The sequence below is a fragment of the Aplidium turbinatum genome, chromosome 14 (genome assembly GCF_918807975.1).
Source record: "Aplidium turbinatum chromosome 14, kaAplTurb1.1, whole genome shotgun sequence".
In the NCBI taxonomy this organism is placed as follows: Eukaryota; Metazoa; Chordata; class Ascidiacea; order Aplousobranchia; family Polyclinidae; genus Aplidium; species Aplidium turbinatum.
In genome coordinates this window covers 17,332,889-17,404,977 of record NC_137485.1, presented here as the reverse complement: position 1 = coordinate 17,404,977, position 72,089 = coordinate 17,332,889, and the positions used below count along the sequence as shown (strand labels likewise).

General features: G+C 36.9%; 2 protein-coding genes across 2 annotated transcripts; both read left to right on the top strand.

The window, feature by feature from the left end:
- Positions 1 to 3,375: 3,375 nt before the first annotated feature.
- LOC145783526 (uncharacterized) lies at positions 3,376 to 8,445 on the top strand. The gene has a single exon (XM_082595415.1). It carries the CDS (start codon positions 3,464 to 3,466, stop codon positions 4,943 to 4,945), a length of 1,482 nt encoding a protein of 493 aa, XP_082451541.1. The 5' UTR covers positions 3,376 to 3,463; the 3' UTR covers positions 4,946 to 8,445.
- A 4,853-nt stretch (positions 8,446 to 13,298) lies between these two features.
- On the top strand, positions 13,299 to 65,306 carry LOC145783046 (uncharacterized). Its single transcript, XM_082594813.1, has 25 exons — positions 13,299 to 13,422; positions 16,181 to 16,249; positions 16,721 to 16,845; positions 17,006 to 17,135; positions 39,215 to 39,386; positions 42,343 to 42,502; positions 44,964 to 45,091; positions 45,433 to 45,494; positions 46,649 to 46,702; positions 48,826 to 48,915; positions 49,762 to 49,801; positions 50,317 to 50,347; positions 51,700 to 51,936; positions 52,613 to 52,716; positions 52,944 to 54,268; positions 55,138 to 55,311; positions 55,854 to 55,930; positions 56,252 to 56,381; positions 57,113 to 57,189; positions 57,792 to 57,979; positions 58,101 to 58,233; positions 58,913 to 59,006; positions 59,769 to 59,936; positions 60,972 to 61,125; positions 61,221 to 65,306. Exons 3-25 carry the CDS (start codon positions 16,832 to 16,834, stop codon positions 61,349 to 61,351), a joined length of 3,873 nt encoding a protein of 1,290 aa, XP_082450939.1. The 5' UTR covers positions 13,299 to 13,422; positions 16,181 to 16,249; positions 16,721 to 16,831; the 3' UTR covers positions 61,352 to 65,306.
- Positions 65,307 to 72,089: the final 6,783 nt, after the last annotated feature.

Below are 72,089 nucleotides of genomic sequence, written 5' to 3'. Positions count from 1 at the left end.
AGACTCCAAAAATCCGGATCCTGAAGTCCTGAACAACACTGCTCCTATGGAATCCGCCTCCCTGGTCAATATGATGTCATCCAAACGGACGCAACTATTATTGGGAGGTGAAAAAAAAGGAACGTGAAAATGGGCTTCGCTGGGCGATTTAGTTTGAACGACGATTGCTCGTTCAGTAGATGAGATATAAACCTGAAACTTTTCAGGTGCATAAAGCAAGAAATACTCTTTCAATTTGCAAAGGATTAATGATTTTATTGTAAAAATTAAGTTGCTGAGAATCGGTACAGGTTGGTGAAGTTTAACTTATTATAAGATAAAGATAGTACATGTTTTGGATTTGTATCCAATCGTGCTTCCAAACGATGGAAAAATGGATTTGTATCCAATCGGGCTTCCAAACGATGGAAAAATTGTTGAAATCCGAGCAGTATGAGAAAACTACAGCACATAGTGGCAAAGGTTTCATATTTTTAATGTTAAATTTTAATTTGATAATTTTTTAGTTGAATTCATGCAAATTGAAGAGTTTTAAGTCATCCTAGGGCCTTATATCGAACACTCGACGTTGGTGTGATGTTTTTATTGTAAAAACATAGTAAAATTGTCAAAAAATCCATATCCATTCCGCCTTATCACTTCCATTCCGGCGCTTTTCACGTTCCCTTTTTCACCCTTCCAATAATAGTTGCGTCCATTTGAATGACGTCATATTGACCAAAAAGGCGAATTCTATAGGAGCACCAAATGTTTTACTCTCCTACGGTTATGACTTCAGGGCTCTCACTTTCAAGAACCAGAACCCAGCTTGCTCCTGTAGAAGGAGTGGGTCAATGATTGGATTGATGCAGGTGTGGATCAGGCTTTCAAGGATTTTGAAAAGAACACAGAGGAGAGATGTTGGACGATAGCTTCGTGAGTCTTTTGGTGGCTTGTGAGGTTTAGGTACCTCATTCTCAACTACTAAAACTCTTCTCCAGGTTTTTGGGGATTGTGAAGTGGTGCAAGCAGGAATAAAGGAATCACCTAGCCAGGACTTGAGGGCAGGGCCAGTTGGAGCACAAGCTCAGAGCAGATCGTATCGGCCCAGGAGTCTTGTGTGGTTTCACTAGGCGGAGAGCAGTGTTGAACTCCTCTGGGGTGAAATCTTTGAATATTGTTTCATCTGGTGGTGTTTCCACAAATTAAAGGAGCAAGTTTTTTAGGCGCAGACAGTTAGGCGCCAGTCAAATAGGCGCGCACACTGTGGCATCAGGATATTTAGGTGTGGAGCACTGTGGCGCCCGTTCATTTAGGTGCTATTCCTAGTAAAGTACAGTACCGTATGCAGATTGTACATATCAGCTTGGCAGGTAGGGCAATTCTTGCGAGTACGTGTGAGACAACACTCTACAAGATGAATACATTTCTATAGGGCATATGAACCCTGGCTACAAGTTGCAAGCATAATGGTGCGACTTTGCTCGTTATTAAACCTAGCCGGGGTTTTGACGAAAAACCAAGTTAATCTTCACTCAAGCCTACCAGTACCACCCGCTTCAATATAGGCTACTGTATATTTTTTACTGATATTTAGTGTAGTAACTGTAGTTATTATTCGACTCGACTAAAAGTGAACTCAGTTATGTTCGGAAACTTGAATAATTTATTGATAAGGCTTTTGCCGACGCAAACCTGGACTAACAACAAATAAATGCCAAACAAGCACATTAAAAAAACAATATATGTTTCTGTTCAATGTAACATTTTGTGTGAAAAGCATTGCCGGATGAAGCAGCTTCACTCACTGAAGCCATGACTAACAACAAATAAATGCGCGGCTTACACGCGCATTAACAAAACAACATATTTTTCTGTTCAGTGTAACTTTTTGTGTGAAAAGCATTGCCTTACCTGCCAAGCTAATACAATCTGCAGACTTTACTAGGAATAGCACCTAAATGACCGGGCGCCACAGTGCTCCGCACCTAAATATCCTGACGCCACAGTGTGCGCGCCTAACTGTCTACGGCCTACGCCTAAAAGACGTGGACCCCAAATAAATAGTGGTGTAAACACAAATAGTATTTCTGCATCAGCGTGATAAACAGAGCTAAAAATTAGTAATTTTACTAATGGAAAAGCTTTTAAGAGCTTTATGCAGGGTTCGACCTTAACTTTTTTTCGCACTGGCCAACCAGACCAGTGGCTCACCATTTGCACTGGTCCGCACGAGATCGCACTGGTTTGTCCCGTTTATTGATAAAAACAAGATTGTCGTGGAAAGCACGAGCCAACCCAGGGAAAACCATCTTAAAACGACAATAATGAATGGTGGCAACAACATGGAAATATATAATACAATGGCAATAACAGTAACAACAGTTTGTCTAGGCAAGACATTCAATCTACGTTGAGTCTTCAATCTACTTGGGGCTCTTCTTCAATTTCTGAATCCGATGATGGGTCATTATCGGAATCCGATGAACGGAAAATTACCCAGAGAAATTCTCTAATTCCAACAAATTAAAAAAACTATAACTTTATTACTCATATTTGAAAAAACATAAAAAATTGAGCTGTACTGAAATTATCGTACCGAAATTAAAAATTGACCACAAAAATGCAACAGCCTAACGATTGAGTCACTTCGAGTCAAAATTTAGTTTAAAAAAAAGAACGCTTCCAGGTAGTATCGAACTCATTCCCTCGGGAACAACAGCCCGAGGACTATTGTACACGCCACTGACCGAGTTGAATATGGTTGCCAAATTTAGAACTTATCATAATATAAGGACTTTTTTCTTCTCTTCTTTTGCTTTGAAAGAGAAAAAGAAAAAAGTGCATGTATAGTATAGTGACGTCATGACCGGTCAAATAGCCACTGCCTTTTTTTAACATAAACTTTAAATTTACGAAGAACAAGAGACAATAAATCGTATGACGTATATAGCCTAGATAGATATAGACCTAAGGATTATTCCAGTGAGAGTATGTTTCTATATTTGTGTACTGTGTGGCTGAGTGGTGAGAACTGAGAACGTCTGCACAATTTTCGAGAGGACATCAGTTTGACTCCTCTCTAGAGCACATGGCTGTGCTGACTTGGAGATTAATATGTCCCTTTGCTGCTTCCTGTTGTCTGTTGTATTGCATCTATGATTGCAGTGTACTTCCTGTTGTCGCAATGGATGCAAGATAAAATGTCAGAAAAAGTACAGGTACTACTTAGTTAGCTGGGTTACCTGCAGTTGGCGGTGCGGTACTTCCTACTATTTTATTAACAATAATATATGTTTAAGTTAAAAATTTTTGTTAAAGATTCTAATTACTGAACAAAAAAGCTTTTTATTACCTCAATTCATGATTTTTTGTTTGCAGTAAGGAAATGCTATTTTTGTTTCAATAGTGACAAGAAACTTCATTTTAAATATATATGTATATATACTTATAAAATTGCTTTACGGTATCTAGTATCATTTTCATGATGTCATCTAGAAGAAAACAAGAAGAAAAACACCTGCAAATTCTGAAAAAAAATTTACAAATAGAATGCAATAAGAGATGTGCTGAATGTGACCAGCGAGGGCCAACATATGTGGATGTTACTATTGGATCATTTGTTTGCACTTCGTGTGGTGGTGTTTTGAGAGGCTTAAATCCTGCACACCGAGTTAAATCAGTATCAATGGCCACATTTACTCCGAGTGAAATTGCTCTTGTAGAGACCAGAGGTAATGATTATTGTAAAAAGGTGTATCTTGGTAAATATGATCCTAGGTCGAAAGCAAAGCCAGAAGCAAAGCATCCAGCCAAACTAAAGTACTTTTTGGAGCTGAAGTATGAACAAAAGCGATGGTATGTTTCCCCAGAACAAATAAACAAGCCTTTGGATAGCTTTATGAAATCTGCAACAAGTGGTGCCAAGCAGAATAGAAATATGTTGGAAAGCAGTAAAAAGGTGGTACCAATCACCAGGCCTTCAAAACCATCAGTGAAAGATGATGGTTTTGCATCAGGCGCCAACACCTTTGCACCTGCAAATATGTCAAATAACAACACGTCATGTGGAGAAGGATTTGCTGATTTTAGCAGTGCTTTTGCTACGCAAAGTTCTGATGCTTTTGGGGATTTTACTCAGACTAAAAGGCAAAACAATGACCCATCTGTTTCTCATGCTGCTAAAACTCCAGATTTTTCAAGTATTCTGGCACCAATGTCAACAATCAATATAAAGCAACCACCTTCCTCTACCGCAAGCAAACCAGTTGACAAATATGCTGATCTTGGTGACTTATTTACTGTAGAAAATACAACCTCACCAACAGTGTGGTCTGGATTATCAGCAACCGGCAATAACTCTAGTATGATGAGCAATGCAACCAATGGAGTTTTGCAATTTGGAACAGCAAGCACTCAACATTCAGCCTCTTCGGCAGATTCTATAAATCGCCTTCAAGTTTCCACATTTGAAGTTACTCAACCATCCACAACAGGATTTTTCAATGTTCAGCAACAGCAGCCCAATATTTTTGGACAACCAGCAACTGCAACTTTTGCAGGCGTAACACAGTCAAACACGATGAACGTATCACAAGCTACTTTAGCGTTTGGAAATCCACAGCAGGCGTTTAGCAGCGGATCACAACCCATCTTAGTTTATGGGAACACTCAAGCAATGGCAGCAGTCACATCTCAGTTTAACTCTACTGCTGCATTTGGCACTACTTCACAAAACTCCAGTAACACAATGCAACCACGAACTTTCGGTGGTACCATATCGGCACCTGCCTCCAATCCTTTTGTGCAATCAACTCTTGCATCGTCTACTCAACCATTCAGTGGGACTAATCCGTTCATGGCATCTCAGCAAAACCCTTTTCCCACACAGTCTGCTGCTACCAACCCGTTCATGCAAAATCCTTTACCTTCACAAAATCAAATCTCAACCAACCCATTTTTTTGAATATATAGCTGCTTTTGCTTGTAAAATGAACATCTTTCAATGTGAACTTTAAATTTGTTATGTGCTAACACATAGAAAGATACGGTTAATGTACAGAGTACACTATCATATAGTACTTGAAGTCTTGTATTACACATTGATTATACACAACACTTGGTGGCTGGTGCTAGCCATGTCATACACATAGTTTTTTTATTAACACAATATTTTGCAAATCATAGTTAATCCCTTAATACTGTACTAAGTGTATATACTTACTGTGTCACAACTGCATGGGACTTTTGAAACAATTAACTTTCAAGGTGTGTGACTTGAAACTTTTGCTAATGATTCCAAAAAAAGAATTCATAAAGTTGTCTCGTAAATTTTCAAACACGTTTCAATGTGGACACGCTTGCTTGGCACACCAGAAATGTACAGTAAGATGTAATGGCTGCATTATTTATGTTGCAAGTGCTTGACAATCGTTTTTATTTTCATACGTTTAAGCTTCTACCTTTCATTGGCGTTTGACTTGTTTTGTTTTTGGCAAAGGGTGGCCATCTAAAACGAAGCCCTGTTGGTTCTCTGGAACTGCAATATGACAAAAATTATGACTGGCTATATTTTTTTAAGTTCTGAAACGCGTGGTAGCCTACTACAAGGTGAATACAGCTTAATCCCTTCAATACTTCATGCAATACAGAGGGCTTGCAACGAATTCAGAGAATTGCAAAATACGATAGTGGCATACTTCTAACGCAAGGGCAAGAAACTCATGCACTATGGGCATTGGGCAGGCCTTAAAAATTTCCATCATAAATGCCATCCAGCAAACATAATGAAAAGTTGCCTTCCCATATACAGTATTTGTTACTTGCTTGTACAGTCTTATAAAATACAGGTTCACCCTTCTGACATTGTACTTTCATCAACAATTAATCGTTTTTTTTTTCTAGATTGCATCAGTAATTTTACAACTATCTACTGTAGTAACTATACTTCAATCACAACATATTAAATGGCTTTTACTGTTAATACAGTTGCATGCCAGTAATTCTTGAACATTTAAACAATTTGAAAAGTTCATTCACCATACCGCTTAAAATTCAGTGAACAAGAAATCAATTTACCGTTTAACGGCTCCAGTTTAAACCTCTGTATCGTTTAGCTTCGTAGTTATGCAAAGTTTAATCTCAGCCTATATGAAGTGAACTCGCGGAAATGCATTATCATGGCCTTTATCGCAGAGCTACTCAACTGGCGGACCGCGGTCCGAATTCGGACCTTCTGGGTGTTGAAGGTGGACTTCGGGCTTCTGGAAGAATAACCTCATTGCCACATTTTAGGGCCTCCTTAAACAGATTTCCATTAGGAAAAAGCAATTTTTTGTGATTACTCAGGAGCTGGAGGCTTTGCCCCCAGACCCCCCAACGCTTTGTCGTCTTCTCTGATGTGCGATCCACACAGCTACACTACAAATAGACACAATACATTTTTTCCTTTTTTATTTCTTTGTTTGTGTCAGACAAAAATCCAAGTCGTGTTACATACTACCTGAAAAGTGTTTCGGTGCTCGTAGGCTACTGGTTGTTTAATTTTCATGGTTGCATATGAAATATTCACCGGTCCGCAAAAGTATTCAACTTGTCAAAATGGACCTTTGCTAACATTAGTTGAGTAGCCCTGGCCTATCGGGTGGTCTTTTGTTTGCATGATGCTTTTTTTGCACGTAAAGCTCATTATAACATTAACAACGTATCCAAGTTTATGACTTTGTGATTGATTAACCTTCATGCTGTCCTCTGCACCAGCATACTACTAAAACTTTCTAACGTTCAATGTGTACTCTAAATTAGTCACATTTGTCAAATAGTAGTGATTTAATTTCTTACTTTTTTTTGTACTATTATATTATAATGTTGTAATGTCTGTTGCATTCCCTAAGTTCTGAGTTGTTGTTTATAATAAAACAAATAGGTGCTGCTTTCAATGATACGACGCATATTGATCTTCTTGTTGTGAGGTAGTAATTCAGGCAACATCTCCCAATTGTTGCAACCAGAGCAATGTCTTCATAGTTCATACCATGGTCTATGAGATCCACATGTTCTGCAGGTCGAAACACGAGACAGTGATTTATGATGTGCTGTGCTGTTTGACGTTCACCACAAACACAGGCTGGTGAATCACACAATTGATATTAATAAAATCTGTTGGGCACAACAGTGTATGAAAATTAGGCAATCTTCACAAAGCGATCTGGTGGAATTAGAGGCTCTTAATATTGTTGTTCCACCCCTTGCCGGCTTGCAAAGAATGAATTTACCCCCACAGTTATTGTCAGATCAGAACATGGTAAATTTGTCATCTTTTTAAACTTTTTGGCATTTTAAGTTTACCATTTTAATAGATAAAATTGAATTCCGGTTAAGAGCCTCAGTGTTAAAGCGTCACGCATGAATATATATAGTCGTAATTATATCGTATTTCACTTCAGTACATTTTTCTAGTAAGTTGTGCTATTTTGTCAAATATTAGCGCATGCAAATAACGCAATATTAAATATTGTGAGCACACAGTGGAAGAAATTTACTGAGCAAAAGTGTAGGCCTGGAAGAGGTCTTCATGAATTGCCGAATGTTTCTGTGTTCCACTTTTTCAAATTGATAAATATGCTTTGAAAATTTTTGTGTAATTTATGTTTTCACGTTTAGGTAATTTCTTTTTCAAATTGACGCAAAATTGCTGGCTTGAAAAAAGCATTAATAAATATAAATCGGATGAACCTGTTTGCATGGGACACAACATGCAAGGACGTTATTGTACATAAACCTCAATATGCTTAGAAGAAAGAAATGTATTTTGAAAACATTAAACTTGTTGCTGAGATTTTTATGCCGGTTGTTGCTTTTTTATACCAGCGCTAATGGGATTTAGGCCTAATACTGCTTCTATTCACAGTCAGCAGTAGTTCAATCATAGGCTAACATAATTTTTCCGATTAGAGTTTTTGTACTTGTTCTCGTTATCCTTCAACGCTATTTTGGATGTTTGATTTCGAGGTCTGCTCAAACCGTTTTTGCAGTGTATGCGAACATCATGGTAGGCTACGTATAGTACGGCTTTGCTAAATACGTGAATGACTAGATTTTTAAACGATTGTAGTCTGTGGAACACGTAAAAAGTGATTGAAAAATATGCAAGATTACAGATTCTATTTCGTTTAAAATAGTCCATTGAACTTGGTGCAGATAAATTTGGATTATTGTTACTTCTGTGTTGACGTTAACTTAGGTCTTTGGAAAACGTTTTGTATGGGTGTCAAACGTGCTTAAATTTCTTTGTTGATACTGGAATATCCGTAATTTATTTAGTAAATATTTTGAACAAAAGTTTTCAGTGTTGTTGCAAGAAAAATTAACTATTTATCGTCCTGTTTTCCTTGTATTATTTCTTTTACTAGCACGATTTTCAATATGCTGGACGGTGCAGTGCTGTACGATGGTGAAATAAATCTAACCTGTGCTTTGGCAGAAAGTTGTCATTAGGGAATTTATAGTTAATGTTAGAAAATAGATTAAAAATAGGTTGAGTGATTTTTTTTTTGTTCAGTGCGGTAACTATTGATGTTTCCACCTTGTTCAATATAGTTGTCCACTTCGTGGCGACACAAGCCTACTGTGTCAGGTATTCACAACGTTGTGATGCGATTGTAGGCCCACTGATATTGCTACGCATATGCGTAGGCTACTGAAATGATAGTAGTGGTAAGGTAACCCCGGGAGGTAACCACTAGTGAAACAGGCATACTGTAACAGTGTAGCCTTCCGGGATACTTCAAATCAATATGACAGTAAGACAAACACTAGAACTGTTCGAAACTAACTTTTTTTGTTAAAACGAAAACTCTTATAATTAAAAAAATATACATATCATTTGAAGCCTAACCAAGACATGATTTGTCGTCGAAACGAAAGTTGTAATTATTTCAAATCCTCGTTGGCTTACAAAATAGAGAAGGACGACTTCCAAAGAAAGCTCAATCAGTTGACCTCACAAAGGGGCAGATGCACCCAATAGGCTTACCAAGTTACCATATCCTAATTCCAAATAATAGGCCACCTCATAACACTGCCAAATGTTATTTTAGGGAGATCGATCAACAAAAACGTTTCATTGTCAGATATTGTAGTTTGATGCTTTATTTGTAGTTTGATGCTTAAACTGTAGTACAGTAGGCTATGTGTAGAAGAAGCATCTACTTCCAGTTTATTTATATTTCTGAGCATCACAAAAAACAATCTGAGTATCGTAGAGAAGCCTACCCACTGCAAAACAACGAGCATTGTAGGCGACTGCCTCCATGGAGACTTTTACAATGAACAAATATTTCTCGGCCAGTCTAGTGTAGCAAAAATTGAGAGTGAGACACAAGTAGCATAATGACGCTACGCACAACTCTAGTCTATGACGCTGGGCAGGGGCGTGTTGCCGCCCTGGCCCTGCCTAGAGGGCATTGACATGTTTGTTGGCGGGCCTCCTCCATGTTGGGGCCCTCGCATCACTAGTTTGTGCCAGGGGCGGATCCAGAGGGGGGCGATCGCCCCCCCCTAAAACCCAAGAAAGTAGCTTTATTCTTCATTTATATGTATACGATTTGGAAAACAACATATCGAAAGCAATGCTGAATAAGTCTTTCGCCATGTTCAAAGATTAGGCTAGGCTATAATAATAACATAGTATAAGGCTATTATTTCGTCGCAGAGTCTAATTACCGAACGAAATTACTAAAATTTAAAAAGTTTCTAAATTTTTTGCCGGCACTGTAGAGCATAGCGATAAATCCCTTAGCCTAGATAAGTTGGTTGACAGAGCAGGTTATTGGCAACTTTGACGGTCAGACATGGAACTAAAACCATTGAAATTCTAACTTTAAATTGCATCTAGAAACAGCAAAGCTCAATTTTTTTCAATGAGACTTTAGCATCTTGACACCTAACATTATTGCTACCACGAAATTGCTCAAGTACCGACCCGATAGCATTGACAAAAGTCATTTGCAATGCCTACAACGGCTTGTTACGTCATATAGTGTGGAATCTGCTCTAGGTTCAGAGATCCAACTATGGAAGAAATGGGAAAATAAAACTGTTCCGGCGACTGCTGCAGTCTTACCGATGACTGCGGAAGAAGCTTTACAACCGTGTGATGAAAATGTGTACACAATCGTAGACTCTCTTCTAAAAATACTATTAACCTTGCCAGTCAGCGTAGCATCAGCCGAAAGAAGCTTTTCATCTCTTCGGTCGTTGAAAACCTGGCTGAGGAACAACATCGGCGAGGAAAGACTGAATGGATTGGCCTTACGATACCAGCATCGGGACATTTTAATTGACACAGACTCCGTAATAAATCGATTTGCCAACAGTAGAAACCGTAAACTTGACTTAGTGTTGTAGTCAAAGGTAGCCTACGACACCTGTTAGTATTACCCGTACCGGCAAAGTAGCTTTTTATTTTCGTTTTATTTGTGAAGTCCACAGAAATAGTTGTTTCTGTTATTGTTAGTTTCTTTTTCTGTCGGGTGCAGCAACCGTGCATGACACGTTTTAAGGAGGATTATATCTTTTGGTCGTCATTTAACTATGTTTAACTGCCATTCTATTGCACAAATTGTAGTGTTTCGCTGGTTCAAAATAAAAATTTACAATCCATACCTAGCCTATAGTGGCGATTCTACGGGGAGTGGAGCATAACCCAGTGTTTTGACCTTGCTCCCACTTTTGTTGCTCATTATGCTGAATGTATGCATAACCTTCCTTCATTGCTCTTTGTAACAATTCAAAACTTGTCAGAGGAATACAACCTCGAAGTTATACAGTAAGTCTATAACCTCAATGTTTGCATCAGTATTGGGAAGACAGAATTACCTGTTATTATCTTTCCGAGGTCAATTTTTAAATTGCCGTGAAACAATCAAGAGTGAAACCTTCAGTCTCAACTATAAATGCGGCTAGGTTGCTCAGGCTTCAACTTGACATGGCAAGGGCATATCAGCTCTTCATCTCTCCCTTTGTTAAACAAGAGCATTGTTGAAAGTTTTTTAAGTTGTAGAATTTCAATTTCTCATAATTTGTGTTCGAAATGCTCTCAACGCATCAAACTCGATCTAAATTTTCTAGGGGAGACCCCCGTCGTTATTTGTGCCTGGCTGATCACTTGCCTGAATGTCAATGACATCGCCCCCCCTAACGTGAATACCTGGATCCGCCCCTGGTTTGTGCAGCATTTTTGTCTGATAATTTTACATGCACTAATAATATTTAATACCTACAATTTTCTTTCTATTTTGCAAAAGTTTTTCACTTTACTGGCTCAACCACATATTATTCATTGAATCAGCAGCCTTAATTTGAAATGCATAGTTTTGGAAAGTAGAAGGGATTAAAAAGTTTTTATGTCCCACGAAAAAAAAAATAATGCAATATTCCGAAGTAGGCTAAACACTGCTCACTCAAATAGCCTCTTTTATTTATAATAAATACATCATTGAAATTCTTCTGTGGTCGTGGTTTTATTATATATTTTTTTGAAATGATAAAGTGACTTAAATTCAAACCGAACTGTTTTTCCTTCCTTCTTCTTTTTGTGTTAATTTGCTATTTAAAAACGCAATACTTGCTTTCGTAAATTGTTTGAATGAGAGAGTGCAGACTTGACGACTTCTTACGTCTTTTTAGGGCTAAAGTTTTTAGAGCTACGGCTTTCATGAAATTACCAAAAATGCCCCCCGCCTCTCTTGTCCGTGCGAACAACATTATCGGTATCTCCGAAGGCTATGGCCGTTCTATAAACTTGCATTGCTTGCGTGGGACTACAAATAGCCTACTACTTCTACTGTAGCGGCGGTTTAGAAACCCTCTCCAATTAACTATTTGCGATCCCCATAAAGTGCATTAAAGCTTAAAATGCTTTATACAAAATTGCGTTGTAATAGCAGAGCCGGCTCTGCTAATAGTTAAGATACCACAACACGGTCGAATATGTTGTTATTTAGGAAATTTTCTAAAAGTCTTAATTGTTACAATCTTATTCATGACAAACCTGTCATTTTCTTATTTCCAAAAGTAGCCTATGTAAAAAGTAGTAGGTATTTGCAATTGCATCTGGACATATTTTTGGCATGTTTAACGGGAGACTGGGTATGTAGGCTAGGTTGAGGACAATTTATGCAATAATAATGTAAGAGATTTTTAAGTTTTTTACTTTTGTTGGTTTTGTTCCCGTACACTATTTGTAACTTTCTCATTGCTGTTGTTTTTCAACAAAGAAAAAACAAATTGAATTGAATGCTTCCAATTGCGGCCTGGAGGTAGTCTCATCATTTGTTAGCCTATATCAACCAACTATTTTTAGTGCAATTACCCATTCAACATACAATATCAATGATTTTTTGTGGATTCAACGTTAGGCTTATAAGCTGTTCATCTGACTTGCAAATTTTTTTTTCGATAAATTGAAGTTTCAATTTTCTGGCAACTTTGGAAACTAATTCGACAACATGTATGTGGCAACACTGCTACTGGCCAGACGCAAAGTCTGCAAAAGTTTGCAAATGATGCTGTACCTACGTGCCAATTAATTAGTGACCATTGCAGTTGCATAAGGCTGGCTTAATCTAGTACAATATGAAGGGCTTCGTTGTGGTATTTTTTACAACATCAAACCATATACAGTGTATTGTTTGAAGCAAAAATGAATTCTGCTTTAGCACATGTCAGTAAGTAGCCTTGCAATTTTGCTTAGGTGGTATGGTAAATGCTACCATAAGGTAACAAAGGCTATGTTTGACTTTTGTTCATAAAGAGCTCAGCTTTAGTCAATTGCTAACTTTTGCGAGCTTAATGTACATCATTTCTATGACACCAGCTCAGTGGGCGAGTGGTTTCGCCTTCGGCTCTGGTGCTGGTAGATCTGAGATCGATTCCAGGTCGGGTCAAACCGAAGACTTTAAAAACCGTACCGATTGTGTTCTATCCTGCATAGCGCAGTGAGAATGAGTCGGGTGATAATGTGATAACATCGTAAACCTGATATAAGTTAAAAATGAGCCCTGTCGCTAAAAGACCTTAGCTGTTGTAGAGCGACAACAAATAAAACCATAACATTATTATTATTATTTCTATGTTTTCTGACATCAAACTATTGGTTCTGGAATCTGTATAACCCTGCAGGCTCTTCATAGTTCATTCATGCGTTGCTGATGGTGCCTTGCTTTTTCTCACAGCCCTTAGGATTAAAATTCAACAGAGTGCTTGCCAACATTCTTACAATTGCATTACACATACATATTCTGTGTTTGTTTATGTTAGTTTGTTAAGTGCCGCAGTGGCGGCTGGTGAGTTCTAGAAAGGGGAGTGCTGTGTGTTCGCCGAAGGCGAGTTAAACAGAGAGGAGCCTCCCCCAGAAAATTTTGAAAAATCACATTTGATTAGGTACGGTACATTCTAAGCGTATTTTCAGCTTTAAATTTTGATAAAAAGTTTAAGATAAAACTAGCTTATTTAAGAGTTTCGCAAATGTGTAATATTATGAAGGGGACGATCAACAAACAAATGTGAATAACACGTTTTAGCTATTGTGCTGTCATAGCTTCTGAGCACCACGGTAATGTAACTCACTTGGTAAAACAATGTTAGTAGTAGTAAAATATTAATATTCATTACAGTAGCCGAACAGGCGGCAGGCCTGAATGGTCAGTCATAAACAGCAGCTGCAAAGCTTATAACCAGACAAGTGATTAGTCATGTGAACAACGTTTAAAAGGCCAAATTAAAAAATGCCAAACAAAATTTTTTGGGCAAAAAAACAACAAAAAAGACCAAAAAATTGCCAAATTTTGAAAAAAAGCCAAACAGGATGTTTTCATGCCAAACAACATAAAAAATGTCAACCTGGCAACCCTGAATGTGCTGCTTGTAACACAGCACAAGCGTTTGCTATTCGTTTGTACAGGCAACTCAAGAAAACATGCGGCTCGTTGATGTCACGATCGAGTGTTTGTTTTATTGTAACTTTGCACAAAATATTTCACAGCACACAGAGTTGCCAAATATAATTTACACAGTCAGCAATTCTGTGAACAGAAAACATTAACTACATTTTGGGCAGAAGAAATGCTAAGATGTTTGAGAAACTTTTCATGAAAACCTTTGTGGGAGTGCTGCAGCATCGCAGCACACACCAGCGAGCCGCCCCTGACATGCCGCACTATTACTAATGTGTTGTGGCCACACTTCATTAATCAAGATGAGTTTCTTAATCTGGAGCTAACAGTGGTTAGTTTCCCAATAATTCAATTCACTATGTAACAATATGTGTCGATATATACCAGAGAGTATACCAACACTTTTCATTATACAATTTGGGTAGAGAGGTAACTCTTTTAAACCATAAACAGACATAACTCAGCAACAACACTACATTTAACATTATAAAAACAAAAAGCGAACGTTTTCAGCTAGTCATATAGCCCTTTTCAAGCCTATAAGAAAATACATTTTTAAAAGAAATGCTAAAGAATCATATAGTATCACAGCAAAAATATGGTCAAATCTAAACATTTGAGGAACTGCCTCGCTCACACAAAATGATAACTGAAAATTACACAGCACAACTTTTCATTAGGCTGTCATTTATTACTACATGTGTGCTTCTCTCTGTTTTTGTTTTATTTTTTGCTATTTGTTTTTTTTGGGTTTTGTGGCCGTGCTAACTACTGATATATAGCCTATTACATAATTTTTCATTCAGGCACGTTTTAAACCTTTCAAGGTTTTGCCATCTTTTCCTGTTCGTTAACGTGCTGGTAGGTCTATATCGATTTTTGTAGTTAGTATCTTTTTCGTCCCGGACGCATTAATGACGAAAAATAAAATGATTGATTGATTGAGTATAATATAGCCTACTTCACCTTATTTAAATGGCAGTATGATCGTAGAACAGTATATCAATAGGCTATATACATATATACTGGCATGCTTTGGTATGGATGTCAGTTTTTAAGTTTGATTTGTATCAGCGTTCTATGGTTCTGTTCTACCTTCTATTAATGCAGTGTTTCTTAACCTTTTTTGGATCATAAACCCCTAAAACATTCTTTGAAAAGCTATGGACCCCTTTGCGAGAAACACATTGCAAATGTCGACATTAGGTTTTAATTAACGTAGTGGTGGCAGACAAATGTGAGAATGACTTACAACAAAATGTGAACTCAGAACTCGAAAAGGTTCTCACTTGGATGAAACTTAACAGGTTATCAATAAATTTTACAAAAACAGAATACATGCTTATTACAAACAAAAAACAAATAAGAGATGTTAACATTAAGATTGGGAGTAAACCAATTCAGAAAAAAGATCAAATCAAGTACCTTGGTGTCTATATTGATAATAAGTTAACGTGGAAACACCACATAGAACAAGTCTGTGGGAAAGTTGCAAAGGGTTCTTGGGCACTATTAAAACTGAGAGATTATGTGAATTCAGACACATTGACAACCGTTTATTACATATACTTTAATTTACTCCCACCTTCAATATTGCATTACTAGCTGGGGTAAAGCTTGCAACAAAGTTCTAGACCCTCTCAAAAAAATGCAAAAAAGAATAATAAGAATAATCACAAAAAGCGATTATAGAGCCCATACCAGTCCATTATTTTTTAAAATGAATATCTTAAAGCTGGAAGACATATGTACACTAGAAGTAAAAAAACACATGTTCAGAGTCTGCATGAACTTGTACCCTTCTGCCTACTGTGCATTGTTCACAAGTTCTTCACTCATCCACAACCATAACACTAGATATCAAGCAAACAATAATTATTTTGTTAAACGCACTAATACAGAATTTGGCAAAAAATCCATACAAGTATTTGGACCAGTGGTGTGGTCAGAGGTTCCAAGTAATCTCAAAAAGTTATCTTTTTATGATTTCAAAAAACATAGCAAAGCATCAGCTTTGCAAAGTTATGATACTTGATAAGTGGGTCTTCATTTGGCCTAAGCTCTTACATTCAACAATGTCTATTGTCATGGTGTCCAGTGTCCACTGATTTTCATGATTACTATTTGTTGAAAAACATCGCATACAATTTTATGAAGCTGACAATTAATTGTAAGCTACTAGTTGAAGTATTAGTCTTGTTTGTGTTTTCTTTTTTGATTGTAACCAATTTAATTATTCTTTCCAGGGTGGCAACTGACTAGTTGACCGTATGGTCGTTTCGTTGTCTCCCCATCAATAACAAAACCTAAACATTGTATGTATTATTGTTTTATGTCACTTTTGTGTTTTGTTTTTTGATAAATAAACGATTGATTGATTGATTAGTGGTGGTTGAAACATTAGCACATATGTATTGGCAACACCTGACATGAAACAATGGTTTTTGATCACAGCAATGGCAACCAGAGTGGAAAAATAGCCACTTTGATTTAAAATATAGATTTTGAAACAAGCTATGCTTGATTTTGCACTAGTTTTGTTTTGTGTTTATGTGTACATACTGTAGCATAACTTATGATTTGTGTCAAATGTTAGTTATTGTCAGAGTTGCTAGTTCCAATCGGACTAGTATTGCGGCTGATGATGAGGCATGAGAGTTAATATTAAGTTTAGTTGGCTCTATGACTACTTGTCTCTTTTCAGTTGCCAGTTTCATGTGTGATTTACAGTAATGTACGTATGTTCTTGCAATGGTCCAAAACAAAACATTGTTATTATTATTCAGACATTTTACAAATTGGAAAATGTTGTACAATCCTAATGTCAGCTAGTTGATTTGTTGTATACAAGGTGGCTTGTTTTATAGCTTGCTCACCTTGAGCCAACTGTGGCAAGAATGGCGCAGAGCAGGTGAGTTTTGTATTTACTAGCATTTCTATTGGATTATTTCTAAAGTATATAATTTGCAAATACATCCTATGTTCTAAGACTCCAGTGCCTTCAATACTACATGATCATGTGATGTTTAAAAGTATTTTTATAGTTGTTTAATTTTTTGTATTACTTTCAGAGGATACGACAAGAGGAGCAGCGCATCTACTTCCCATCAAATTCGAAATCGGGAACGTGAAAGGCTTCGACGAAAAGCTGTTGAGGTTGGTAATCAAGTGCCATCATTTCAAGAACCTCGAAGAATTACTGTAAGTTGTTAAATTTAATCAATGTATTGAAATACCGAAAACTTATTCCAAAGTATTTAGTAGTAATAATGTTAATATTACTAAACATAACATGTTCACCAAAAATAACTTCTGTTGGTTTTTATGTAAGTTTCTTGATTGTTTAATGTGATAAGTTCATTTGGGGAAGCATTTGCTTTTTTAATAAATTAAGTTTAACCTAATACAGCAAAGAAGATTTATGATTTGCAATTTACATGACTGTAAGTCTTACAAGCAACATACAAAATGGACAAGCTCGGCCTGGAGCAGGGTTGACAAACTTTCCGATATCTCTTCTGCTTTATTCATATATTAATGCTTTATTAAGTTTGTAGATTTTTCCACATTGTGCTTGTCAATGTCTTGGTCTTCATGGCTCAGGCAAGCCAACAGTTCTCAAATAGAAAACTTATATCTTGGTGACTAGAAATTAGGTGACGCTGCGTGTTTTCAACAGTGGCATGCTCGATTTTATGTTGCTGATATACTGTATTGTAAAACAACATTAAGGAAAATTGTTTGGCATGTGTGAGACTGTACTTTATTTGGTAATCTGTTTCCAAATTTTTGTGTATTCCTTAAAGGTCTAATATGTATTCCTTAAAAGAACTGAACCTGTATGAATTGCTAGATGGATGTTGATCCAAGGCCAAAGTAACATTCCAATTAATGAATATCTCGTGTGTACATTTAGTTATGATCATATTTTTGATCTTGTCAAGTTTATTCTTCTTAAATTTTCAGTATTAGCATGAAATTCACTTTTCACAAGTAACACTTGAAAAAAAATTACGCTTGTTCTTATTATGAGTACGGATACCCAAAGATTTGAGGAATTTAAAGAAATTTCAATTTTTTTTTCATTAAGTGAACTACCGTGTCGTGTCATTTTAGAGAAAACATTTTGATTTTTGTGACAAACGATTTTGAGTTAATAAATCCAAGAAACGTTACAAAGTTCAATGGATATTTGTTTTGTTTAGTTTCTCGTAGTCGTTATTTGATTGCAGTCTTATTCTCACTCATTCTTGTAAGCACATTCCGTCGTCTGCGTGTTGAAGCTTTTAAACTTAGTGAATGGAAAGGGAATGCAACCAGTCTTCATTGCCATTTGTCTCGGCACTCATACCTTTGTAGTTTGTTTCCTGCCACGCCAGAGCTTTTCAAGACGCCATTTGCAAAACTGTAAAATTTGTTTGATAAAATTGATTTATCGTAGATTTTTTATGCTATATGTAACATATAAATTAATGGTAACTTAAAGAAACGTTGTACAATGTACATAACTCTTAAATGACAGATTGTGTAGTAAGGTTGTCACAAGATTACTAGTTCCATTTGTAAATTTTATATTTTGCACCGACATATTAATTTGGCTTTAATATGGATAAGCTGATTGCATTTCAAGTTACCTCCGGGCGATGGTCACATCTGTAGTTAGCGATTGTGCGTATGCACTGAGAAACGGTGTTCTTCGAAAATAAACGGCACTTGATAGTGGTGTTGTAACTCAGATAAGTTATGTAAAACAAACGAAGGTTTATTTTTTACTGTAAACTAGCTGTGTACCAAAATGAGCTTCAAAATGGCCTGACCAGATAAACTCACTTTGTCATTTAATCGTTTATTTGCTTTCAAATGATAAAATTTTCCAGTTTTATAGCAATTGAATATCAGCAAACACTAAACCAATGCGAACATTCCGCTAGCTTGAATAATTTAGATCTTGTTAAAAACCATTCCCTTGCCATCATACAGCCTCTTCAGACGTCACATAGATGTATATATTTTTTCAGTTGTTGTTTTTGTGGTGCTCTGCGCATCTACATCCTGTACGGATCGATTTTAATGTTTGCATTTCTGAGCACTTGTAATGGCTTCCAAAATAAACCTGTTAATGTTAACATTCAACTACGTGATTCAAGATTACGCTCATGATGATAATGTATCTGACCTGGTGCAGTCCATCGTCATCTTCCAATCCTCTCTGTCATTTCCATCCGTACACAATTACCACTTTTGGCAGTTATGCTTGAGCCTCATTCATTCAGATTGTTTAAGTAGGTAAATCTTTGTGGACATCGTTTTTTTACTTGAATCTTGCCTATGCCTAATGATGGTGCTTTCTTCGTTCAAATCGTAGGCTATTCCAAAGTTAGGATCACACCATGATCCAACAATGTTTGTGTCTTTTGAAAACACTGCGATATAATTTGCAGTAGCAAGTTTTTTCGTTTAGTTTCACGCAAATGCCTTCAACTTTCACCAAATTATCATCATGTGCCATCTCCAAGCCGAAGATTGGCTGCTGTCAACTATTTCCACAAGTCGCAATCTGCTTTTCTCTATTTTTATCCGATTCTATTATTTTACACTGCAATATTCTGTGGTAACAGCTAGTGAGGATTAGCGGGAAGAAGCGATTGCTTATTGTTAGGCTATCGATCGTCGAGTATAGTTAGACATGAAATATAGCATTAAACTGGGTATAAGCCTAGGGAAAAGTAATTCGACATTCCAATATATTTAGTGGGTCCATCGGCTCAGAATGTCTATCTATCTAACATACTAAACAAAATCCTTTTTTTGAGTATATTACAATCGTCTGAGATAACTCAAATATTATCTGGACATAAGTTTGTCCAAATTTCGAGCGTGGCTCATCGCCACTGTGAACCTACTGTATTTCTTTAAAGGGGCATGAGTCACTTATTTCATTTACTTGCGTCAGTTTTTCAGTTTATGTTATAAAAACGCTACCCTCAGTTATCTGTGTTATATCTTGTTTTACCACTGCTGTTTAGTTAGCCTTATTTTAGAAATATTAATAAAACCAATGGTACCATTTTAACATTGATTTCTAAACTACACAGTTGTCGAATACACGTCGTGGCTCTTGCTTGTTGCGTGTGAATGTTTTTGCATAATGAAACGGTTTTTAATTTTAAAGCGTAATTGGGTTTTCAAAGACGTTTACTTTTTTTGCGGTTTGTAAAGGCAAAGAACAGAAGAAGATTTCGCCAGCCAAGCATGGCATGCTATTTTCAAGAAATTGTTGCTTTGAAAAATGAGCAAATACGATGGAAATAGATATACGCTATATTATATACCGGTACATATTTTTTTAATTTTTCCTTTATTTTTTAGCTGAAACTACGCTAAAGCTAACAATGTAATTGATAAAATACGTGGATCATGCAATCCTCCTGATGCGAGCGAACCGTTGAGTATCATTCAACTACTTAACAGGAACGGTTGTGTTGGTGTGTACGACATAACCCGGGTCATTTTGCATTTCACTTAGAATAGCTTTACGATTTTATGGATAGGCCTAACGAATTTTTGTAAAAAACTTACAACTTTAACATGGTTAAAATAGAGGCTTCATCGAGTGAACGCTCATTATATGGCACCATAAATATTGTTTACTGCAAAGGTAAAAACACCAAATTACGCTTGTGCCTGTCTGTGTGAACGTAAGTGTCATTGTAAACCACATGAGATTGCATATGAAAAAACAAAAAAAAGCAAAAGCGTTGCCTAACAAACGAAGGTCTTATATTTTGTTTATTTTTGATGTTTTCCTTAATTATGGCCACCTGGAGATGCGGCCTGATTTGTCACATTTTGCAGATTTTGATTACAGCTACTGCTAGTGCTTGACTGACATTTTTTGAGATGTTTTTACTTTTTACGGTTTCCTAATGACATAAAACTTTTTTGTTGCCTTGAGGAAGCAGTAGCAAATGAGAAAAAGTAAGTTGAAAAACGCAAAATCAGACTGTTATTGAAAATTAACAGTCTGACTAAAATCTTCGAAATCAAATTTTCTTTGTTTTTCAACATGTGAGAATGTTAAAACTTATTGTCATCTGGGGAAAAGAATAAAGAAAGAGTAAAAATCTAATTTTTAGAAAATTTTATTTAAACGTTCGCCCAAAGTTAGAAAAACCTGGAAATTTCTGAAAATGTGACAAATCAGGCCGTATCTTTCGGTGGCCATGCCTTAACCTATAACAGAGGTATTGGGATTGTGCATTTTTCTTTGCACCGTTTTCCTTTTAATAACTGAATTTGAGCAGCTGATTTTGTTGCACCAACTCAATTGTAAAATCAAATTGCAGCACAGACGTCACAGGTGGTTATTATGTTATGTATATAATTGTTATTTCCCATCGCCCTGTGGATACTTAACAAAACCATAATCTATGTTTGTGCTGATAGAAGAGACAATGTGTTTTGATCGAACGCGATTTTACAGCCTTTCTAAACTAGATATATGCGTCCACGATGTGTGCAGCATAACGTCAGTAGTTTAAACAAATTTACGATTGTTGCTTTGAAGTAATCATCCAGCACATCTGCTTCTCACATCGTGAACCTAAAGGTTTACTATATTATACTGTATGTCTACTGTCCACGAGCTAGTCTACATGGCGAATTCAACGTGACATTCTTCATGTAGCATTTCAGGCAAAAAAGGTTACCTGCAATCCTGCATAGTGACCTACATAGTTCATCATGGTTTGATATTACGTATGTCAAAATGTTGTTGTGCATAGTTTCTCACTCTACCAAACCTGAAGCGAAATAAATCTTATGTATTTCAAGCAAGTAACCTACTTTTTACATGTATAGAAGTGTTCGTTTTTTTTTTGCATGCCGTATCTGAAATGCCCTAGCACAAGAAATGCGTTAACTGCGTCCGGTTGCGATTTATCGTTAAAAGTTCTTTATGACGATTTTAGTAATATTTTTTTGCTGTGTGCATTGACTGCACCTGGGGAGGGCCATTTACAGTACAACAGTTTAGAGTTCTGAAAGATCAATCTTGTGAATTACCGTGCAGTACCATTGCAATTACATTGTTACGAATCAAAAGTGTTAGCTTGGAAACTTGAAGGACATTTTGCATTTTTTTCCAGGAAATTTCAAAGCTATTTTGCTCAAAGAACCATGTGCAATCGCTTTTTTTTCAGGAGCATTTCTTCGTCCCAAGGGTGAGGTTGACTGTGACGCCATTACTCAAAAGAAGGCCAACTGCAAAACCAACGGTTTATCATTGAGATAGGTCTGGTTGTAAATGTCCAATATCTTTATCATTTCGTGTCTAGTAACACTCTAGCCAGAAAATCAATTGTTTTTTTACATTGACTCAACGTCTGTCAATGCAAAAAATGACTGGATGGGACATTGGGCAAGAGAAGTAGTGTCAGCCGGTTTCGATCACCCACCTTGCTTATGTAGACATGACCACTGGGTGCAATTTTCTTTCCGACGCAATATCCTGCGCAGATTTTGATTTGAATTATATGACCACACTGAATCATCTTGCTTACCAATTCTGTTTATTTTGTTTTGTTGAAATCGCCCCCCCCCCACCCTTTTAGGCTACTTGTTATATCCACCCCTGGATGAATTAACGTAAAGAAAGGCTGATTTGCTGGCTTGAAGTCGTTGTTCCTGGTTGGAACCAAACCAATCAATCACTATAAAAACTTGCTGAAACTTCCATGAGAATTGCTCAGCCGAAATTGCTTAGTTGAAAACGTTGTGATTTTGTATTTTCCTGACAAGGTTGTTGGCTGTGTCAAAACCAGAAAAAAGCACGAAAGCTTTTTTTCTTTTTAGTTGAACTGACAGATACAAGGTGGCTATTACCAAGGTATTTCTGCTCTCTACGAATTGTCTTTGCCTGAAGTTATGAAATGAAGATCTTGCTTTTCGGAAGGGCAGCAATATCTTCACATTCACGCAATCACGCTTTGCGCGTTCGCTATTGCAATATTCATTTCGTATTTCTCAAAGCAAATGCATGGACTTAAATTGTTTATTTTGCATTTGCTTGCAGTTCGCGTTGTTGTGTCTCATAGAAAATGAGAACTTCACTTCCGGAATTGCCACAATCGTGTTCCGGCTTTTGTGTTTTGGCTAAACACTAGTCGTTTCTTTCTCGTTCTCGGATCATATCTTTAAGACAGCTATTTTATTTGTCACTGTGGATGTGTTCTTTTATGGTAGATGTATGCTGTGTAGTAGCGTTCAATACTATAGAAATTTACACGCATGTTTCATTTTCTCATTATTAGAAAGTCGCTTGTTTTCACATCATAACACACACCTTTCCATGTTTGGGTAATTTTTTGTTAAAAGCCAAGTGTTGCTGTTGCATAGGTATGAACGACTGTTCAAAGTTTATTTTGATAATTTTAAGCGTCGACTAAACAGGAAAAAACCTGTCATCTTATGGTCGATGTTTACTGGGCAATTGCAGAGAGAATCTCCTTTCTCTTTACCTCAGTTCATTTCGAGCGCAAAAAATAAAACTAATTTTCAAATCAAAAATAATAGATGTTTCTTTTTTCTATTCTTGTCCTGAAAGGTTGATTTGTTTTCAAATTTGTCCAACATCATAAAACGTTGAAACGTCGAATAGCCTACTCATCCATGGATTACTGCTTGGCCAGTTGATTTGTTTCTGATGTGTCATTAAGTCGCCTCACCCGTGGATCGTATTACCAAATGGAAAATCGACTACTCGGTAATCCTGCCATCATGCATTCATTAAACATCTTCCGACGTTGCACAAACGTTGAATGAAGTCAATTTGGCAGCTTAGCATTCCGTTTCTATTTAAACGCACCATTGGCAGTAGGATTACGTTGAGCAAACAAGTTAGTGAAGCTTTCTTCAGTCTAGGACAGAAATTAAGAGTAATGGAGCTTAGATATGTTTTTCATTCGTTGGTAAAAAGTTGATGTTAAAATTAGTCTTTTACTTTGTCATTTGTGCAATCCGTCAGAAGATATATTTTATTGATCATTTGTGCAGTTTGCCAGCATTTGATGAATGCAAAATAGCAGTACCATTTGTGCAGTTTGTTAATAAATTTTCGTGTAACCCATCATGGCTTGTTTGATTTAGTTCTATGGATGTGTGAGTGTTTGCTTGGCCGCAAGATTGAATGGTCCTTCTTGTAGCGTTTTTCTTTCTTTCTGAAATTGGGTGACAAACAAAACCTGGAGATATAAAATCCAAACTCATGCATCCCATGACCTCCGTTGTTCTTCCATTATCAGTTTTATACTTTTTCAATGGGATCATTCATGCTTGCACACATTATTAGCTTGTTCAGTATGCACTTGGAAAAGAAATTTCGCTGCAAAGCTTTGTTTGAAGACTTTGTAGGTAGTGCAGAATATTTATCTTAATTTTGTGCGGTTGTTTTTTTTATTGCCTGATGGCAATGTGGAATTTCATATTGTTGTCCTTGTGCTTGAATGCCAGTTTTTATACTGTCTTACTTTCTTTTCGTTTCTTTCTGTGCAAACCTTCAGCTATATCAATCTACTAATGGTTTTGTTCAACTATAATTTAGAAGTACAGTATTATATTTTTAGTCCAGTTCTGCAAACTGCAAGGTTGGCATTTTGGTTTCCCGAAACCCAATTGCTTTGTCCTTGGCAGCCTGGCAAAAAACAAGTTATTTTGCGTTGAAAGGATGTAAAAATGAAAGGTTATTGTTTTCTGGGAAGCGGTTTTGCCTTCAGACTGTGCACATACTTCCTGAATTCGAACGTTAAAGCGATGTCGATGCTTCTTCCATTAGGATTAGACAGATGGTGGTGTGTTGTCAGCTGAAGTTATTTTTATTGCGCCATTTTGCTGCTCGAGGTTATTTGCTCTGAAACGCTTGCCTGCAAAAGTACCTCGTCAGCTAATTTGCCACTTCATTTGTTCAGTTTTTGACCTGTTTTGCGAAGTTTTTTAGATTTACTTTTGTAAAAATATTGAGATGTCATAACATGTTGACATTTATTATCTGATTCACCTTTCACTAACTTAACCACCGGTTGCTGTTTTGCATTTATTCAATTTAAGCTTTTGTATAAATCAGTTCTTGAAAAATTTATTTCATTGTTTTGTGCGTATTTCACTGAACCAGATAGGATATGCGTAATAAAAAGTGGCTTAATAGTAAATCACACGATAGAATACATGTTAATGACACCGATTTCTTAACTCTACCTGATCGAAAACCAGTTGTCACTGAAGTCATCTGGAGTTTGCATAGCGAAGAAGTGTCTTTCTTAGAAAAAGCTCCATCATTAGTTATCTTATGCTGATGTTGTCAACATAAGCAAGCTGGTGTATTCAAATCCACGCATCGGAAAACGTTTTTCTTTCATTCATTATTCAAACTGGTTGTTGAAATCAGGCTTTTATCTGTGATCGCTGTGAGATAGGCTTGGTTGAGTTATGTCTATGGCAAGCAGACAGGTGTGCAAATTCTATCTGTGCCAACGCACATAGGAAGGGTGCGTTTGAAAAACATGTTTTGTGTTGTGGAATTGTTACTTGTTTTGCTAATTACGTAACCAGCTACAGTAGGTAGTAGTGATGTACAAAGACTTCATAGCACTAGCACTAACATCATTTTCCTCTATAGTGCTTGACATGAGGCCGTGTTTGTCACTGTTGCTGCGATTTCACAGTTATCTTAAAATCTCACCTTGAGCCTAAGTTCACCTACTTCAGTGTATAAATTTGTGTTTATTTGAGAAAAGGAAAAGGGTTAGGAGTTCAACCCACAAAATTTGAATTTCACGTCGCTCGTGTGTGCTCTGAAAGGGTCTGCTACTATTCGGTGAGTCCGATTCGGTGAGTTCCTAACCTCTAACCCCTAACCCTAAAACGGCAATGATAATTAGGCTACGGTATCCAATAATTTAAAAAAAAAATTTGAAAAAATCCCCCGTTAAGGGATCGGACTCACCGAATCGGACTCACCGAAACGGGCCATTCCGGCTCTCAAAGGCATCGATGTTATCATGCACTGCACACTTTTGTTGGTAATTGGATTGCGCTATTTGATCATTGTCGCCTCACCTGGCGTTGCTTGTCTACAAATATATCAGCATTTTTTGGCAGTTGTCAGCGAAAGCTTAGTGTAGATGGATGGTTATTAATGTTTGTTTGGATGCGAAACGTGCATAAAACAAAAACGTACAGTGTGCATCCAATGAGAGAGTGCGAAAGACCGTAGCCCTAAGAAGGCGTAGCAGGTCGTCGAGTCTGCGCTCTCTCATGGAATATACTTCTAGAAGAATTTAGTCCGAATGCAAATGTTAATGTATTTATTTATATCGCATCGACTAACTCTTGTTGGAGCATTATTTGTAATACTCTGTGTCCGATCGTTGGAGTCTGCTCTTTGCCTTAGAACTGATAGTTGATCTCAGTGTACCGACAGTTGATTGGGGAGGCAGTTAAGTTTTTTTTTTCGTTTTCGTAAAGTTCAGCATTTTGATATGGATGTGAAAAAAGTTGCTAGATTGGATAAAAGCTATTTGCTGCTTGATATTGTGCCTGGGAACAGTAAAGACACTTAATGACAAGCCAAAATAAGGAGAGCAGCTGACTTGAAGACTAGTATGTCCCTTCGCTTCTTCCTGTTGTCTGTTGTATCGCAGCTGTGATCGTAGTGCACTGTAGCCTATGTCGTCGCAATGAGCGCAAAATAAAACATGAATATTATTACCTACGGCAGTGGTTTTTAACCAGGGTTTGATCGAACCCTTGGAGTTTAACGAAGCTGTTTCAGGGGTTCGGCGCGAACGTCCTCTAAAACATTAACACACGCCTACTGAATGGTATATCAGCGAATATTTTTGGAAAATATTGTCCAGCCGAAACTTGATTGCGGCTTACGTGATGGTAAATAAACATCTGTGTGTTTGACAATAAAAATGTGTTTGAATGGTAAAAATGTAATAACTTAGAAGCAGAAGAGCAAATGAGTGCTTTTCAGAGGAAATTGCAGTTGTGGTGGCAGCGATTGGCAATAACAACTTCGCTAACTTTCCACGTCTGGACGAGGACTATAACTATTATCTGGACTATTAAATAGTTCCGATACAATAATTAAGGGCGAAGTTGCAGTATTTACTGAGCATTTGCAAAAGTTGCAAAATTTATTTCAAAACTACTTTCTTGAACAAACGCAATACTCAGCATGGATATTAACCATTTGCTTATGATAGTAGGCTACAACGGCAGATATTAACAGTCCATACTTGGATGACATTATCGAGCTTCAAGAAAGCGAGATGTAAAAATGAAACTTCAACACAACAAATCTTCAAGCGTTTTGGTGCCAACAAATGGAAAATTATCCTGTTATTACAAAAGTTGCTCATTGAAGTTCTCATGCCACTCGTAACCACTTATTTATGCGAGCATGCGTTTTCTATTCTGGTGGATGTTAAAGCAAAAAAAAAAAACGAAACCGGCTTGCATGCGAAAATGACATGAGGATTGCTGTTTTCGAGATAAAGCCTCGAATCTCACTATTGGTCACAGAAAAACAACAAAATAAGACTCATTGATACATTAATGTATTACAATTAAATGTGGTAGATTTTTGTTTTTGTGACTCAGCGAAAATTTGGGGTTCAGCGAAAGCTGCAGATTAGCGTAAGGGTTCGGCAGGTTAGTAACGGTTAAGAACTACTAACCTACGGTATACCACATGTCGAATTGTGTGCAAAGATACATTAGGAAAATATCAGAAAACTTTTTATTTCAAGTTGAAACCGACCCATAGCATTTTTAAGAACATTTTTCAATAATTTCAGCTCAGTTCAGCTGGCCATAGCCCTATGAGGGGGCGTAGGCATTTTTCTTCAGAGCAATGCGCTGTTTACAATCATGATAGAAACCAAGGGCTATAGTCGAAGGGGCGCCACTACGTAATCGTTGACATGCCTTTAAGTGTCTTGCCAAATATACACAACACCCACATGCTCTTGAGCGGTGTCGAATCGGCGCCCTTATGAACGTCGAAGCAAGGCTCCCACAACTCGGCTATGCAGCCGACAGCAACAATTCAGCTCCTCACAACCAAAAAAAGTCGACAGTACTTTACTTTTTGTGTGCTGTGATGCAGTATACAAATAGAAAATACAAATCGGTCATCTCATGATAATCCTAGAAACATCAATCTGGACCGCACCAATGGAATCATGGTTGCATAAAATGTGCTTGACAAAATAATGTCGCAATGTTTGCAGTGATACAACATCAATAGCCGTTTGCCTATTCACCCTAAACTAGTCATGCTCTTTTGTCTGTGGTTTAATGGGCTGTTGTATTTAGTTTTATTATGCTTAAGTTTATCGCGCTGTAAACGATCTTTGTTGAACAGTGATTCACAGTAAGACGGACAAATTTGTTCATGTTACATTGCCTGAGGCAAGAAACTTGTTCAATGTGTTTAAAGTTTTGGAATTTCCCTGTAGTTTACATTTTTCAGGTGCTGTATTTGCTCAATGTCGTTTCCAAGAGATACAGTGTTTACTGTTTATGTCATCGTGATAAGGTGTCACATCAGTGCAGCATGTAAATTATTTGCCAACTATCAAATCAATTTTTGTTCTTTGTGTGTGTCGCTAATAATGAAATATTATACTATTTTAATTTTGTACTTAAACTTGTTTGGTACAAAATGTTAGTACCAGCTGCAATAAGCGATACAACAACGCGTTAGTGAACGGGAAAAGATAGAAAGTTTTGGAAGGGTTTCAAACGTACATGAGTAGTTTTTTAGTTGGTAAGGTACACATCTGTTGCTAACCTGACCGCAAGACGCGCAAATTGCCTATGTCTATTGAACGTTTGGCTCTATCGTTTTTGATCATTCATTACTCCAAAGAGGCCGCCTGTGATGCAACATTCATCAACTGGCGTAAGGTCATCAATTCAAACTATTTCTTCATCGCACGTCGTTTTGCGGTAAGCTGTTTACACTTGGTCAACACACGTTGTCAAACTCAATGGTTTTTTTTGTGGCTGTGTGGTAAAATACGTCAACACTGACATGAGGAGAAAAGTCATTTGCCTTTTTTTGTTTGACTTTCTGGGATCTTTTGGTTGCTGTGACTTATGAGTCGACTTCCAGCCGAGCTAGGAACCCGATTTGTTTTTGCCAGGACAGGCTTTTGCAGTTCTGCTTTTTGTACACTGTGAAAGTTAATGCGAAGTAGGTGTTTGGTGACCATTCACGAGTTATTTGAAAAAGGGACATGTCGCAGAGATACAGATTGTCATCACCAGCATAAGTTGTCGATTTTACATCGTTTCAATGTCTCAAGAATTGACAAGATAATTTAAAATTTGTAAAAATGCAACTTTTGTTGACAGGACCCTATGGAAACAGTAAATTTTGGAAGAGTTAGTGATATTGCGAAACTAGATCAGACTTGATGTAAACTGTTAGATCCGATTGTATGAAAGGCAAGGTTATTGATTTTCCACCAGCTTTAATTACGTTTCGTCTCATTAGAGTAAATTCATTTCGATTTTGTCAAGAATGACAGGCTTCTCACAAATGAGTATGAAATGTTAAATTGAGCGTCCTGCACAACCTTGCCTTGTCCTGTAGTTTACCGTTTATTCTATATTGATTTGATGAAAAGCCAACGTGAAACTGTACGGTGATGTGGATATTTATGTGTTGGTTTTCTAGCTAGCATGGGTATCCTTGTAATTCGTTTTTGCTATCGTACGACGATCAGTTATAAACTATAGCACGAATCCTGTTTGTTGAAGCCGAGGCGCCATATGATTATGGAGATCCTGGCTTCAGTCATGACAGGCTTGAAATTACTGTACAGTAGCATATTGTCAAACGTAAAGTGGTGCGAAGGTGGGAACTTGCGGAGTTTTGCAAATTGAATGTTCTAGCTCTAAAGGCAACGTCATAAAGACGAAAGCTCATTTTATGTCTTTTGGCGCTCTAGCTTTTGCATATTGGTCAGGTCATAGTTTGATCGTTTGGGAATCAAGACTCAGGGACAGATTATTAGCTTCGAAAAGCAAGCGCACGGCTTTGCTATGAATCAGTTTCGAAACATGTAGTCGCATAAGATTTATTTTTTCTTAAACTGTGGTTAAAGCTGAACTGACACGAACGTTATAACCATCATGGCGATGCCTCTGATCTACAGAGTGACTTGAATTGTCTGACATTCTGTTTCGTTTGCGTAGGATATGGCCGATAATTGTTCTCACTTAATGTCCTGAAAAGAATGTTGGCATATATTGATTTTATCGTCAGATTGTCACCGCAGGATCCTAAACTGTCTTCGTGATCTCATTGCTTTCTCAGCGTGTTAAACATGTTTTTGCACTAATTTGACGTGGATTTAACGTTACTATGCAGTCACAACAAAGAGTTGGTCATACATTTCATGCACTTTCCTTTTTTCAAGACTTCTTTTTTGTCTTGGACATTGGCACATGTCAAACGTAACCTAACCATACAACCATATACATTATACAACACATTTTTTGTTTGCACAACTTTACATATCCAGTTGCTTGTGCAGCACTTGGCTGTAAAATGTTTTTTGTTTTTTTGATGATCTCAATGTTTGTTTTGTTTTGGTTGCTTACACTCGGGTCGAAATGTTTATGTATTGGCCATCAATGTTTTAAATATTGATTAGATAGTGAATCGTTAAGTTGAAGGTCGTGTCTCTCAACCTTAGTTATGGTACAGTGTCTACTGTCTTAATTTTATGAATAAGTATGCATGGATTTATAAATGTAGAGAGCAACTGAAGTTGTAGTTTTTTTTTGTTTGTCGTATCCAGGCTTACACCTGGTGGTTGAAGATTTAGATTGAGTGGACGGGAAGGCAAGGAAGCCAATCTTCATATCCACCTTCAGGCATGCCTTTAAGTGTTCTGCCAAAGACACAGCCGCATGCTCTTGAGCGGTGTCGAACCGGCGCCCTTTTGATTGTCGCTCCAGGGCTCTCACCACTCCGAAATGGCCCGTTTCGGTGAGTCCGATCCTTTAACGGGGGATTTTTTCAAATTTTTTTTTTAAATTATTGGGTACCGTAGCTTAATTATCATTGCCGTTTTAGGGTTAGGGGTTAGAGGTTAGGAATTCACCGAATCGAACTTACCGAATCGGACTCACCGAATAGTAGCAGACCCCACCACTCGGCTATGCAGCCAACTTGTTGTAGTGTTGGATGCATTATTGATTGTTCACCGATTAAGCTAATCTGCTGATAAACCAGTTTATTTTGCGGATTAACTTGTTTCGGATGTTCTATTCCACCCCTAAATCTCTCGCAAACTAATTTTGGTTATCTGATCAGATGGTTTGTTGTATTGGTGAATGACCAATGTTGGTACATCCAAACCTAAAAGTTTAGTTGCTCTCAACATCCACAATTTAAACTATCGGTCACGACTCCATTTGGAATTGCATAAACGTTTCCTGCATTTTTCGGAGATTTAAAAAAATGTACTTTGTTATCCTGTTTACCATATTAAACCGATGTATCAATAATCGGAAAGTATTCGAAAATCTGTTGTTTTGTGAAGTTTTGTGTTTTGTCCATACTCAAAGAGAGCTTTATTTTCATCTGCGCTGTCACTTTGAAAATATCCATAATTTGTTGCTGCAAAGTTGCTGAACCGAATCCACTCCACTCCGAAACTTTCGTAAAAAATGAAATTCTGAACCATTTCATTTTTTTACAAATTGGGCGAATTCCGGCTCCACTCTACTGTCAAGTAGCCGGCATTGTTAGTAGATTATGGAATAGAAATGTTGTGCAACTTGTGTATCACAATGTATACTAGTGGCAGATTTTATTAAATGTAGCCATCAGCTTGAAATGAGACGCTGGGTCACTCACTTTTCAAACTTAATTGCGATTTTACACTGGTAACTGCGCAAAGTAGCCATGTTTCACTTTTTGAAAATCACTGATATAGAATGTTGCATTTCCATTACTGTTGTTCTTGTTAACTTACTTGTAATAGTTGATTTACATGATACTGACATGTTATCTCCGGCCATGGTATTAAAAGAATTTTTTCTTACTTTGGGTACTGTTATTAAGATGATTAGTCGATCATATTTAAAACTGTTACTTTGGTTTGCTGTGCAGTGAATACTACGATTGTAATCCATAGTCTTTAGTGGATCACTCTACCTTAATTGCTACAGATTCTGTTGAACATGCTTTATAAATAAAAATGGTTTAATAACAGAGTTTAGCCTTTGATTCTTCCAGTATTGTAATTTGTAACTTTCGTAAACTGTCATATACATACTCTTTGATCATTATTGAGAAATAGTTTCAAGGCACATCAGTGGTGCTGTACATTCCACAAGACGTTAGTCACCGTTTGAAGGAAGCAGAAACAAAAATCAAATGGCTATGTTTCAGCAAAGTTTAAGCTTACGCATGGATGGCTTACGCATACGACTGTCAAGACAATAAAGCGCTTTGTTTTGATGTACTGGCGTCATCAGCGCGGTGCACACTCGGCCTTGTGTTGAATGCCACAAAGCATACTACAAAAAAAATTCTCAGTCACTCAGAGCTATAGGTGTTCAAGATGCATTTGTAATTGTGGTTGCTTTCTGGTAGCTTACTTGGCGCTTGTATCTTCAAGTCTTAATGCATCCATCAATCTTGTTGTGTGTGACCTTAGAGTCTTTCGGTGAAGTATATTGGAGGCTGGTTACAAACAAGTCTTGTATTACCACAATATCAGATTATTACTGTATAGAGAGGCACGCGAGATGATTGCCATGTTAGAGAGAATTCGAAATTTTAAACAATATGATACACCCTTGTCGTTACGCTGTACTTGCAGATTCTTATAGGTTTTAAAAGTGGTCTTTAAAATTTAACGTCACATTAAAACTTGCAACACGAATTAAAACGAAGGCTGTGATTTCACAACTGCACTAAAGTGTTTGGCTTTGCCTGAAGCTTTGTTTAATTATGTTGCTGTGTTGACATGTGAAGAATGTTTTGCTTTCATCGTATCTACAGAAAGTTTTCAAACATTAAGGATTAATTCAGATGTTTTTCTCATTGTATATTTATATATAATATTTTGTCATAATCGCTTTTCAGTCAGATCGACTTAATTAAAATGTTAATGTGAACTTTTCCATAAATTGACAAAAAATCTTTTTAAACTTCCTATTTTTGCGGAATGGCCCGTTTCGGTGAGTCCGATCCCTTAACGGGGGATTTTTTCAATTTTTTTTTTAAATTATTGGGTACCGTAGCCTAATTATCATTGCCGTTTTAGGGTTAGGGGTTAGAGGTTAGGAACTCATTGAATCGGACTCACCGAATCGGACTCACCGAATAGTAGCAGACCCCTATTTTTGAGAGAAAAATTTCAAGAAAAAATTCTCATTGTGTAATTTTGCTGTTTTTTATTTTCAAGTTATGATGCCGCAAAAGTTTTGTCATCTGGCAATAGCTTCATCACTCTCTAACAAGAATGAAATGTATGACATTTTTGTAGCTTTTTTTCGTTTGAACATAAACATGAAAACTTTATAGAAATGTAGACGCTTTTATCGAAACTGTAGTGATATGCAAGTGCACTAGTGCAGTTTGTGTTACCAACATAGCTAGAGATTTAAATTAGTTTCATAGAAGACAAAAGCAATATTTTGCGTTGCGCTGTTAGTTGGTTTCGTTTCTGATAGATAGTCAGTCAACCGGTTTTCGTTCTGTTGTCTGAAGCTCACCCAGTCACCGTGTTGTTGTTTGCAGTTTTCTCCATTGAAGCTCTTTATATATACCATTCAAAGCGGTACAACAGCTGGTGTCTACCTGCTGAGCGGTGTGACAACTCGAAAAACCCATTCTTGTTGTTCAGATTTCTGACGTGAATTGGTTCATTGATTTAGCTTTAGCATGCGTTTATTGAAAAGTCGAAGACTTAAGCATATTTTCAACAGCTGTTTTTACTGCCAATGCATAGCGGCAATCCACCTGCATTCATAACGAAGCTACCACAGGTACGGTTTAGAGATTGAACCAGCGTATTTTTAAGCGTTTGGGTACATTGTGAAGTTTTCCAATGTACTTACAGATTAGAACGGCAATTTTCTTGTTTTTGCTTGTCATTTTTATGCACCCACTTCTTGCGGTTTGAAATTATAAATGTTCTGACAAATCGAGGTCAAAAGAAAGTTTAAGACTTTTATCAACAACTGATTAGTAAGATAAAGTGTAAAAATTGCACAGCTTATTGAGTGCATATTATATTATTTCATGCTAGTGTTTTTGTTGTGTTGTTTGACAGTTGCAGCTTTTCTAGGTTTCAATTTGATCTTTGTTACTTATTGATTGTTTTGTCATTGATTGTCAGGATCGGATGGCAAAACCAGTGTAGGAAGGTATTTTTTATAGTTTCGACAAATTCAAATAATAACCTAGCAAGACTGTTTGTGCAGTATAGTGCAGAGTTACGTTTATGCTGATAGAATATTTTACAAATTTGTGGAGTATGTTGATTTGTATTTTTTGTGGTGACCCATTATTTGCCAAAGTTCACCGACGCTGAAAGTTTGTTATTTTCTGACCGATAATAACCTGATTTGACTGGTTTTGATACGCTTGACCGAACTCCTTATTTGTTCTTACAAATAGGTCAGGCAGGTCATTCGCAGTTGGTGTGATTGCGACATTCTATTTGTTTTGTTGTGTTACCAAGTCATCACTCTTTCCAGACGTTGAATCAACGTAAAAAACGACTGATTTGTTGTCTGGGTTAGACAGTTTGTTAGTTTATTTGAAGCAAGAAGACAGTGTCAACATTATTGCAAGAAGCAGATCTTTTAATTATTTTTGTCCAAATTTGCTGGTGATTTCATTGCATTACGTCGAACGGTGAGCCAAAACAAGAATCCGTAAATTGCGTAATAGTGACTGGTCTGCTGTGGTAAAGCGGATAGTCCAAAACAAACTTGAATTAAACAACTATTATATTACCAAAAATGAGATCTTTGGATAAACTTTATGGCATGACTTTACCCATACTCCAAGGCGTCACAAAATAATCTTTCTACTGTTGTTTAATGGTAAGAATAAACATTTGCTCTTTTTATTGTTTGTAAACCAGTTAAGAAAAAAGTAGTTGAATTTTTAACCCTTTTCTGACCATTAAACTTTTGTTTTCAATATCTCTGTCTTCCTTGAGCTTTTTGCAAATGTTACATGCGATTCTCAGCAGTAAGCACGCTTCGTGTATCTCGATCGGTTGTTAGTCATGGTTGTGCCACACAATTAACCAGCCACAAAATTCACTTGAAGCACGACACCCGGGCGCCACATCCTGTCATTAGCTTTGCACATGCCATGATGATAGACTCGCGGATTTTAGCCTTACCTTGTGTTTATTCAATTTTCTAATCTTGAAAACAGAGGTGTGCTAAACACTTTAAATTTTTTTTTTCATTGTTTTGATACAGTCTGTTATTTTCTTATTAGACGCAATATGGTTATTTTTTTTTCTGTAATCATGTTAAGTCTATCCCCAAATTTAGATTCATGTTAGTTTCTCCAACGATAAAGAGTAAAAAAGAAAGAACTCTTTATGAGTGTTTTCACCTAATATTGTTGACACCCATATCACACTTTAAACCGATGATATTCTCAAGTTTTCATACCACATACGTTGAAACTGCGTAAAATGATTGTTCTCTTCATGGCGCAATTATAAATATCTTCTACAGAATCTGTTTTTATCCGAACGACCTTGCTTGAACGGTTGACGTCACCAACTACCTATCCAAGCGTGTCGATATTTCTTCGCCGTCATAACAATCATATTTGATACAGTTTTGTTAACACGAACCACTTTTGTTTGTTGTGGACCGTCACACAAGGTTAAACGGTCTCACAAGCTAATTGTTTAAATGGAAATTCGGTTTTGCTAAGGAGGTTAAATTATGTGAAGTAATTAAGTTTTTTTTTTCAGTTTGCGAATTAGTTCTTAATTTACGCATTGATTCAAGTCTGCATACATTGAATCAATGCTTAAAAGAACTACTTTACTGGTTGGAATAGCTAGTTTGCAGAAGATCACACCCTCCGCTCATGACGCATTGGCATATTTTCCTTTCACTGTTGCAATCACAACCGATCGTTTTCTTGTCACCTTTCAACCACGTTGTGAATGCGGTTAAACTTGATGTATTCCATTGAAACTAAAACCTATAAAAGCTATTCTGAAATCGACAACATATAATTGTAATCATGAAATGTAATTATGGCGAACAGTCTCATTCTAAGATGTGATGTGACGTTCTTCCAATACAAGCGTCAGTACAAAGCTGGTGTCCACTATGTCGGCGGTCAGAACGTAGTTAGGATGAGCGGAAGCACTGTAGTGACAAGTCCCAGACGCCGAAACATGTCCTTGTTCTTTCCACAGGCGACTACCAACTACCAATATGCTTATGTGATTGTACTTCAGTCCACCTTGATAATGACTATTGAAGAGAAAAGTTGATTTTAGCAGAAGTGGGTACAATAATTGTGTGGCAGTAAGTTATGATGTTGTACCGTATTATGCGTGTTACAAAACTATGTGACATGAACATGTGCAACTTATAATGACGCGTTTGCTCGCAAGTAACTTTACTCGGTTGATTGTGGCGTTGAATTACACTTTCACAAAATGCAATGTTGTGCTATGCTCACAACACTGTTTTGTTTTTCCCGTCTTTCTGTATTTATGTTCACATCTTCAAACACGTTGTTCACACGAAAAATGTAATAAGTTTCTTGCTCGTTATTAATCCGGCTTGATTCATCTTGCTCAGCGGTGGAAGAAAAGGTGAATAAAGTTTGCTTCTTCTTATCCATTATCTTTCGCCACTGCATTTCTTGCCAAATAACTTGTTTGCGGTGCAAAATGTCTAATTTGTGAACCAGTATTGACACAAATTACGACTTTCTAATTGTTTGTTGTGCATAGTTTTATGACACAGAAAGAGGTCTAACCTGCTGTGAATCCGAGTATTTTTTGAAGGACCCTCAAACCAAGGGTCTCAAACTCAAATTGCTCTGAGGGCCAAATGAACACTTGTAAATTAACCCGAGGGCTGCAATAATTAGAAGTCAATAAATAAAATAACACGGTTAAAATGCAATAAATAACGTAGTAACACACCAAGAACGTTAGATCGCAAGAAAAAGTAGTAAAAACAAAGAGATGGAAAAACACTGTGCGAACGCAATTAAAGAAACATAAACGAAAAAGAAAAAACAAAAAAGAACGCAAACGAAAGGACAGACCTTAAGAGTAAAAATCTAGCAATCAACTTTTAAAAGCGCGGAAAAAAAACGAAACCATTGACCTGACTTCAGCAAATATTGGGAAACAGAAACCCCAGGATTAAGGTTTTTAAGGTATAGAGCTATGGTTATGGGGGTTGCGGGACTGAATTAGAAATCTCAGGATTAAGAATTCAATCCCGCAACCCCCCTTCCCTAGAAACAGTAGCTTTGAGAGAGACGAAGTGTTAAAAAAAGCTCCTAAATGCGTCATTGTAACTTTCTCAGTAATTGCGATGAAAAGAAGGCACTCTCTATTTTCTCTCTCTCAATGATTGAATTTGAATAGGCCAGTTTGTGTTGTCGATTACGTGCGTAGCTGGAATTTTAGATTTTATTGTCATTTCAGACTGCTTTAAGTATGTAACAAACAAAATTTAAGTAACAACAAATGAAATATAGGCTTGCAGTTTTCTGTGAATTGTGCCAAATTTTTAGTTTGGTATAGGTGATCGCGGCTTGTATTACATAGTATCATGTTATTTTACAGTGTCACTTGCAGGTGATTTAAATATATGAGTGTTGACAAAATAACGATAAACGTAGGACTAGTGACAGGAAAATAAACACTGTACCAAAATGGTTGTTGTTCAATGTGCGCCACTGGGGATGTGTAGTGTAGTGGATTTTGTCGGATATGCTCGTTGTTCAACTGTTCTTTAGTTTTATTAAATCAACTTTGCTCCGATAATAGTCAGCCAGGCTTTTTTCATCTAGAGACATTTTCTTATAATAAATCATAGACCAACAGAAATTTTCTATGACTTCTTGAGGTTAGCAACTTAGCATGTTGTTTTAAAAAAGCAAGCACTTCGTTCAATTGTGTTGGAAAGAAAAATTATAAACATACAGAAAGAATTGTGAGGTTTCTTTGCTTTTACTTGTCTTTGTGATGGTAGAGCAGACCATTGTTTGAATGGAAATAGAAAGTTTCCCTTACGCCTGCAGGCACAGGCTTTGATTAACACCATTCGTACCAAGTTATGTATCCTTGCAGCTCCATAATCGACATATTTTCAACAAATATGTTTTAATTTGTCAGGCATTTAGTTACATCATTTAAAGCTTAAAGCACTTTTGACTAGCGTGGGTTGTTAAAATGTCGAAAAATAACAGTTATCATATATAATTGTTTAGGATTAAAATTATGCTAATATGTAACTATTCTTGATTTCTAAATTTGAAATGCGTACACTCAAAACGTGTTACCGCCGAAAAAAAAATTTATGCAAATTTTGCAGGCTTTTAGGGAATTTTGATGACGTGTTGCCAATTATAAATAACTATAAAAATTTGATCATTAAACGCTTGGTTGACGTAAATTAAAAATGAACCATAGAATTGGTGATGAAACTTAGCATTTTGTCATGACGTCAGGTTGGGTGTGTTAAAATTATCAAGTCAATATTTAACAAATTGAAATAAAATGGCTTAGTTGGGTGTGCGCACGTGAAGTAATTTTTTACCTATTTTGCAATTTACTGTATTTGATCTGTTACATCAACATCACAATATGATCTGGTTATATTATACTTTAAACTAGCTGCTTGGAGAACAGGCATTCAAGGCTTCATTTAATTTTTCAGAATTTGTTATTTTTGATCATAGGGCATTACAAGAGAGGTTTGACCTTTCAAAGGTCATGAGGCAAACTTTGTGTAAAGTGGGGTTCCTATACCCAGTCAGCTAGACAAGATGACTTTTTGAAAGCAGGGGATTGATGTTGAATGGTTATAGTTGCATGGCACCTCAAAAGACAATTTTCCTACTTTGTAAGATAGTTTTTTACGCAAGTGCGCATAGATATGATCATAGTGTCATTGCTTCTAACATTATTTTGCACAGCTTTTTGCATCATCTTATGTTTGTGTAGGTTGAAAGACAGGATTCTTTAAGTGATAAGATTCAGACTGTGCTGGGAGATATGGGAAAAATACACAACGTCATAGGAAAGGACCCCAACGTGTGGTTGGGTACGTCCCGTGTTCCCACTGTGAACAAGACTTACAATTCAGATTCTGGTGCTACTAACAGAAGAAATGAAGGTAACTGCTTTGGTTTACCAAGTTTCTACATTTTACTGAACAAATAAAATCACACTAAATATTAAATGATATAATAAAAATTATTTGAGTTTGTTTCAGGGTTGTAGTGGGTAGCTTCCCGGGTAGGCTAGGCTTTTTATGAAAACCCATTTTTAAAACGATGTGGTTAGATCTACAAAACTACGGTTGTTAGATGAGAAATTCTGCTCCAATTTGAGAAAACCTCAAAACTGTTCAAGAAAAATAAACTTATGGCGGAACAAAGCTTTTTCTCAATACTTTCAAAAGTGTTATTTCCAACAACTAATCAAATAAATACTGCAAAGTTTGGGTGTTTATCAGGATTGTAATCTGTTCTAGCATTAGTTTTGTTTCAACTATTGCTAGAAAAAGAAGAAAAAACTGATCACATTCTTGTTTCATTTAGCAGGCTTAGCAACCAGCAACTCACTACATGCCATAGGAGCATGATTTTTACATGAATGCATAAATTTTTAAACCAATGAACAAATTTTGCAAAGAAAAATTTTTATGGCTATTTTTACGTGATAAAACCCATGTTTGGTCATAAAACCCGAGTCTTTTTACCAAAAACCCGTTTTTGCCCATAAAAACCCGGCCGGGCTGGGTTTTATTAAAAAAAACATTTTTTTACAACCCTGGTTTGTTTATGGGGGTCTTTATCAATCACAACCATGATGTAAATTATGTTTCAATAAATAGCGGATAATATTAAAAAGAAAGATTAAAAATGAAAGGCAACACCAAGCACAGTGCCTTCAGACTGTGGGAAGGGGGTAATTATTTCATACGCTTTGCATTAGATTATTTAACAAATTGAAATAAAATGGGAGGGAGTACCAGCAGGGAGTACAAAAAAGATCTGTACATGTGTTTTATTGATTATTCGAAAGCTTTTGATGTTATCCAACATAACATTCTTTGGAGTAGTCTGAGAGACATGGGAACGCCAATGCACCTGCTGGAACTCATAAGGTCATTGTATGAAAATCAAGAAGCTACAGTTCGAACAGCATACGGAAATACAGCTTGGTTTAAAATTGAAAAAGGAACACGCCAAGGGTGCATTTTATCTCCTTCTCTATTTAATATGTACACAGAAATGGTCATGAGGAGAGCAGGGCTGAGTAATTCCAATATAGGAGTGAAAATCGGTGGCAGAATTATAAACAACTTGAGATATGCAGATGACACTACCCTTTTGGCCGAGAACGCACGAGATCTTGAAGACTTAATCATCAAACTGAAAAAGGAAAGTGAAAGGGCTGGATTGAAACTCAACATCAAAAAAACAAAAATTATAACAACTGGTAAAGCAGATAACATAAACATCAAGATTGAAAATCAAGAAATTGAAACAGTGAATGAATTCATATTTTTAGGCTCAAAAATAAGCTGGGATTCTAATAACTCACCAGAGATAAGGAGAAGAATAGCGCTGGGAAGAAATGCATTTGTTGGAATGAATAGCATTTGGAAGAGCAAGGATATAAAATTAGAAACAAAAAAGAAGCTGATCAAAACTATAATATTCCCAATTGCAACTTACGGATGCGAAACATGGACAATGAACAAAACAGACAGAAGAAAGATTGACGCATTTGAATTGTGGTGTTGGAGAAGGTTACTGCGTGTTCCTTGGACAGCCAAAATAACAAACGAGAAAATTCTTGAACAAATTAAACCGGACATATCCCTAGAAGCTAGAATCGTCAGGCAGAAACTTTCATATTTTGGCCACATAATGAGAAGCAAATCAATGGAAAAAGAAATCATGCTTGGTTTGGTGAGCGGAGGAAGAGGAAGGGGGCGCCCGAAAACAAGATGGCTTGACACGATTGTAAATGACAGTGGCATGGGAGTGCATGAATTGAAGGAGGCTGCGTGGGATCGAGATATGTGGAGAAAGATGACGTATAGAGTGACCGAGAGTCGTAAACGACTGAACGGATGATGATGGGCATTAGATTATGCGGTGCTGATATTTCGACCTTAGTACAGTATCATAAATGTTTTTTGGTATGCGATCTTATGCTCTAACAGCAACTGCTTTCGCTACTATTTTTTTTATTTGGACAAGGGTTGCTTATGATTAAATTCAAACCGAAACCTTAATCCAAAACCTCCCATACGAACCTTAACCATTGGGCCACTTTCAAGCATGCAAATCGTGCTTAAAAGTTGCATGCAATACGAAATGTAAACTATTGAGTCTTGGGGTCGTATATTGATTAAGATGTTCTTGAGATCGCATTAATTGAATCAGCACCGATTATTATATCTTTGTACGTGCATTGGTGACTGATGTATTGTTCCTTTTGAAACCATTTGTACAATGTTAAAATTAAATGCTACTATCGTTAATTCTTTTTGAGCATTAGCTCAAGGCAACTTTAAATTTAATACAACTTGTTTGGTAAGGTGTTTGAATGTGTGTGCAATGCGCAGTTGCAGAATTCATGTATTTTAGTCATATTTTAATTGACACTTCAGTATGGATTGTCGATTCTTTGATAAATCGCAAAGCACAGCACAGTCCACTGAAAATTAATCCCACTCACTGACAATTTCAGAAAACTGTTTACGTCTAAGCCTGTGATGCACGTAATTCTCTTGAGGTAATCTGACTTACGTCAGATTTCGATGTATGTCTTACAGCCATAATAAATGAATTACTGGAAACCTTGCTTTGTATCATTTAATGACTTTGTTTGGTTTGGGTGTGTGCCGATTTGACCAAAAACCACTAACCTTTCTGTGAAACAAGATTCACGACTGGTGATTGAACTCACAGAAATGCGTTGTCAAGAAAACAAACTTCCAAAAACAAACTGAAGGGCCAAGGTCACCGTGGGTTTGTCTGTGATTTCTTTGACGTGTTGTGAAAGAGTTATGCAAATAATTGACATCGTTTTGTATTTTATTATCGTTTCAGAAACCCACATAAATTCTTCCTCGAGCAACCGTTACAACATAGAACAACGTTCTAACATGGTCAATTTACCTTCGCGCCATCCAACTGCTACCAACACTTATTCACCTTATTTATTGCAACACAAATCTACGTCTTTCCATTCTTCAAGTTTCACTATGAAGTATGCACTTTTCTATTTGATGCTATCGTTACATTGTTTTTATGTTTCCTAAAACCGCATCAACTTATATGTTTACCAATTTGGCAGTTTTGGGCAAAATCAACTAGTTTTTGTAGAGTTAGGTTTAACTTATTGCGGGGGTCATGTGGACCGGTTAACCAAAAGCCGTCTAAACGTTTTCTTCTCGTCTTAGCTAGTCCCGGCAAGTCGGCATACGCATCAATGTATCATTCTCAATATCATACACGTACAACATTGAACAACTTATTACTGAGATCAGTGGGAACTTTAGCAAAGCTCACTTTTTATCTATTTGAATGCATCAAGATCTTTGTCTATAGACAAGAAGTAGTTTATTTATCACTTCATTTCAATTATCCAATGTCAGTGAGAAAACATAAACAACAAATTTGCATTCAACGATAGGGAGAAAGCTAAACGACCTTCCAGTCGTCGGCTCTAGTCGAGCAGCCACCCCACTTAATAATTTCATATTCCTAATTAAACCATGGCGGCTAGCCTGGAGATGGTAAACAAGGCGATAATTAATTGCCAAGTCAAGAATGAACTAGTTTTCATGTTCCACCAGACTGCCAAAAGAAGAGCAAGCAGAGGTTCGGTGAACATTAGTAGCGTTGTCGTCATTTATCTTAGTTAAATACTACGTCTAGCCGCAGAAGTGGTGATACCCGGCCATGCACAAATGAGGAGCTGTTGAGGTGCGTAAATGGGGAAAAGATACAAATCACCATCAACAAAATAATCTACCACCTGCTTAAATGACAAACTAGCAAAATGGCTTCTTTTACATTAAGTCAAAGTCTGACGACGTTGAATCAACGTACAGAAATTTTTGCGAGGTGGGGAGAGAGGGGTTAGGGAACGTTCAAATATTACGTAACGCCTTCGAGGGGGAGGGGGGGTTTATGCAAAGCGTGACGTTAGCGTCACATCGGGGGGGAGGGGGTTCAAGCAAAACGTTACGTAACGCTTTCGAGTACGGAATGGTAGTTTTTTGTGCTGAATTCGTAGTGAAAAAGCGTTACATGGGGGAGGGGGGGGATTGAAAAAAGCGTTACGTTGGCGTTACATGGGGGAGGGGGGGGTCAAAAATTCGGAAAAAAAGCGTTACGTAATATTTGAACGTTCCCTTAGTGTCTGCGACAACACATTGTTAGCTTTGGTACTTCTCTTGATGTCTGGTTCGCACCATGGGCGATGAAACACGGCAAGTTTTCTGAGCCTTTGATTGACAAAGATTTTATCCTTCCGCTGTGTGATAGAAACTCAAAGTTCGATTGTTGGTAGGAAGTGGCGGAAGAATACCTTAGCTGCTCTGCAATTAGTTCAAAGGGTGACCTTTTAATTGCATATGTTTGCACGACCCGGACGGATAATAATGGGACTCTTGCAAAATTTGACAATTAGCCATGCACTGCTAAGTTTATGTCTTATAAGAAAGCAACTTCTGCAAGCCGGGCTTGTTTTGAAACCTCAACCGCAAGTGCATGTCTTGTGACGTTTAATCTTCATAATTAAACGTTTGAGCGATTGCAAACCAATCCCATTATTGCGTTTGGTAGATTATAAAGAGATTTATTTTTCGCTGTAAATCATGTCGCGGTGTAATTCATCAATGTGTCATATTTCGAGAAAGATGCCAACTATCTAATTTCAAATCCTGTCCCGCAGGTAGCTTCTGTATTGCACTTACAAATAATCATAATCATGCAACGCGTACATTAAATGTGACACATAGCATTTTTGGTCCATTATCAGATTACGCTAAAATTAGATTGAATTTTTATGTTCCTATATTTGAATCAATTAGCAGAGTTAGAGGCATTGAATACTGAATAGGTGAAGAAAACTACTACGTTACCAATCTAAAGTTCTAAGTACAACATTTTTTTTATTCAAGCGTTTGCTAAGTTACTGGGAAATGTGGCAACATTTTGAAGAAAATCTCTTCTTGAAATCGACGATTTGATTTTAGTTTCGAGAAAAAGCAAAACGTTTTTCATCTGCTTTGTAAAGCTGTGGCTAAGCCGACCTAGTAAGCAAATGACTATTGGTTTGTGAAATTAATCATGATACGATTTCGAGGTTGAATTTCTCATTGCATTGCGGTAGTGGCAGAAACAGCAAATTTTGATTTGAAGAATAGGGTTACTTGTGAATGAAAACTTTATATTGTTATTTTATTTCTTGCCTGTGCAATGTGCATCCACTGCCAAAGTTATACTTTATTTTCCGCCACCGAAATGTGCTCTGAATCATTTGTAGTGCAGCATTTTTAACTACCAAGTCATTGAATGTTTTTCTTTTAAGAAAACACACTCCCAACGACTTGATCGAAATCGGTCATGTTTTTCATAGCAAACAAGCTGACCGAGTATGTTTCTTTCAGGGAATCATATTGAAGAGTTTGACGCCATTATCACTACTTGCTTTCTTTCAGCGGCAATGATGTTCACACAAACTCCGAAAGAGCAACATCTCATCCGAATTATTTTCCGTCTTCCGTTTCGCACCCACACAACTTCAATTCTTCTGGGATCGGGATGAGATCTCATCCACGAATATCAGGTAAAGTGCTTTTTGCAAGTAGTTAACGTTACAACCTTGCAATACCCCAGACAGCAAAATCTGTTATTTTTACATTGATTTAACATCTGTAGACATTGAATCGATCTAAAAATGATGGATTTTGCTATCTGGGACGCTATTGCGATAAAATGCTGTCACCCAACCAGCAAATCGTTTCTTTTTGTACATGGATTCAACGTCTGCAGATGTACGGAAAAGACTGATTTGCTGGCTGAGGGGATTGCGCTTTTTTTGATGAACTTTCTTCTATCTTCTATGCAGTAAACTCTCTAATTTCCTTTTCCTGTGTTTGTAAACCTGCTATTCATGACTCATCGCAGATCATAAAGAACACACCTCGGCAGGAACAAACCCATCGATCCCATCACCTTCACACAGTCAGGTATGTCGCCTTTTTTCACACAAGACGCACTGCAGTTGGTATGCATTGAATATTGGTGACGAGTTCTACAGCTTTTTTTTCAAGCTCTTTCATTCTTGGAGCAATCGTAACACTGAAAAGGGAAGGCTACTTTGATCAGCTGTCTCTTCCATGTGCAGAGTGGTTATTTTGCACAACCTAGACAGCAAAAGCCGTCATGTAAAATGACAGATTTTGCTAGCTCGGCGAAACTCATCTACTTTACCAGAAACAGCCTTTTCTATGACTTCGGGAATTCCCCAGTTGTAAACCACACGAGCTTTTTGCAAATCGGCCAATAACTTTTGCTGAAATCATGCCACATCGTGTGTCGTTGTTTCTGTTTTGTATCTTTATTGAAGAGTGGATGCTGTGGATTTTTTTCCAAATGTTACCAAACGTTAAAAAAATCTTTTCAACGCACACAATGTTTGAAATTAATCGCAAGCTGATATTCGCTTGTTTTATTTACGCATTTCGTCCGTTCCGAAAAATACAATGATAAACAACAAGAAAAAAATATTCATGATTGTTCTATCATATCTGACATGTAGTCGTTGATTATATTATGTAACGTCTTCTGCAGACCAATGAGTCGATTGAATATTCTTTTCATTTAAATTTTATTCAAGCTTTTGTCGAAATCAGTTAAACTCGAATTTTAAAAGTTTATTTATTTATTTTCTCCCATACAGGCCTATGCTTTGTGGTTTAAGATTAAATAGATGTAGGAAGTCAATCTTCGTGTCCGACTTTAAGGATGTCGCTTGGCTCAGACAGCAAATCAGTCATTTTTTAAATTGATTCAACGTCTACAGACGTTAAATCAATGTAAAAAAGGCTGATTTTCTGTCTGGATATGTCTTGCTAAGTATATCAAATATAGTTATTACTCTCTAAAACCTCTACAGCCTGTTTCACCCTAAAAGAGGGATCATCAGAAGGTCCTTATTCAAATAGAATCTTGCTAAGTAGACCTATATGTATTCTCGGCAAAGGTCGAACCTGTGCTTTTACGAGCCTCATTGGGAAATGGGAGTTCTCACCGTCTGATTCATGTTCTTGTTAAAATTGAGCAATTTTCGGTAACTCGCCATCAAAAGCGAAAACACTGTTTATGATTTCTTTTATCGCAGATGCCAGAAGGTAGACAACGCCTTCAAAGTTGCGACATGGAGAGCATATTTCAAGTAAGTGTCAACTTTCACTCAATCTGCAAATCAGTTTTTTTTTTACATTGATTCAAAGTTTGTAGACGCTAAATCAGTGTGAACAAGGACTGTTTTTTTGGCTCGGTTTGACTTTAAATTTGCGATCATCTATGCTCACAAACTATGCTGCTAAGTTGATAGCTCGTTGCTTGTCTTACTTCACGTAATGCAAATTCAACGTATAAAGTCCTTCCGTTTCCATTTATGACATCCATGCCTTGCCAGCTGGGGTGTTTTTTGCTAAATCCTTGCTGTGTTGCAATGACATGCCACTGTGTTTGGCTCCTTATGCAGTGATTGCAACTAGTTTGGCTGTCTGAGCAGCAACTTTGGCTTGCAGTTTTATGAAATAACGTATCATACATATCAGTCTGCTCGAAATACTCGCTTATGATGTTTCATCTCTATTGCTAATCATGGTTGGCTTTGTAACCTGAAGAATTAGCTAATTTTGCATAAATTTATTTCGATCATTTTGCTACAATCGGTCTTGTGGTGTAGTCAGCTGAGGCCTTTACTTTTGTCTGTGGCATTAAGGTGATTGAAACGACAAAATTAGTTGGCCTATGTTGTGGGTAAAAAGATACAACTTCACTTTTTTCCAATTAATGAAGATGATAATTAGTACCAGTTGTTTAGCAGTGACATGATTATTTGAGGATCAAGGGAGTCGAATCTCGCTTTGTAATAATAGCAATCCACTTTTATTTTTGTCACAATGCCACATTTCTATGGAAATGTGGCTAGTTGATCCCTTTTAGTTAAATTCTAAGTTAAATTTTAATTTTCTTTGCAAACTTCTCCTCCCCCCCCCCCCCCCCGCCGGCACACAAACCCGGTCCCTCCAACGCTATTGTACCTCGCCTCCAATACTTGGAGGCTGCTTAGTTTGACATTTTCACTATGAATCATCAGGTCAAGTGTGAAATCTAGTTTGCTGATATTCATCTGATTCATCAAATGTTGTTGCTTTGACATCTTTCTACGTTTAAACTACAGTTTAAACTACAATGAATATCCAATTTGACAAATTTGATCTGTTCACTTTCTTTAGGGAACTTGTGACCTGGAAATTCCTTTCTACCGTCCAAAGACAGTAAAATTTCCAAATTTTATTCGTTTTTTTTGACAGATTGTTTGTCTGTCTGGCTTCACATGTTAACATTAATTTCACAACGAAATTTCACATTCATCTGGATAGATTTATTTAATGTGATGTTGTTTCGACGTTGTGAAATGGATTTTTTTTGCATTTTGGATTCAGTTTGACTGGCAGCCTGACAAACCAAAACAATGGCAGCACTTCATCATTAATTCATTTCACTGCTATCGGCCGCAATTTCACTTGCCTCAAAATTATGGTCAGATATTGGCTCTCTGATCTGTTGGCTGAACCAAACGACAACGCACTGTTTGTGAGCGAGAAAAAAACCTGCACGTCTTAAGTCCCATGACGAGCTGAGTACTTGTTCAACTCACAAAAGAAGCTTTATGATAACCTTCATAGACAGTGCGTTGCGCACTGTCCAGGTCAACAAACCGCTCTTTTTTACATTGATACAACATCTGCAGACGTTGAATAAATGTAAACAAGAGCGACTTGGTAATGTCATGCACTTATAAGCATAATGGGGTTATTTATTAGTTTCTTTCTATTTTCACTGCTGTTATGAGATATGATATTATCAAAAAGATAAGCAATACGCGAAATCCATTAGGTGAATATATGAAATGTTATAGGTTTGTGAGCTTTTGCTGAGGTGGTTAGGTTGGGAAATCACAGTGTGGTCTTGATGTTTCTTTCCTCCAATACCTCTGTAAAACGATGACACTTGGGCTCTCTGAAACAAAAATATTTCAGGTTTATAGAAAAAAAATTGACTTTTATTTCAGCTCAAAACTATCTTTGTTTTAGTTTCATGCAATATTAAATTAAGTTTTTTCATACAATTTTTTATACATTTTTACAGTCAAGTAAAACTAGTTTCAATTACCTCTGCTATGAACGTTATGTTATATATGAAATATGTGATGGTAAGATTGAGAGAGATATGATTTTTTAATTATCAATACATTTGATTATGAATATAACTTTGTCGCAGGAGATGCGAATGAAAAACGAAGAACCGTTGTCAGAGATTCAAACCCCTCGGCCAGGCATTGGGCAAGAATTCAAATTTTCCAAATATGAAGTAAGAACTACCAAAATCTGGCAGAAATATTTCTGCATCGAAGTTCTTTTGACTGGGTTCCAGCGACCCGTACATTACTGTGCTTCCATCGATTTGACGTCATACTTTTGCTTAGCACTTGCTCAAATTTTATTGATTTTGCTGTAAGGTGAGATAATCGAATTGATGCGAAGAGATCTCACCTTTTGTTAATTTCTGGTTTATATGTAGTGCGGTTTAATAAGCGTTTTCATTTTCGCTTAGCTCTTCAGCGAAATTCAAATTCCAGGAAACTTCTGAGAAATCTAAAGTTGTTTCATTGACCCAGCTGAGTTTCTAAAAAACAATTTTTTTTTCAACTTCAAAAGCGCAAACGTCATTAGATAAACAAGTTTGAGGTCATCCTATTAGAGCCAATGAAAGCATTAATGTTCCCAAGGCCTATCATATTGAACGTTGTGTTGCAATCCAGCCAGTAAATCAACCTTTCATTCAATGATTCAATGTTTGACAACGTTGAAGCGATGTGAAGAGGCTAACACTTGCTGCTCAGCTGGGTAACAGGCGGCATTGTAAACAGTTCCTGCTTTGTTGAACTATAGGCATTTGTTTAATCAGCTTCATGATCAGATGACAAGTTTCACCACAGTAAGCCGAGACCTCTCCTTCAATAGGGGATTTTTCCTGACGAAATGTCAAACCAGAACATCGATAGGTTTATGTTTCATATGGGGATTTTTCACCATGAGAGTGAAACATTAGCTTGCGAAAAGATAAATTTTCGATAGTAAGTGTTGTCAATCTTAAACAAAACGATTTCTACCACTCGCATTCAATACAAAACTAACATCACTGCTTTGTTTTCAGCACAAACCAGCAGACAGTATAGCAACTGAAACATGCAAAGGTAAATATAACCTTCATCTTTTTATTATGATAACGCTGCACTTTATGCGACAATTACTTCGCAATCATTTGTATATTGGTTGATGTTTTTGCTTTCTGCCATCCAAATTAAACAAGACATCAGTGTTCTGTGGTTGATAGCGTTTAGAATGCCGGGATACCCATCTGGGTTAAAAACTTTTAGGTACATTAAGTTTAGTCACTCATTGTTTCTACAATTGACTGCAAATATACACAATTATCTCCATCAAAGTGAAAGGCATTTGCCGCACATGTAATTGTTTGTTTGATAGAGAGAATACCTGATTGGAAATCTTGAAACTTTGCCAATTCTCACTGCATTTCTTTTCTTATTTGCTGCGTCTAGTTTTTGTTTTAAATCGACACTTAAAGGGGTATTTTGAAAGTGGAAAAAGAGATGCTAGATTTTTAAATAAAGTTTTCGATCGATAAGCAACAGACACACTAGATTTCCATGCACTGTTCATTAATGAAACTTTTTCATATGCTTTTCAGAATCGAATGTACCTCAAGACGTTGACTCCAGGTAAAAAAACATGCACAGATTAACTTTTATTTGCTGTTGGGATGTCTTAAAGCCATTGTTCGAACGTAAAATTTTATCAAGCGCAGAAAGGTCTCGTATTTAGATATTAGAATATATGATTATCTAAAAATATCAGTTTGCAAAAATCGGACAATGCTTTGTAAAAATGCCATTTTTTTGCGTGCTATCCCAATCTGTCTCACGAAGCGTATGAATCCAGTGATTCTAAAATTTAAAAAATTAATCATTTTCTCGCACTATGTTGAAGATGCGGATGGACAAGCAACCCAGACAGCAAAATCGGTCATTTTGCAGACGTTGAATCAATGTAAAAATGACAAATTTTGCTGTCTGAGAATATATGTCTGGCAATGACATTTTCTTGCGGTATTACCTGTTCTTGTCATGTCATCGTGTGCATGATGACATGACAGTAAACAGCTTACAATGGTTTTTGTTGATTAAATTGCAGATGATTTGCCTCGAGGCTGCTTATTTTTTGGTAAATGACTCGCATTTAACCTCCAGCTTCAAGTTGCGTTTATTTCCGCTAGAACAATGTCACTTAACGATGAAAACAACGTGACAAACTTTAGACTTATTCTCTAGTAATTCAACCTCACAAACGTTGAGCAAACCTGCTGATAACAAATTTTCTGCTTCATAACTTTTCAGTGGTTTTTATCCTTTTGACATGTTGGCACCACCATGAAGTCACCAACCGGTTCTTGCACCCTCTCCTAGAATGGCTGAAAAGTAATAGTCACCTACGATTCAAAATGTTTGTTGAAGCCCAATAAACAAGCACACCTTCTTACGCCATTTCATAGCTAACCTTAGTGATTCTGCATCTCAGCACTCCCTGGGAACAGGTTTCGCACCCCTCAGTGGTGCGTGCACCCCTGGTTAAAAACCTCTGCACTATGGTGTTCCACGCCTACAAATTGACTAAGTCTACGGCATTGTCCGCATTAAAATTTCAGAAAAAAAAAGTTTATTGCGTCGCATGTGTAAATTGCACTGACAGACTACGTTAAAACAACGTGTAAAAAAGGAAACTTTTGCTTGCTGAGATATTACGATATGATAATCATATGCATTGAGAACGAAAATTTAAAGTGAAGCAAATACCATTTATTGTAAATTGCTTGGTTCTATGCATTTCAATCGTGTTTTCGCCTTCAGGCAATTTGATAAATTTGCATTTCTTTTTGCGACCAAGCTTGAACCAGATTGAATCTTTTTGATAGTTTTGTCTTTGTATTACCTCACTTTTTTTGAAATTCCATTGCACTTTCCACGACGAAAATTGTTTTGAGTGTCGTGCATGATCGTTCTTTCTTGTTTAACAGTGACAGTAGCGACAATAGCGACAGTGACGACGAAAGCTACACGAGCAATGACAGTGATAGCGAAAGCGATCACGAGCCTCCGAGCAACGAGGTTGATTGGAGTTTGAAGGAGTTCATGGGAGATTATGAGAAACCGATCGACGAACCAGTGATCGGCTCTGTCGGCAACGATTTTGTTCATGAAAACACTGATGCACTACACAACACTACGCAAGACAGCAACACCCTGGAAACCAGGTAAAAGCGTGATATTTTATGTTGTTAACGATAAGTCATAGAGATGTGACGCGCTAGTTCCCTTATACCCTTTTAATATTAAAAATAATGTATCAATTTTTATTTTTCATAATATATCTTGTCAACAACGTTAAAGTGAGTGCAACAGTTTGAAACGCTTTCCTCGATATAACTATGTCACTACTCACTAGCCTACTATGACAGTTTGTATCCATCTAGCTTGTTTCCATCCAACACTGGCATTTCCGTGTTTTCTTGTAGGCTGTAAATGGGCACTATATTTCGGATTGAAGCTTTGAATTGGTACTTTGCACAACATTAAATTAGTTTATTGCACAACAAAAAGTGACAATACCCGGTTTATTGCTGTGCAAGAAATAACATGTTTGTCAATTGAAACGTCTTAAATCGCTGGTAATTTTTTTTTTGCGTCTGCTGTCAGCTGGACGGCCAAGTTATGTGAGTGTGCTCTAAATGGCCTCAGTTTCGTTCTTATTGAAAACATGCGCTTGAGTCTTGACACAGCTGAAGACATGTTAAAAACGAAGGTAAACTTATCTTCTATCCTGTCCACGTAATTCGAACTTTCACCGTTCTGGCATAGGTTTGGATATCAAAAAATATTCCTGAAACATATGACCTCGTATATTACAGCATATGACGTCATATATTACAGGGTGAGACGTCATGATAGAAGCTTGCACAACAACCGGCAGCGTGGCCTGTGCGAAGCCACTCAACAGAGCACCCGTATCTCTGCTGCCTCGCCTTCTTTCAAAGGTTTGTTTTGGTAACAACACACTTAAAGTATTTTTTACGAAATTTTTATGTTTGAAAAGCTTCTCTAGCGATTTATGTAAATAACCTAGAAGCTTTTTTTCATCATTTTTTTATCTCAATTCGGACACTAAATTCTTAAGATTAACTGTTGAATATGTCCAGAAATTGGGACATAACTCCAGTATTGGATGTTGGGTCTTCACTCACGCTTTGTAAATTTCATTCAGGCAACAAGACTGAAGTGGAGGAGATGGTGGGAGAAGTGAGATCAAGAAGGCACCCGGAGTCCATTCCAAGTGTCGACATTCCCCCTGTCCGACATCGGATGCCAACCGAACGTCCACGATCCAAGGAGCAAACAAAACAGCAAAGGAGCAATCGGATTTCAACAAACAAAGTTCAAAGGAGAGATTCCTCCTCATCTTCATTGAAAGGATGTAATCCAGACCCCTCTTCATCACGTTCACTCTTACCTAGAAATTCAGCACAGCCTCGTTCAAACAAAGATTTGAAACACCGAAAGAACTCCTCGCCCCCAAGAACGGTTTATAGTTCTAAAGCTACTGTCAAAACGAAAGAGAAAAAATCTTCCCAATCTCATCATTCCCAGGATACCTCCAACTCCCTGACACATCCTGGTGATGTTAATGGATCTTCTTCATCCTCCTATCTTGATTCACGTCGTAAATCTCATAAAAACGATTCATCGTCCACCCTATCAAGTGATCGTTCTGGAAGAGTGAAAACTAACAAATTGAATCATTCAACTTCTTCTTCTAAAACTTTTTCATCATATTTTAATCATCCCAGTGGTGGCAGTAAACACGAGGTAGATTTATCATCCTCAGAATCTGAAGCCGATTGTTCCCCCTGCAATAGTTCATCGTCAAATCCCACGAGTTCCTGGACTCAAGGTACAAACAAAAAAGCTGATTTAATCGCTTCGAAGCACAAAACTTCCAAAGTAAGTTCAAAAAGGAAGATTGCAGATGCGAGATCTTCCTGTACGGCAGCTATTTCTTCAGCTGTCAATCACGAGCACAGGACTAATTCTCCAACGCGCAAGAAGCCTAAAAAACAGCTTAAAATTAACGAGAAAGACATTGGTTCTCGCTCAAGCAATTCAACTACTGGGCACCAACAGCCATTGAAAACTATGGCCGAGAAATCGAAAGAAAAATCGAGTAATTTGTCTACTAGATCATCAGTGCCTTCGAAAAGTGGAAGAGTACCTAAAACTTCACAGCGTTCATCTATTTCAGATTCAAATAAACCTAAGGGGTTTCCACCGTTGTGGGTGAAAGTTCTGACTAACCCAGTAGTGAATATACCAAGTGTAATTGAACTATGCAACACAAAAGCACCTACGCAACATTTGTCTTGGTGCGTAGTGGACGGAAAAGGCAAAAAGTTGAGCAATAATCTTTTGCCCAGTAAAAGTGCTTCCAAGTATGACAATGTGCAACCGACCACAAGACGTTCTGCTTCTGCAAGCGGTCAAACTGAAATTCCAGATAATATGATTCCCTCTCGTCGTGCTAACGAAGTACAGGTAAACGACTTGTTTCCTACGTTTTTCATCAATAATTTTATCCGATTATTTATTTTCGAGTCTCCTACAAGTCAACAGAGCAAGTGACAAATGAGCTAGCAACATTTGAGTAAGTGCTTGAATTTGATAAATGATAAAACTGAGCAACCCAAAACTGGGAATGTCACAATTCAGCGAAATGAGTTTGACAAGCGATGAACAAGCACGTAAATCTCATTTGCTGACTTGGCGGTAGCTGAAACGTACTTGGGGAGTTATCGCTTGCCGAGTGGTCCGACAACCATTATTTACCGCAACTTACTTTATTTCTTACGCCCTTTTCTTGCTTTATACAGTATATATATATCTGCAGACAATGGTACACCTTATTTTTTTTCACGCGCAACACTACCTTATACAGCCTTATTAGTGCAGTGAGTACTCTGGGTATGACTACGGAGGTATAACTCCCGCGTTACGATTTTCCAATTTGTGGTCCCTAAAGAGGCCACAAAATTGGTACTTTCGCCAACCTTGCCAAAATGCTTAAACTGCAAGCAGTGAGCGATGTACAGTATATGGGTTAGCGGCCTACCGATGTTTATTGTTTACGGTATTGATAACTTTTCTTGTGCTTAAGGGAACGGCAATGGTAAAAAAACATAAAAAAATGGTGTCGTGTAATATCTGAACAGCTCCTTACACTTTTTAATGTCTAAAAATAATGCTTTACAAATGTCACTTTGATAAAGGCAAGTTTACATAGGTTTTGTTATACTCTTGTCGTGTACATGCCTAAATTTACTGATTGGTTCATTTCCAGTAGCGGAGCTGGCAACACTTTTTGTTCCAAGCAATAGTTGCTTTGACTTCCCATATTTACGTTCAAGGTTGCAGTTGCTGCAAGCACCAGCGAGCTGTACCCAGGAAGTCAAAGTTCTTTCAACAAGCGAAAGCACATCAATCCAAGCTCTACACTATCTGCTTCCTTTAATCAAACTTCCATACATTATCCAAAGGAAAAGTCCCGGAAGAAAAAGAACCCACCTCCTCAATGCCAAAACGTAAATACCGTTGTTTTGTGACAAGTTGTGCATTGAAACAATGAAATTGTTACTTATGTCATGGCTGCCTAAAGATACGGCCTGATTTGTCACATTTTGCAGAAATTTCCAGACTTTGGGCGACTATTTAAATGAATTTTTCAAAAAATTGTATTTTTTTGCTTTCTTTACTGTTTTCCCCAGATGACACAATAGGTTTTAACATCCTCACATGTTGAAAAACAAAGACAATTTGATTTCGAAGATCTTAGTCAGACTGCTAATTTTCAATAACAGTCTGATTGAGCGTTTTTCAACTTACTTTTTCTCATTTACTACTGCTTCCCCAAGGCAGCAAAAAGCTTTTATAACATTAAGCAAAAAGTAACATCTCATAAAATGTCAGTCAAACACTAGCAGTAGCTGTAATCAAAATCTGCAAAATGTGATAAATCAGGCCGCATCTCCAGGTGGCCATGCTTATTGTATCTCAGTTGTAAAAAAATTGCTTGTCTTGTCAAAAAAGAATGAACACCTGCCTTATCTGAATCGTGCTTCTCCAGTTTCACGGCAACTCCATTCAAAGTCATATCGCCAAGCGAAACAAGAATGAAAGCCAATGGAATGAGATGGGAATGGAGTAAGTTTTTGTCAACTCAACAAACCGAGTCAGTTTGACGTCGTTTTAAGGTATTGAAACGATTTGAAAAGAGCAACTTTTATGCATTGAGTTTTCACTGACTGTTGAATCTTAGCCCTAAGTCAGCAAAAGTGCCACTTTCACATCGTTTCAACATCTAGTACCACTGCGAAATCCAACTCATTGATTCAAATTTTTGTGACAAGTCAGTGATAAAAAATATCACTTTTATCGTCAATGCTAGATAAAACCATAATACAATGTACTTGTACTTGGAAACATTTTTCGGTAACCGCATGATAATATTGCGTTATTAACTAGGCAAGCCAACAACATGTCCTCAAGCCAACAATCAAGTGAAGGTGCTCAACAAGACATTTCTTCAAACCCACTGCACTCACAACCTCCCGACGGAGCTACAAGCCAACAGCCAACCAAGTCTTCCAACAACGTAAGCGTCTTTCTTAAACGACCATTTATTTATTTGCATATGTTCTGTAAATTTCAAAATTTTTCGTCTTCCCGTTAAACCCGTTTGACATTGATTGTTGATTTCGCATTGCTTCAAGGGCGCAACACTTTATGCTAAATTAACTGTCAAGTAGTCAACGTCTACTGGTGTTGTTTGCAGTATATACTGCAAGTTTCTACTTGCTATATTCAAATGTTGGATGAAATGGTAATCATGTTCTGTTGCAATCATACTGTGGGCCTTGTCTTGCTGTCCCAGCGATTGAGTTTTCGGGCTATGCCCTGTCAAGATAAATGCGATTTGATAACGCTGAATTGTTATTTTTAAAATGAAGTACGTCGATGGATGTTCAAGTAATGACATATCGCTTATCTGTGCTGAGTAGTTCAGATAAAAAAAAAAAAAAAAAAAAAAAACAGTAATCTTTATGAGTCTCCTACCCCAGATTTGAACTGAGCAAAAAAGGTAACAACTAAGCAAGCCAAAACTTACCATCCCACAAGTCAACAGATTCCGTTTAACAAGCGATGACCAAGCAAGTCCGTTGCTAGCTGAAAATCTCGTTTGCTGACTTGGACAGTAGCTGAGATGTACTTGCTGAGTTGTCGCATACCGAGTGGTCTGGCGACCATTTTTATGGCACCAGGTCTTGATAAAATTTACACAACTTGCTGTATTTCAACGTAATGCTTCAGTTGTATCATTTTCAGGCGACCGATCGTCGAAATTCCCACACTGTTGCTGTCACAGCTGGACCTGCTGATTCGAGTTGGCCAGGCAATGAAACGTAAGCATCAGTATCATTCGCTACTTTGTATTGCTACAGTTTTGGACGTATTGCTCTTTGCACAATCAATCTCGAATGCCACAATGCAATCAAAAGTTCAAAAGCTTGTAACAATTTATTGTTAAAGTGAAAAGTGTAAATTTGTGGATGAAAATGAAGAGATCGAGAACGAGTTTTCCTACCCCGCAAAATACCGTATCACGTTTATTTGAAAGATGCTATCGTAAAACTCAGTACATCGATATTATATCTAAGCCGAGACTTGGACTAGCTTGTTTATTGATTGTGTAAACTGAGAGGAATCTGTATTGATCACAGGATATTTCTGCTTACAATACATCGATTATTATTATTAATTTTCTTAATTGGTATTTTCTTGCCTCTCTGAGCTTGTCAGTGTCACACCATTTAGCTTTATCCATACTCAGTAATATATCACATTTGTGTTACGTAAGTGATATTTTCTTATACTAAAAAGTCGTTAGGCAATCCTTGGTCGTCTTATGACGTTTAGATTTAGACACTAAAAAAGGCTTCTTGCTGTATCTTGATTCCATTGCATTTACCTCAAAGTAACGCATGTGTACGTTGTTCTAACGCAGACGGAGCAAGACATCGGATCAGTATATGAGAGAAGGGAAACGCCTGAAGCACCAAGGAGATGCATGCACGGACCCAAGGACCGGTCGTACCCGGCCTGGGAAGTCCTTGAATCGAGCTCTCTCATACTTCGAAGCGGCGTTGTGCTTCATAATGAATGGATGCACATTGGAGGATGAAAATTTGAATGGTATGTTCTGTCCCAGACAAACTAAAAAGTTGCAATAAAAAGTAAAAGTTTGTTGTGAATGGAAATTTTTGACAATGTCCTCAACTGCATAAGGAAGTAAAATGCTGTTACTTTTTCAAAGGCCGCAAAGAGACATCTGCGCATTCCCCAAGCAACATGTACACTCAAACAATTCAGTTACTGGATTATATAAGAAAGATGAGGCCTCACGGCATTCAAGAAGAAGTCACTTTCAAAAGACTAAACATTGCCTGGTGAGTCTATGTGTTAATTCAAACTCACGTTTTTTGATTTTTCAACCCAACTTGAGTTATGGAATACTGAGGATAATACCTCCCCCTATGGAATACTGACATGAAGCATTCTTTCATTCAGTATTCTTTCAGATTTGTTTATGAAATTTGTTTATTAAAATGGAAACTGATACGGCCAACCGATTATGTTTGGAATATTTTGGCACATGCAGTTTAACGCTGAACTTCAACAAATATGTGTAAATCAATGAAACTTAGTCGATTGATTATTATTGACAAACAGCAATTCATCTTTCAATGTACTTCAAGCGCGTTTTGTAGGATGTATGGGAATTGCAACCAATGTGATTTGTTTTACGCTACTTTTAAATTGTCGAAGAGGGAAATTTTTACATTTTTATCACCACTGTATCAACGTATCTGTCCACTACATAGCCGAATGTTGAGAGCCCTGGTATGACGCTTAAAAGAGCGCCAGTTAGACATCGCTCAAGACAACCAGCCATGTTTTGATGGGACAGTTCATGACATGTCAGAAGATGAACACGACGATTGGCTTTTTTGCCTTCCCGCCTACTTAACATTAATCTTTAACAACTGGGTGTAAACCTGGATACAACAAAAGATAACTGCTTTTAAACATCACAAAATTGAAGAACTCCTATTTTTATTTCACCAGCATGAGATCTCAGGCGCTGTTGTACAAGCGAGTTTATCACCTGCAGAAGGATGCTGCCTTTAAATGCTCTGATGCAATCATGGAATACTCAAAGGTGAGTTGTCTTTATTTTACCTAGTCTCAAGACTATTCAATATACAGTATTGTAAAATAAACGTAATATATACGCAACCAGCAAATTAATCTTTTTTACATTAATTCAACGTATGCAGACGTTAAAATATTGTATAAAATGACCGATTTTCTTGATGCGTGGTTATTATGTTTTAGCGTAATTTAACATTTTGTTACTAAAGTAAGGCGGCGAGATGGCGCAGCGGATAAGGCGTTGGCTTTCCAATTATTACGAGCCTGGTTCGATACCCAGCTTAAGCTAGGGACGGTACATTACGGGACGCGCAACTCCGTTGTTCCTTCAACATTAGAAGGGTCAATTGCCAATTTGACATTTATTTTACGCTTTACTGCTGGCTTGCTTTCAACTAAAACCTTAAATTACTTTAAAACCAACTTAACTCTTCTTATATAACCCATAAAAAGTACAATATTTTGTAAATTAGAAAAAAATGTAACCCTTCTAGTGTTGCGGATAAGCCAAAAGCGGATGAAGTTTCGCATCCCTATGATTTACAATCCCTACTTAAGCTGATTCTTGATAAACATCGCTCACCTCTACCCAGGGTGAAAAAAATGAGTGGGCGTAATTAAGGTGGCCGAAAGGAACTGGCCATCCTACTCTCGTTACTGTTGAAGGCTCGGTACAACGAGAATCGTCTTCTCATCTCCGACACCGGGAACCAAGCATGGGACCACGTTTACCTTTATACGTAACTAACCTTCACCCTTCATCTTTCAGCCAAACAAATGCAACCGTACCCCCTCACCATGGCATGCAGTCGGTGGGCAGAGCGGAGTGTCCCCTCTCTCCCCTGCCGTGCCCTCCCCGTATGGGGGAAACATGCCTGGCCCTTCGCCAATTGCCGGGATCAGCAGCACTTGCGAGCAAGTGACGAGTTCCACACAGGTGAGTCATTTAAAAAGTTAAAGCTTTATCTGAACGAAACGTTGATTCAACGTTATTTAAGGTTGATTTGTTGGCATATTCCGCTCTTTCAGGGGCAGTTCTACTTAGAAAAAAAATTTCAATTTTTTTTAATTTATTGATATATATTGGAAATTTATCGTAGATTCCGAATATGCAGTCAGTTTTTACCTATTTGCCCTCATTAGGCTTCAAACGGAAGGTTTTCTGAACGCACCTTAGTTTAAAATGTGAATAAAAATTTGCATTTTTGTGAGAATGTTAGTTGCAAGATGTTTTGTATTTTCCCTTACAAAATCTAATAATGAATAAGCTAAATAGCACCATCTTTTCATAAGGTTAACCAAGTTTATTGAGAATCATTTAAAGTCAAAGTCACATTTAAAGTCAAAGGCATAAATTTACCTAATTCTATTTTTCAAATGCGATTTACTCAAAATCATGTTTTTGTGCACTAAAAATGTTTCTTCTAGAAAACTACTTGTCAGAATTGGCTAAAATTTTTAACAGATGTACATTAGGCCCTTACGGACATAATGATTGAGTTTTGTTTCAATATTCAGAGTAATAAATATTTTATTACCAAATCCTGAAGTCAAATTTGCTCTCGATGCATAGCAATTATGAAATTTTTTATATTTTAAAAAATAAAAGAGTTAAAAGAAATCCCCTCTATCAATTTATGGCTAGGATACCCTACTAGATCACCATGCAGTTTGAAGTCCCTACCTCTAGCCATTTTCGAGTTTTTAGGGCTGCAATGGAGACAATTGGTTGATTTTATGTACAAATTCAAAATGGTATAAACCCTTAATGGATTGCCCCAGCCTAACAAAGTAAATATTTTTGGATAGCTTGTTTCCTCCTTTTTCCAGCAATATATGGTTTGTTGGGGTTTGTGGGTGAACTTGTGTGTGGATTGTTATTTATGACAAGTTCGAAAAATGCGATTCTAAGTAGAACTGCCTCCTCAACAACAACAACAAAGCGAAAAAAAGCTTTTCGTCATTTTTTCAGATTGGTAAAATGGCGTCTCCCTCGTACCACAATGGCGTATTGTTGTCGCCGAAGCTGCTGGAAATGTACAAACAGTTTCAAAGCATCTCTTTGAACATTATGCACGCTCATGAGAAATGGGATAAGGCAGAGCCGCTGTTATCTGATCATCAAGGTAAGAAATCTATTAAGAATCGATCTTAAAAACCTTAGGATCAAATGACATCAGAAAGTCTGTTATATAACAATCGATGTATTGTTACTTTTCAGATTTCTTTCGCCACGTCGATGTGCTTTCTTGTCATACGTTGGAATTGAGCAGTTCCTTGCATGATTTGGCCACTTACAATGAAGTTATCCTTCGCCAACTCTGGGGAGCGTATAAGTCTCCCCAGGAATAAAAACGATTTGTTGATCTTCCTAGCAAAGGGAGCTTCCTGTTTTGGAGTAGAATCTTCGTTGTGCAAGCCAAGCAGTGCAAGAAGATGTTGTGAAGAAAACTAATAAAAGAGGTGTTGCTTCCGGCCACTGTGAAATCACGAACAGTATTCAGCCACCGTGTATATATTCAACTAGACTTTTTGTATTTATTGCAAAGTCTTTTATTGAAAACTTGTATCGGCAAGGTTTTTGACTTGATTTATTGACAATTTTGACATGATTTAAATTGCACAGCATTGGGAATCATAAACAACCCATTTAAGAGATCACAATTAGGTTATTTTTCGCACAAATCAACATATTTTACTGTATTTGCTGACTCATCAAGCTCATTATATTCAAGAAGTAGAATCTAATTTCATCGATTTCTAATCTAAATCTAATTTCACTTCGAAAAAAATCTGGGATTAAGTTTTTACGATATTTTTGTTCAAGTTAATAAACTTTTTTACCTTAATTTCCCTGACGTCCACTTTTACGTTTCACGCAACGTTTTTCACGTTGCCTGGAAACTGTTGCTTGTATATAATCTCTTCAGCCCTGCCAAAATAAGACATTCTTGATCTCAAATACTAGAACGATTAAAATTATTTTGCATATTGTATCTCCCGATGTATTTTTTTCTCTGACACGAAATTTTGGTACAATTGCAGAATAACTGGTTCAGAAATGTCTCATGTTAGTGTTTTTGCAAAAACAAGCGAAAGCCTTTAATGGAAACAGCAATCGCTGCAATGTTGGGAAGACTAAAAGACAATCTTAAGCACCATATCACTGCAGTTGCATTTTGTTTGTGACATCACTTGCGTATTATCTGTCAAATAGAAATCGCTGACAACAATTTTATTTCACTCAGTGTTGTCGATGGTTTTTAACCGGAATTTGCGTCAACGAAAACTCGCCATAAAATGGCACAAAGTGGACAGTGGACAGTATTGATGCGAGCAATACTTTTTGATAGTGCGGGCAAATCAGTTCAAATCAAACCAGACGTAGCTACAACCCAACAAGTTATATGGTTTTAAAAAAGATTTTGAAATTTCCTATTTCATAGAAGCTAAAATTTCATGAAATATTAACGGACAAGTAGCTGGTCTTGAAGCCAAAAAAATGAAATTAAACATACTTAAGGGGACAATACTAATGCTAGCAATAAATTGGAAAATTTATGCAGTAATTTAGAGTAAAAAAGTGCTTAATTTAAAACTATATTCAAATTAGAAAGATAAATTCTGTACCATTACTATGCACGCTACGAGGTATTCAGATCTAAACATTACACGTTTAAGATGGTATATTTTCGAGAGTTATTTAGTATTTAATTAAAGTAATTAATTTATTATTGAGAGAGCAAAATTGATTTTAGGCACAAAATAATTTATTTGCAATAAAATGCGTAAAAAATACATAAGAAGAACGTGTGGAGTGAATTTTGTGCTCATCTATTTCACAAACTTTCTATTCTGCGTCCGTTAATGTCGTTCTTAGCAAACTGATAGATATTTATTGTGTGCTCATTTTCTAGTGAAATAATCACTCCATTTTTACATTGACTCAACGTCTGCAGACGATGAATTCTTGCAAAATTTGACTGATTTATTGACTTGGTTATTTCAACCAACCAAAGTAGTGTTTGTTTCTGCTTCCCATTCTGATCCAAGGATGTATTCGTAATGATTCAACCTCTGCAAACGTTGATTCAATGCAAAAAAGGGTAATTTTCTGGTTGAGTTCTTCACTTAAAAATGTTGTTGCATTTACATCACTTCAATGTCTGCGCTGTAAAAATAACCTTCTTCCTTTCCCAGACAGCAAAATCCGTCATTTATACATTGACAGAATGAAGTCTGTAGACGTTGAATCAATGTAAAATTGACGAATTTTGCTCTACAGGTTGACGCTTCGTGTTGATATTTATTCTAACAAATTTTCTACTCCTCCTTATGTGGTGCGCGTGATACTGGCCAACAAACTTTGCTCAGTTTAACGTTGATGAAACGTCGTATAACGGTGCAATGGTGATGAAAATAACAAATTGTGTTGGTTGGCGGTGTCCTGTTGTGTTTTGTCATCCCTCGTTCAATTATCTCGAATGTAAAAGTTGCGTAACAAGTGCTGCCTGAAACGAAACATATTGTACAGTTTTCTCGTAATACATTTATTTTACGTTGATAATACCTTAAGGATGAAAGGTTTTTGCAGTACCAATTGTCACCAAACGAGTATTGTCAGATAACGATGAAGATTGCTGTGTTTTTGTGATTTCCTTGCTGATGTGTCAGTCTTAAAGTTCCCAAATGTCAAGTAATTTGATGGTTTAAAATCGTGGCTTACGAAATTAGATTGGCCGAGACACCGTGCACAAGACTTCAGAACTGAGGCTGAAGTCGATTGCAGATAAAAATTTACTTGGATTTTGCATTTGCCTGAAATGTTCATGTGTTTTTAGTGTTTTTTTCTTCAATTTGGCATCTGAATGTTAGCAAATTGATTGTTGGTAGTAGTTCGTATGGCATTACGTTAAGCTCATTGTTTTTTTGCTACTCTTTAAATGTATTTTCGCATTGGTAAGTTGTGTTGAAACCACCTGGTAGTGCATTCCATGGACAGACTAAAATCAAATGATATTTTGCCTGCTTTTTTTGCAATTTAGACAAATCGCTGTGTTTTGATGGCCCCATCGATGAAGAGCGGGAGCAGTTCGGGCATGACGTCACAGTTCTATTGTAAATTGATAGTTGATAAAGTAATATCCGCCAATGAAAACTATAGGGTCTACATATATAGAATTCTATTCGATGTTTAAACTAATGAATTTTATTTGAACATTGCTTCAAACATTGCTGATTTTCTTATCATATTTAAAGCTTGTCATGATAAGAAAAAACCTTGAACACTGATACAATTTAATAAAATCACTTTAAAAAATATTACACTCGAATCAAGTATGGGGCCATCTTTACCTTTTTTAACACCCAAGTAACATGTTTATCTGCAATCGACTTCAGCTTTTAGTTCTGAAGGCTTGTGCACGGTGTCTTGGCCATCTGTTTTCGAAGGCCACGTTTAAAATCAAGTATTTCGCATTCCTTCATTGACTTTTGATATCATGTAAAAGTGAAAATCACAGACCATGACTTCATCACACTTTTCTTTGGCGTTTGCAGACTTTTATTTATTTTTCCATATAGGAGCATATCATCGGTGGTCGCTGTATCGTGCATTGTGTGAAGCTTAATTCATTTCCTATATTCCAGCAATAGAGAGAGCTGCTTAGGTGGAAGTAATTTGCATCATAGTCATCATGTTTGCATTTATCAACGTTGTTTGATGCTGCGTCAACGTACATTAGGAAACAATGTACTTAGTCTAAACATTTATGAGCCTTCGCCTGGTCTAATCTTTTTTCAAATTGATCTGTTTTGTGAAAGAGAACGTTAAAAGTTTAAAGCTTTCGTCAGCCTTTTTAACGTTAAATGATGCAAAAATAAACAGTTTTGCAAAGTTTTGCCAAACTTCTCGCTTTTTTGCTCACGATCCCAGCAGCACAATGAAGAAAGGCATCCAATTGATGCAGAGTTTGCACAGCCTGCTAGTCATGTTTAAGTTGATCTCCTACGTTGAATCGATGCAAAAACGATCGACATTTCCAGAGCAAGCGTACTTGATCCATCCTGTATCGTTCTGTCGTGGATGTTTTGTTGCCATGTTATCTTTGTTCTGAAAATTAGATTCTTTTATTCAACCAACAAGCTCGTTTTGCAAGACTATCTGTTGTACTCCAGTTTGCCTTCACGTTCACACTATGCCTTTCGTCGTGTTGTTTACTCTTTTGCAGCCAAAGTTTTATTTTTCTTTTGCTTGCTTGTCCTGTGTTTCAGTTTTCAAAACGAATAAATTTGTTCTTCCGTGCTACGCAAGGAAATTTATTTTGTTTTTAATAAAGGGAGTGGTAGGGAGGATAATTTGATAGATCTGAGGTAGAGTTTACTTTGTTGGACCGCAAACATACCAATAAAGCCAGTCAGAAAATCAGTCGTTTATTGCATTAATTTAACTCCTGCAGACGTTGAATTAATGCAAAAAATGACTGATTTGCTGGTGGGGAAGCAGCGCAGTTGGAGAAGGAATTCGGGCGTTTTCGATTCAACTTTACAACCTTGGTCGGGAAACATTTATAATAATAATTCATTTGCTGAATAAAAATATGACAAAGTATTTTTAGCTGTACTAGCATGGTATTCGACACTTCTAAACAACGCGGACTAAACATTAGACACAAGAATGATAACGTCGCAACCGACACATTCGGTGGAGAACAAATCACACAAGGTGATACAAAATGAGAAGAAATCATATGAAAGAACTGATCAGCAGAGCAGAAAACACTAGTTTCAAGCATTTATTCGCTTAACGATGAATTATAATAATGTGCGGCTTCCAAGATTTTTGTTGGGAACTTGGGCCGGCCTCTTGGTATGACGTCAAATTAATCGAACATCTACAATTTTGAGCAAAAATGCACTCCAAAGACGCCTTTCTCTATATACCGTACCTTGTTATCTACTGTGCTGCACATTGGTTCACACTTCACAGTAGACCTACTGTTGGCTTCGAATTTCCCTACACTGACGCGCACTAACTCAGACTACTGTAGGTTCGCCTACAATATCGTGCAGAATAGATGATTAAGACAGTTTATTTTAAGTTAACGTTCACATGAATTTAAGTAAAAAATGCAACAAGAAATCATGTAAAACGCGCAGCAGAGTATTTCCCATAAAAAATTGCATTAATTGAAACTGCTGTGGATAACAATTTACTTTCAACAAATTACGATGCGGTTTATTGATACAGCTCGCCTAAGAATTCATCACGAGTAACACATTACCAATGGGTCGATTGATTGACTGAAATTGGGGAAAAAAGGTGGTTTGTGCCACTGAAACCAAATGTAGGCTACAGTGACCAAAAAGATCTCAAAAATCCCTTTTTGTAGTAGGCCAAAGTTTTATATTCAAGTATACCAACAAAAGACCAATAAAGACAATAAGTTACAATCCAACAAAGCCTGAACAAGTTCTCATTCTAATTACAAAGTGGATTGAAATCATAGATTAAACCCATAAGTTATTTAGTTGTTTTTTATCTAATTGATTTTGGTTTACGTTCACTTCTAATAAAGCTCATATTGATTACACAATTACTCACCGAAGTCAGTTGAAATGTTACAATCGGAAAGTGCATATGCAGTTATGCACCTACTGTAGGTCATGTGTATGAGATTTTACTACCAGTTTCTTTTAATTTATTATTTTAAGAACTTAAAAATTTTATGGCCTGTCAATTTTTACAATGTGTATGACTGATTAGAGCAATGACAATAAATCTAATAATCCACAAGAATTTTCAAAATTGTTGTCGTTATCACACACACATCAAATGATATGTAATATTGCAACAAGCGTTTTTGTCGCGTCGTATAGGCTCAAAGTTGTCATTCGATAGAGAGCAGGGACTGGAAAGTGAAAGGACTCCACGACCTCTTGCTAAATTAAATTTTGTGTTCAAACATTATTTTAATGTTTTGCTAAAACACAGTTTCGCGTTCTCGGTTGGCATCCAACCTTTCACTCTCAGCAAGACGTCATCACTTGCATTCTGCATTGAACCAAACAGCAAACTTTAACCACGAGAAAATTCCGCCATATTGATTCAGCGAATGGAACCAACACATTGTACTAGGAGCTTCATTGCTGCCAATAGCAATGTTTTTGATGAAACCCAAGGCAATGTAAGGCTTTTCATTCGTTATGCTAAATTCAGAATGGAAGGGGAGTAAGCTTGATTGCAGTTTTCTTTTGTGTGTCTTGCTTTCTTTTCATGAAACTTTTCTTTGTTGCACTATCTCGGTGAACAGCTTTTGTGTGCGCACAATCACTTTTCTTTGCAGCTCCAGCAGTTTTGATCAAAGTTGAAGATGAAGACACTGAAGATCTTGGTTTAATTGGATTTCTGTAGAAATAATTTCACGTTATAAACTTTTCATATTGTAGAGAATACGCTGCAGTAATGCAATATCTTCTGCGACAAAAATCTTGTTAAAATGTTGAAGGCGTTATAATTATATATGCTATTTCAACAACCAAATAAATGATTTTTTTTAATTGTAAGCATTCATATAAAAACGTAATGAGCCAATAGAGCGACGAAAAAACATGTTGTTCAAAGGAAACTCTCTTCCAAAACACAAATCGTCATTCTTATGCAGTTATTTATCAAATTCGAGCATGTTCTTCGTTACACCAGGCCAGTGCGGTGGTTATAGCCACACTGGTGTGTCGGAAGTCAATCAATTTGTAGGCCGAGCAATGAAAACAAGAAAATCTTGGTAAAAATTTAAAGCACTCTGTTTAGTATCACCAATATAAATTTATAAATGGAAATCAGCTCAGCCATTTTCTCCAGAAACTGTTAACGTACAGTAGATGCGGAGGCTGCATGGTCAAGAACATTTTACATCACACGAAAAATAAACATTCCTTAAACTCCAAAAAGCTGCAGTTGATGTCCATGGGACTGACTGGCAAGGTTCATTAAGTTAAAGAAGATTTCTACCACCATTCTTCTATCCACTCTATGCTGCTAAAATAAATATCTTTGCTTGGTCATTCCAAAAACCACAACGCATTGTCAAATACTGTGTTTTTGTTAAAGGGCGGGGAAACCCAAATTAACTTTGCGAGTTTTTTGTTTCAGCGTGATGTCATTGTGTACAACATGCGTTTTAGCAATAAAAAAATCCAAATTTTGTTGCCCTCGTCTCGCTAAGGCCGCTTTTGTTTGATACCCGTTTGCGAGGTCTCGTTGCGCATCAAGCTGTGATGCTGTTCGCTGTGACGTCTCAAGGTACATATAGTTGTGCACAAAAGTTTAAGACCAGACTTGATTTATGACGATTTTTGCATTACTTCAAAATACTGCATCAGATATAAGATGATGCATAAAGATGATGCAACTGAAACAATATATGACGCAGTATTTTGAAGTAATGCAAAAATGGTCATAAATCAAGTCTGGTCTTAAACTTTTGGCCACAACTATATGTACCTTGTGACGTCACAGCAAACAGCATCACAGCTTGATGCGCGCGAGACCTCGCAAACGGGTATCAAACAAAAGCGACCTTAGCGAGACGAGGGCAACAAAATTTGGATGTTTTTTTTGCTAAAACGCATGTTGTACACAGTGGCGTAGCTAGGGAGGGGGCGGGGGGGGCGGACCGCTCCGGGCGGCACGTCTGGGGGGCGGCACTTTCAGACAGGACGTTTTTTTTTTTGTTGATAATGCAAAAGTACACGGAAAATAAAAGCAAACAGAATGGCAACGTTCAAAACAGTGGCGTAGCCAAGGGGGAGGAGGGGCTTGGGGGTTACAACCCATCCCTTTGGCACGCATGTGACGTCACGATATTGAGAATGATGCTTTCAGTCTCTAGGCTATGTCTCTAAAACAAAGTTTGCCTAATTTTAAACGAAACTCCATTAAAAGAGCGAGTTTTGCCAATACCAAACATTCAAATATCTCAGCCAGGAATTAGCAACAAGAAAACATAGAGACTTAGCTTTATTAAGTTACCAAAAAATTCCCAAGAAAACATGATCCTATCCTTTTGCTATGCCACCGGACAGCACCATTTTACAGGAATATTTATACTAGGGGATTTATACCCACATTTTTGTTGAAAATGCTCTCAGAATGCACCAAATCCAAAGTAATTTTTCAAAATTTTCTGGGGGAGGCCCCCCAGACCCCCCGCCGCTGGGTGTCATCTTTGGCGAGGACGCCGTCTGGCTTCGCCCGTCGGCCCTTAAAACCCCCCCTTTCAAAATTACTGACTACGCTACTGGTTCAAAACATACAATAATTCCACTTTTAGTCAATTAAAAAAAACGCATTTCATTTTCACATGCTTTTTCTTGAAAGGGCAGCAAATTCTGAATCCGCCCCGGGCGGCACATTCCCTAGCTACGCCACTGGTTGTACACAATGACATCACGCTGAAACAAAAAACTCGCAAAAAGTTAATTTGGGTTTCCCCGCCCTTTAAAAGGACTTTACAAACAATAAAAACTAACAACGGTATTGAAGTATATCACACAATTTACAAAATGTAAAAGTCATCACTAAAACATTTGGGCTACCTCTTCTTTGAATTGGGTTTCTTGAAAGAAATCGCTTTCTCATTATTGTATTTTGTATCCGATTGAACTTTGGCGCACGTCACATTTTCATCTTCATTCTAAAAATGCATCAGTCTGTGAGATTCAATGAAGAACTTTGTTGTAATTTAATTAAATGCCACTTTATGTAAACTTTGTAAGTTATTACAAATATAAGTAAATCTGCTTTTGCAAAAAAAAAAACGTTTTTCTCTTTTGAGAAATTGAATTTACTGATGATAATAGAAAAGTTTACAAAGAGCTTTAAATTGGCTCTGCAACCGTTTTTAACAATACCCCTAATGGTAGTTTTGCATGTGCGCAACATTAAGAAAAGTATTAATTGATAATAGAAGGTGAAGTGGAAAGGATAAACTAAATTTTGTTTTTTTCAAGGTTTTGATTGCGATTAAACGATTTTCACTTTTCATGTTTAGTGCTGATATAATAAAAATAAATTTATATTACCTTTAATTTAAATAATTTCAACGCTTACCTTAGAATCTGTTCCAAACAGTTCATAGCAAAATGATTGCACGGATTGTTTTCTCATCAGTCTTGTAGTTGATTGTGTAGATGCCTTTGTTACTTTCACAGCAGAACCATCCTTGTTGGCTTTCTTGCTTTTGTTTGTTGGTTCTTCTGTGTGCTTCCGTTTTTTACAAAGAATTTTAGCATGAGATTGGAAATCAGCAGATTGGCATCCAGACTGTGATGTTTCACGATATCTAAGAAAAGTTCTGATTTAGAAGGAATTGATTGTTATAGATCGATTATACCAGGGGTGTCCAACTCAAACACGCTGATGTGTCAATTTATATTTTATAACTTATTTCCGTGCCAACGTTTATTTCCATCTTGAAGCTTTCGTACCAACTCGATTTTTTTTCTCTTGCTGATTGCTTTTATATATCAAGCTATAAAATGGTGCGAATGCATAAACCTCCATTACGGTACTGTATAATCAAAATTGTAATCCAACTCTTCGCGATTAGGTACTATTGTTTTGTTTGTATGTCTCCAGACGAAACAGTGAAAATTCAGCAAACTTTTCACAACGTTATTGTCATCGGACGACCTGTGCGCGCACTCAGACCATTATTCTGTGACAGACGTCAGAAGTTAATGTCCATTGTCATAAATGCTGCGATTATTTTACATTGCAAATACACAATAAAACAATTGATTGTGCAAAAAATCTAAAGTTTTGACATTTGAAGTTTCGCAAGAGCTCGGGTGCTATTTTCAAAAATGCGCGTGCCACGTATTGGACACCACACTGAGTTAAACAAAGGCAAACCTTTGAAAATGCTCACACTGTAAATAACATAAAAAACTGCCCACACCAAACATCAAAGATCACATGAAACATTTAATGTTCATGAGGACAAAAGTTCTTTCAGCAAGTTTGATTTTTCAAGAATGGTGTTTACACGGAATTTTTTTCCATATTCGACATTGACAGAAAAAAAAGTTGCATGAGTAAAAAAAAGCGTGAGCGAAATATCTGTTCAACGTAAATATCAACGTGCGCTCACCTCTTTTCTGATTTCAGGAAGTGACGTAACTTGCTATTGAGCTGATGTGAATTAGGAGTCGTCTTCATGAAATTGTTTGTTTCTTTCAAAACTGACACAACTTCCTTCAATGGAATGTTAGAACGTTGATTCTGAGAACAAAACGTGGATTAAACATGAAAATTTTAAATATTATTTCTCATACATTAAATATTTAAAAATTGTCAGTAACCAGGCAGATTAGCTTCCTGTAAAATCGAACATTTTCTCGTTAAGGTTCGTCATGTGACCTGTGTTTTATATAGGAGTTGAATACGTTTATTATTTGAGAAAATTTCAACTAAAACATACGAATTTTCAGGGTTTAAACGAATTGAGGAGTAAAGTACGTTTGAAAGAAAATAATGTGATCTCGTTTTTACGGTTTTCTTTCTAAATTTTTAAAGTCAAATTACTTTCTATTTCGCTTCTGATCAGTGCTTCTCAAATTGAACGACGCACAGCAAAATAAACTTACTCAACTCACGGGTGTTATCGTTAAACTTAAAACAACAAACTTTTAAAAATTCATTATTTAAAGTGATTCTTCAGTTTGTTTCATGCCCAGTTTGAGATCTTTAAAAACAAAAATTAACAGCACGCCATTAACAACATTATCCAGATATACGAATAAAATGGTTCTTCTTTTCTGAAACCTATTTGCTATGATGGGCTATTAAAGAAACTTTATAAATCAATGAAAGATAAACATAAAGTAATTAAAATTATCAAAAAGCAGTAAATAATTTTGTAAACTCACCTTTGAAAAAGTGTCATGAAATTCCAATTTAAAAGACTTGGCTCTTTTCGACCTCTTTGTTTTGACAAATGCCTCTGCCATCTTGAACCAAGTAATTAAGAAAAATGTGTTATGTAACTAGAAAGATGAGATGCAAACAATACTTCAGTCAAAGCAATTC

What these genes read in the sequence shown, in the direction of transcription:
- LOC145783526 (XM_082595415.1), top strand. Translation starts at nt 3,464, where the DNA reads ATGATGTCATCTAGAAGAAAACAAGAAGAAAAACACCTGCAAATTCTG.
- LOC145783046 (XM_082594813.1), top strand. An exon ending in AAAAGACTAAACATTGCCTG is followed by an intron (nt 58,234 to 58,912) that starts GTGAGTCTATGT and finishes TTATTTCACCAG; the next exon opens with CATGAGATCTCAGGCGCTGT. An exon ending in AAGTGACGAGTTCCACACAG is followed by an intron (nt 59,937 to 60,971) that starts GTGAGTCATTTA and finishes TCATTTTTTCAG; the next exon opens with ATTGGTAAAATGGCGTCTCC.